Below are 71,584 nucleotides of genomic sequence, written 5' to 3' on the forward strand. Positions count from 1 at the left end.
GACAGGAGGCTCAGGATGGGGGTTGGGGCCCAGGTCGGAGGCAAGCACAGAAATCCAGGGAAGAGCCACGTGGCAGGAGCGGGGAGAAGCAAACCCTAGTAGGAGGCCTATCTGGAGGTGGTCTTCATGGGCTTGGCTTGGGGGCGAAGGGATTTGAGGAGCCATTGATGATCCCGGGTTGCTGGCCGGGGTTCTGGTGGGTGGTGCTGTTCTTTTTTCCCCTCGAGGGGGCATCCAGGAGGAGCTGGGCAGAAGTGGTGGCAGGAGGGGACGTCAACCTGGATGTGATGTGGGTGTTGGAGGGGCCTGTGGGACCCAGGCGTGGCCCTGTGGGCAGCAGTTCCTTGCGGGGAAGCAGCTCTCCTTCCTGCCCTCCCGGTGATGCTGAGTGCAGATCTCTGCTGGGCTGCTCGGCTGCTGGTTGCGCTCCAGGCCCGGCACAAAGGATCCCCCCGGCCACTCTAGCACAAGGCTGCTTGTCCCCTCCCAGACCGGCTGTCCGCGCTGCGCTGCAGGGCCAGGCCACCTCCCCGGAGACTGGCTTCCAGGAACTACCGCGCGGCCGGTTACCGGCACTTCCCGGGACCTCTGGGGATGGCGGCACTGTCCCTTGGGAGCCGGGCTGGCTGATCCGGAGGATCTGGGGCAGAACGAGCCCAGGCAAGTTCAGCGCTCGGCCAGTTCACGGCCACTGTGGTGGAGCAGCGACGCCTGGCACTGCTGTTGGAAGGTGGCCCTGCCACCTGCCAGCTGTGTGACCTGGGGCGGTCTCTCAGGCTCTCCGAGCCGCGGCCTTCCTCCACACACAGAGAAAAGCCATTACCCCTCCTGCCTGTCCCCTGCCTTCTTCAGAGTCCTTGTCAAGAGCAAATGAGGTAATAAAGGCAAGGGTGTGCACTGCATCGCTGTGTGAGAGGTAAACAGACCGGGCACACACGACAGAGAGAGAGAGAACGCGTGAGAGCAAGAGAGTGAGCCTGCCTGGGGCAATCCACAGAGACAGAGACAGACCTGGCCACCCACTCACGCCGTCAGACAGAGGGACAGAGAGACACACAGAGAGAAACAGAGGCACAGACAGAGATGGAGGCGGAGGGAGGTAGACACGCAGGGGGAAGCAGAGAGAGTGAGGAGCACTGAGGGAGGAGGCGAGGCTTGGCAAGGAGAGAGGCAGGCGGAATTGGGGAAACCAGGAGGTGACAAGAAGGAGGGCGGAAGAGCGAGCGAGTGAGCCGAGGTAGTGGAGGGAGGTCAGGGCCTGGGGACAGAGGGACAGAGTGGGCATGCAGGGACAGGGTAGGAGTAGGAAATGGGGCCAGGACTGAGAAGCTGGGTGGCCCCCCACAGCCTCTGGCCCCGGCCCTGCTCCTGGCTGGCGCGTTCTGTGCATGGGGCCAGGTGTCCCGAGGCTACCTAAGGTGAGGAGGTCTTGCCGTGCCTCTGAGCCCACCATGGCCAGGGGACATCCCCAAATCCTGTCCCCGGAGAGGCCCAAGGAGAAGCACTGAGCTCTGAAGTGTAGCAGTAGGCTGCCCAGTGCTGGTGGGGCCTGGTGGGGCCTGCTCAGAGGTGGGTCTGACAGCGGGAGTCTGGGTGTTGGCCTGGCCCCGTATCACATCTGCTGAGGGCCGTAAGTCGAGCTCTCCTTTCTAGGCCTCGGTCCCTCTGCGAAATGAGTCCAGGGACCCAGGCAGCCTGTCCCTTTACTGGAGAGCAGTCACAACCTTTTTCCATTTTGCAATTATTATTTTAAAGTTGAGTTTACCCTGTCTTTCCTGTTCCTGTTTTCTGTGCTCATGGCCTTTGTCCACCAGTCCCTCCAGCCCCTTGACTTGGTGTCTCCTCCCCACGTTTGTTCGAGGGAAGGTGGCGACCCTTGGTGACACATTGTAAGGACCTGGACCAGACCCCAGAAAGCTAAATGGCTGTTATCTGGGCCCCGAGGCTCTGGAGAGAGGAGTTTGGGGCACCCGGAGACCTACACAAAGCCTTTACTGTGTGGGGGAGGCCCTGTTTCATGAAGAATCCAAACCAAGACTCCACAATAGGTTGAAACTGTGCAAAGTCAAGAAAGGGGTGAGGTCACAGGGCCGGTTCTTCCCTCAGTGCGAGCCCCTCCCTGCCCAGGGGGATGGCCAGAGTCCTGTGGGTAGGGCTGGAGACAAGTGCCACTCTTTTTCACTCATCCCTGCCCAGACCCCAGGACCCCCCTAGAGTGGCAGCCAGTAGCACCCCTGGCTGAAACCACCTGGTGCGTCTTGGTGGTCGGAGCCACGTACCCTTTTGGCTTTGGCGTGCCTTTCCTGAGGAGAGATATATGGAGGCACGGGGTACAGGAAGTTCTTGGAGCCAGGTTGAAGGGGGTGATGGTGGTGACGATGATGGTGATACGGTGATGGGGATCATAGCAGTGATCACGATGGTGATGGTGGAAATGATGCCTCGTCTTCAACCCCAAATCCAAAGAAACAGGACGAGCCTGAGTCGCCACTGCTGAATTCCCCCCCTAGTAGGGCCTGGCATTTAGCAGGTGTCGCACAGATGTCTGTGAACGAGTGACTGAACTCCCCCCCCGCCCCCACACCGAGAGTCTGGACGTGGCACCAAGCGTGGGAAACTCAGGTGGGTGGAGTCAGCCCTGGGATTTGGATGTCTGGGGGCCATGAGCCCTCTACTGCCTTGCGGCCCCCTCCCCAGGCATGGCTTCGGAGGGTCGTGAGGCTGGCTGTGTTCGAGGAGGGAGCAAGGGAGATAAGAGACTTTCTTTTCTCCATGGAATGGCCTCCATGGCCAATCCCAGCCTCTGGAGTTCACTTTAGAGAAGTGACTGACTCAGATTTGGGCTGAGCTCTGGAGAAAGAATACTGGGTCTGTTATTGACACAGTCGGGGAACAATTCCCCCCTTATTTCCCCTGCCTGCATGCTGGCCAACTTTCTTACCCATTCCCTATTTATCAGACTTTCTTCAGGCTCCTGCCCGGCCAGGAGCTGGGGTGGCCCAGTGGCAACACCGAGGGAAGAAACGCAGTCCAGTCCGTGGGTCTGCAGGGGCTCCCCGTCTAGTGGGGGAGTAAGCACACTAATAGGATTGTCAGGTGCTGTCAACATGACTGTCCCCTTGGGTGGGAGTTCGGCCAAGGGCTTGGAACCTAGGTGGGGAAACTGATCCCGTCTTCCTAGAGGCCTCAAAACGTGGGCCAACCCTCCCAACAGCCCACGTTGCCTGAACCCGGGTGGCTGGTCCAGCCGAGGCGTGGCACCCGGTCAGTGCGTGGCTGCCCCGTGGGGCTCCAGGCTTGGCCGGAAATGGCAGTTTGGCCCGTTCTGCCCTCTCCTGCTGCAGGCCCTCGCACCAGGCCGGAATGTCCTCAGGAAGGGGTTACCTCTCTCCAGGGGGTGCTTCTGGATTCCCGTTTGCAGCTCCAGCCAGGATGTTTTGCAATGAGCTTAGAGAAAGCATTCATTCCGGGAAGAATTGGGGAGTGGAATGCTTGCTGCCAGCAGGGGTGTGGGTGAGAGGGCGCGGGGCTGCCTGCTGGGCTGAGGCAGGGTGGGGTGGGCAGGGGGCGTCGCTGGCTGCCCCGCTGGCCCCCTTCTCAGCCCGCGGGGACTTGAGCCTCGGGGCTGTTTGTCTGTCTGTCTGCTTGTCCGTCTGGATTAGAGAGGCCGGCTGGCTCCTGCCAGTTCCCCAAACTGTCCGCCTACCACAAGACAGCTGAAGCTTTGTTTTGTTTTTATTTTTGAATATTTTGGAATATGACTCAAAAGTGATTACTAAATGGAAAGGTACACTCACCTCCAACCCTGCTGCTTCTGCGCATGCTCCCTCGCCCCCATGAATAAAGCACCCCCTCCCCCACCCCATGTTTATTCATCCAGTGTTTCTAGTTGTAAAAATAAGCAGCTACATATTTGCACGTGGGCCTCCCTCACACCCCAGCAGAAACATTCTGTATGCATCGCTTTGCATCTTGGGGTTTTGTTTGTTTGTTTTTCATTGGACAATATCACCTGGAGATCATTCCATACTGGTAACATCAGGGTCCGCGTAGTACTCTGTTGGGAGGGGTTCTGCCAAAGCGAATTCAGGTATTTGATTGCTTGAACCCAGATGCCCACCCATACTGCGCTGATGCCCCAGCCGGGCTCTCTTTCTATTTGTTTCCTAAGAACCCAACCAAAGTCTTTCCTCCTTTTGTGTAGCCCTACCGATGTCTACCATGCTCCTTCCCTCCTTCCCGTGTGGGCAGCATGACTGTTTATGTTTTACAGGGCAGGAAACTGAGGAATTAAGAAAGCAAGGAACATACCTGAGGACATCACAAGGAGATGGTGAAGTCTGGGATTTGAACTCAGAGCAGTCTGGGAGCAGAATCCTGCCTCTTCAGGACGTTGCATTGCTGTGGAACGCGGAGTCCTACATCTTCAGGAGCCAGATGGATCTCCTGAGCCCAGAGAGGGGCAGAGGCTTCATTCAGGTCACACAGCGACACACCAGGGGCTCCCGGAGGGGAAGCACTACTTCCCCCCGCATCAGGCCAGATACCTGAGGTCTTCCATATGTGAGTGGGGGTCTCCGGAAGGACCCCCCTCCTTCCCTGACCTCCTGGGCAGAGGGCTTCCAGGGCATAGTGGCTCTTCTGCCCATAAACCAGACTTAAAGTCAGACTCACTGAAGTGGGCCATTAAATGAGGGGACAGAGTCGTTGTACAAGTGGACACAGTGAGGCGGGAGAGAAAAGGAGAAAGGTCACACAGTGCACCTGCAGCGGGACTGCGGTGGATCCCAGGGCTCCTGATTGGTAGTCTGGGCATTAGTTCAGGCCCCAGCTTGACTGTACCCAGCACCCTCCCCACCTGAGAGTCCTCACTTAGTGCCCCTCCCCTCCCCTCCCGAGCTTCTTCCTGTCTTCTGTAAGATGACCGCTTCTAGGTGCTTCTCAGCCCCCCATTTCTATGAGTGTTCATTGGCTAAGGCTGGCCTCTGCCAGCGGGGGGGGGCGGGCTGGCTTGTGTAAGAAACTCTGGCAAAGTCAGCAGCTGGAAAACACCCTGGTCAGCGTGAAACACAGGGCTGTGTGTGTGCATGTGTGTGTGTGCACACATATGTATTGTATACGTGTGTGCATGTGTGTGCGTTTGCATTGTGTATTGTATATGCCTGTGCAGGCGTGTGCATGTGTGTGCTGTATATGTGTGTGTACTGCATATGTGTGTGCACGTGTGTGCCCATGTGTGTACTATGTATTTGTGAGTGTATGTATGTGGGTGTGTATGTATTGTGGATTTAGTGTGTGTATTGGGTATTTGTGCGTGTGTGTGTATGTGCATGGGTGGGTGTGTGTGTCTTGTGTATGAGTGTATGCGGTAGTTGAGGCTCAGACATGCAGACCCACAGCCTTCACTCCATAATGTCTGGGTGTCAATTCTTTTGTGCTACCCCAGACATACAGTTTTGAAGTTCCATACATCCTGGGGGCCTCTAGATTCCTTCAGAGCATGATGGGAACAGCCTGAGATGGGCGGCTGCCCCTGTTGGTGGTCTGGGTGTGGCCTCAGGCCCCAGGGGATGATGAGATCCACACTAAATGTCTGCTGGGCTGTTGTTGGTGAGCATGAGATCTTGACAAATCACTTCCTCTCTCTGGTCTCAGTCTTCCCTTCCATAAAGTGGGGGTAAGAACATCTCCTTTACCCTCGGGGCATTGTGAGGATGAGATGCGCTGTTTGCCGTCGGAGATTTTACCAAGCTCTTTCCAATTCTGGGATTTCCACATTTTGCAAGGACAAGAAATCTCGTGTGTGTGTGTGTGTGTGTGTGTGTGTGTGTGTGTATACAATGGAATATGACTCAGCCATCAGAAACATCAGCATGGATGGAACTGGAAGGTATTATGCTGACCAACATATATATACTCACATATATAAGCATAAGGGTGTTTAGGGACTAGGGTCATATATTTGAGTATGTGGGTGTTTGGGCGTGTTAACTAGGATTTAATTACAATTGAACGCCCTCTTGCCATGCACAGAGCAGAGCAGAGCCTACTGGGTCTGCTTGTGTTTGAATCCCAGCACGACTGCTTGCTTAGCTGGGTCGACTTGAGCCTCAGTGGCCTCCGTTCTCCTCCTCTGTGACGCGGGCCAGTGAGGCTGGCTCCCTCCAGGCTCGCATACAGATTGGATGAAGTAGGAGCAGAAAGCTCTTGGCACAACATGAGCCTCGCTGACGCACGTGAGCCGTTCCTCGTTCACCCGGAGCTGGAGGAGAAAGGCATGACAGCCATCCCCTCCACAGTGAGTCACAATGACAAGGAGGTTGGTATCCTCCACCTCCCACCCCCCAAATCTTCTCTTTTGCCAGATGCCTGGATTTGCTGGTCTTAGTTAAGGACTTGACACTTGGGCTGGCTTCTTCTGCTTGCGCGGGAGAGTGCCAGAGGAAGACGATGGGAGACGGAAGTTTGGGACAGATCCAGGGAGCCCCGAGCTTTCCCTTCCTGGATGTCCCTTTGCTGTCGGGACACCACAGCGGGGACCAGAGAACTCCATGTGTCTTGCAGAATCACCCACCGTCCGTAGTAGCTCTCCCTCTACGGGCGCTACTGAGCCACTGGGAACCGGCTATGTGCCACGCTCACCAAGAGGGGTTCCCACTTCAGGTGAGTTTGGGAAACACCATAGACAGGATCTTCCCTCTTGGACGTTAAAATGCTTCTTGGTATTATGCTGTGAAACCTGCAGTCAACAAATAGTTTTGATTGGGTTTGACCCAGCTTTTCCCAAATGTGCTCTTCTTTGGAATAACCCCGCGATACATCCCTGGGGAAGGCGCACAGACAAGCTCAGATCCACAGAGTTCATGGTACGGAAATCCACAAACCCATGTGCCTCCCGGTCATCCTCGGAGTCAGGCAAACGCTGTGTCGTAAAGCAGCACTTCGCGAGTGTTCGCGCATACGTGTGGCCCCGGAGCTTGGAAAATCACGGATTCCGTACGGCCAGGTCTCCATGGGGCCTGAAGTTCTGCATTCGTAACAGGCCCCCCAGGCGATGCCTGCGCGGCTGGTCCCTGGACCACGCTTTGAGTGGTAAGATTATAAAGAGCCCATCCGTGTGTCTGTCCTTTCAACAACACTTTGAGACCGGTGCCCACCTACAGCCTTTCCAGGATCGGGGCCCTCAGACCCACCAACAGAGAGGTCAACAAGCCGTTGGACAAGCCGTTCTGTCCGCTCCGGGAAGGAGTGGCCGGGCTGGGGTAGCAGCCGAAGCAAGCACGAGGACCATGATTTGGGGAGGACAAAATCCTTCGTGGCTGGGAAATCTTATACGAGTCTGCCTGAAAATATGACAGTCAGGTTGTACTTCTGCCATCTCTCCTGTCTGGGCAAATAAGGTTGGGGTTGCTAGTGTTTTAATTTATTTATTTATTAATTTTTAAAGAGACATTTCCCCTTTCTTTCCTTGGGTCTGGAGTCATTAAACAGGGATTAGCTGGATAAATAGAGGAAGTGATTTTTAAACTGTTTGCAAACTTAATGTGAAGAGCCCAGCCTTGCAAATTATCACGTCTAATCAGAGGCCCTCGCTTGACTGCTCCAGTAATTGTACTGGTATTAGTCAAATTCTTGTTGTCTCCTCATTAGCCGTGAAAAGGGGACTCAAGATGTACTTCATTAGAGTGTCCTGGAAATCTATTGCTGATGTGGAGACGGAGGCAGGGGCAGGAGGGAGGGAGGAGGGGGAGGGGAGCGGGGGTGGGCGGGAGGCAGCCCTCTCCCACCTCTGAGCTCACCCCCTGTCTGTGCCGCCAGGAGGAGGGCCAGCCAGGCGACCCTTTCTGTCTGACACTCTTGGGTCTCTGCTTCTAAGTCTGGAGGCTTTGGAGGATGGTAAGCACTTGGTGTTCTGGAAGATGCTTGGACTTGGGCTCTCCCAGGACCTGCGCTCACTCACCAAGGGCTAAGAAGGCTGTGGGTGGCCCCGGGCTGCTCTGTGCCTCTCTGTCACTCCAAGGCAGGACAGCAGAGCCCACGAGAAGGAACATTACCCAGACACCAACCTGCAGTTTGCCTGTCTGTTTTCTGGTATCAGCACTTTCTCCTCCCTCCCTCCTTCCTTCCCTCCCTTCTTGTGCTGATGGGATTTTCCTTATCCTCACCCTCACCTTCCTTTTATTCTCCCCTTTTCTTTTCTCTTCTTCTCTCTCCCAGCCCACAGGTATTCATGAAGCAGCTAGCCCGGGAGCTATTTAAATTGAAATGCACTGAAATAAAATACACACAAAAAGTCAGTCCCTCATTTGCACGAGCCACATTTCAGATGCCCGAGAGCCACATGTGGCTAGTGACTACTACACTGGACCGTGCCGAAAGCTCCCCTGGGCAGCTGTGGCCGAGTCCCTCTCGGCTGCACCTGTGCTGGTGGGCATGGAAGGAGGGGGAGGAGCTGAGATGCTCACGATCAGATGGGGGAGACATTACACCCGTTATAGCTGGTTGAGGAAGGGTCCGGGTGCTAGCACGCACGTGGGGCTCTCAGGAGGGTGGGGGTCAGCTGGGCACGGTGGAGAGAGCTTCCCAGAGAGCAGGGACTTTTCAGCTAGAGACCTGTCTACATTTGTGCTTGTTTCAAGGACAAGGCTGGCCCATCAGGGTGTGTGAGCGTGGGGTCCTCACTGCTGAGCTTCGGGTCACATGACTGCCTGTGGCTGAGCAGTGAGGGCCAATGTCCATGCAGCACGCTGCTGTTTCCATGTCTCTGCACGGGCCAGGAGTTCCGGTGCTAGGATCTGGTGAGCCCTGGCCGGGGGTCTGGGATGCACTGCTCAGGTGAGACCAGGTAACGGTCCAGGGCCCCTCACCAAACCACCCTCTCTCCTCTCTTCTTATGGAGTCTTCTTGGCACTGGGTGGGGTGACCCTGAGGCACTGCATGGGGTGAGGAAAAGGGAAATATGCAGGACCTTCCAGATTAGACACATCTGCATTTGAATTGATGCTGTCTCCCTGGTCTGAGTCTACGTGATGCAATGAACTCCCTAAGTCCCTTGGAGGTATGAGCCTCAGTTGTGGCAACTGTAAAATGGGGATAATAATACCTATCTTGAAAGTCTGTCATTGTTGGAATGAATGAATGGCACGCACAGTGTCCGCCATGGAGTCGTGGACGATAAATCGATTCTTCCTCCTCTCTGCCTCTCTCCCTCCCTCCTTCTTTCCTTTTCATAGGTCCCACCTTTGCTCTAGGCCGGTTCCCGTCTTTGACAGCAGTCCTTTGTGTCTCCAGGCTTCTGGATGCAGACTTGCTGTCCTCTGTGCCTTGGAATCCAATTTCTCTGCCTCTGCGAAGACAAAGGGCTGAGTCAGCTCCCCAGGGATCCCCTCTCGAGGTTCCAAGGAGTCTGGGGGCCTCTGTATTAGCACTCAGGCTGCTGCTGCTGGGCTCCGAATGGGTCCTGGGCTGATGACACAGCCCTGAAATGTGGAGGTCACTGGAGGAGCCATGGTGGGGTTTGGTTTGGTTTGGTTTTATATTAATTTCCATAAAATAGGTTTCCTTTTAATCAGGAATCGGTCGTCTGCATTTCTGGCTTCTGGTAACTTCCTCCCTGGCCCTGCAAAGGCCACAGGGGGATTATTAGTTAGATGTCTCTGGTGCTGACGGATGGAGAGGGACCGAAGAGGTGTCCCTGGCCCCTTGTGCATTGTTCTGGGTTGTACGGAAGGCGTGAAGCCCCAGAGGGAAGCCCACTTCGCTGGGTTCTCAGATGCTGCTGGCCCTGCAGATGCAGGCCTGTACGGACACGGAAGTCAGAGGTGGAAGGAGCGTGGGCGCTTTGGGCCGGATCTGGGAGGTCCAGAGAGGTTAATTGACCGGCCGAAAGTCACATAGCTGGTCAAGTGAACTAGACAAGACTTTCCTTCCCAGGATCCTTGGCACAGTTGACCCGCAGTCAATCAATTTGTCATTGCCCACCCACTGCTTCTGAAACATTGTGGAGCTCACACATCATGTGTTTCATTGTATTAGCTACTGTTCCGGGCAGGCACGCTTTGTTTTCATGTGGCAATTGCCTTTCCAGCCAGACTGTCAGCACTGGGTAATGAGAGAAGATCCGGCCTCCCGTGACCTTGGTGGGGCTGTGTCGCTCCACAAACCTGCTTCCTCTTCTGAAAGCAAAAGGTAGGAATGGCACCATCTTTAGAACGTCCCTGCAAAGCAACGAGATGCCATATTGGTGTTCACCAAACTCCCTGCTCGAGCTAGTTCTCTTCTAAGTTACGACTTCCAGTAAGTTCTACAGGGACCACTGGGCTAGACCTCAAGTTCTCAAAGTGTGGTCCCCAGACCAGCAGTCACAGCATGATCTGGGAACTTGTTAAAATACAAATTCTCAGCCCTGTCCTGTACCCACTGAATCAGAAATTCTGCAGATGGGGCGCAAAGATCTGTGTTCTAATAAGCCCTCCAGGCAATTCTCTTACCCCTGAAGTCTGAGACCCTCTGGGCTAGACATACTCTTGCTATGGGCCCAGTGTGGGGAGAGATCACTGTGGGTGACGGTATGTGCTCCGGGGAGGCTGCCAGCGGAGCTGCTGGGTGCTTGGGAGGCATTTATGTGCCATGAACAGTACTCAGGGGTGGGAAGGTTGCAGGCAAATTTGCCAAAGCCTGACCTGCTCCCACCAGTGCCTGCAGGACTGGAAGGGTGACCACTGAGGCCAGCATCAGGATACAAATTCTGTCTTGGTTGCACTTTTCACAAGTGCTGTGTCTGTATTGGGTCAGAGAAATCAGGATGCCCACCCATCCATCCATGCATGCCCCCATCCATTCTTTCTTTCAACTAAAATTTATTTATTTGAATTAAAGTTCAGTTATTTGAACTTTGTTCTAGCCAAGCTTTAAGCTATGCCCTTGGCTTTCAGATGTGAGACAAACAGAGATCCTAACTTGTGTGCTTTGATTAACTTAAAAAGTCAAGTGATTGAACATCTGCTTTAAGGGAAACAAGTTCCCACCAAACATCACTATCTGAAATATTAAGTTAAATATTTTTATGTGGCATGAAGCAAGAGCAATATTTAAAAGGTCTGGCCCCATCTATGAGGAGCTCGTCAGTCTGGGTGTAGGAACGAACCGAGTTATGAGTGGGATGTCACCCCAGGGGAGGGTCACGACGTGAATTTATTTAGCTCCCAGAGCTTCCCATCTCTCTCTCTTATCCATTTTCTGATTTAATCCTGAAAACAATACTGTGAAGTCTGAGGAAAGTCAGACTCAGAATCTAAATGGCTTGCCCCAAGTTACAAAGGAAATGAGCTACGGAACCATAACAAAATCTGAATCTTCAGTTTCTCCCAAGTCCCCAGCTCGTCCATGAGCTGGATGACCTTCTAGCAGAAGATTGGGCTCCGTGTTACCCAAATCCTCTTTTGGGGGAAGCTGGGACCCTTCTGGGCTGCCAGGGCTGCCCATCCCACCTGTGTGAAGGGACAATTGTGGAGACGTGTCTAACCCCGAAAGCAACTCAGGACAGCCAAGACCCATTTCCAAAGAAAAGTCATCCACTTTCCAGCATGGGTCATTGCGGGGAACTGGAGACACTTGGCATCACCACCAAGCATGACTCCTCTGAGATCAGAATCAGAAACCCCCACAGCTTCCCAATACCTGGTGAGTCCCAAGGTTTCGACACCTTCCCCATGCCAGGTCACCGTGGGGGGGGGGGGGAATCAAAACATATACTGGTAGTCAAAATATGGCTCTTTGAACAATATTAAAACACTTCAGCAACATTCCATATAGAATTAATTAACATAAAACCCAGCATCCTCATTGCTGCATGGCCCTAAAGTGGTTGCCAGAATTTAATTAGACTTAACCTTTTTTTCCTACACCAGTACCACTTTATAATAACTGCAAATCATTATTAATTCCTTTGGTGTTCACTGTAATAACATTAATCATGATGAACTTCTTTCTGTAGTAATGTGTATGTAATATGTAATTCCATAGCAATTTAGTATTAGTTAAGGCTAAATTGAAATTAATTTCACAAAAAGATACTATTTATTACTGGATACTGTATATTCATAAAATAATATTTTAGAGCAATCTCTATGAAGGTGGCCAGAGTAGGACGCATCTGGCAAACTGGTGGAAGTTCGCAGATAGAACTATTTGCTGCCGATTACGAGAGCATCTAGAACGCTCTAGTATCAGAATATGGTACATGTAGCTGATTGCTAGATGCCGGCATCTCGTATCCCAAGGTACTTGAGATATCAAACCAGAAAATGGGTAAGCCATGATGGGATAGTCCTTTGAGATACAGTACTTAATCAACCGAAAGTCACAGTGGTAGACAAGAACATAGCTTGGAGTCGTTTCCAGCGGCCGAGCCTACAATTTATTATGCCCAATCTCAAAATTCAAGACACTTACTTGGCTTTTCCTAGGCCCAATGTTCTCTTCTGCAAAATGGCTATATTATCCCTTCACTGTGGTCATCAGGGACTCTCCAAGGATGCGTTGGATTTGAGAGTGATACGAAAAATAAGAATAGCTAAGAACATAGGTGTTGCTAGAAAGAAGAGAAGCAGGAGTCAGAGATACATGAGGAAGAACAAATCAGAACTTTGACTTTGGGAAGCTGCTCGTCTAGGGGGCAATGACTATAAATGGATAATTAAAGTGTATTTTGATAAGGGCAATAGAGAGGTGCTCAGGTCAGGGGTGATAGGGCACAGACCCTGACCAATCAGCATGGCAGCTGGTGGGTGGGCATCAGGAGGACGTCTAGGTGCCCACTGGTTGGACAACAGCTGAGCTCAAGGCATGATGGGAGTCCCACAAGAGAGTTCTTGAGCCTGGTGGGCAGGAAGGTGGGGTTTAGGGAAGCTTCCCTGGAGAAGGAGAGGGTCTTGGATGAAAGTGGACTTTGGCTAAAGCAGGGAACAGCTGAGGCTCAGCTCAGGGACAGGAGGCCCCTGATGTGCGTGAAAGTAACTACCAGCAATCTGTCCTCGTGATTAATCTGGTCTCCCGAGGAGGAGGGACTGCCTTGCTGGACCAGGGTGTAGGACTCCCATGGAGGGCTTTGGAAGCCACATTGGGGAGCTTGGACTTCAAAGGATGAGGGAGGGGATGGGAGTGATGTAATGGCGCAAGAGCATTGCTTTTGGTTTTGTTTAGTTTTCATCACTTAAAAATATGACTTCACTATTATGGTAAAAATGATATATGCCACATAAAAATTAAGCATTTATGTCTGGCTATAGATACCATAAACAAAATCAAAAGACATTTGATACATGTTGGGAGAAAAGATTTATAGTATGTATTACAAAAAATTGATAGCCTTTATCTAAAGGGAGCTTTTTACAAGTTGATAAGAAAAAGACAAATAACCTGATAGATAAATGGACAAGAAAAAGCCACAAATAACCAATAAAATAGGGAAAAAGAGTCCCTCTCTAACAAAGAATCAAGGAAATAAAATTAAAATAACGATGAAATACCAGCTTTTTAAAAAGATTTTATTTATTTATTTGAGTGGGGGGGAGGGGCAGAAGGAGAGGGAGAGAGAATCTCAAGCCGACTCCCTGCTGAGCACAGAGCCCACACGGGGCTCGATCCCACAACTCTGAGATCACGACCTGAGCCAAAACCATGAGTCAGCTGCTCAACCGACTGAGCCACCCAGGTGCCCCTGAAATACCAGTTTTTAAACTACATTGGCACAACTGAAAAATGTTGGTAGTCTCCATTACTAAAAAGGGAAAATGGGTACTCTCACACTTAATGGTTTAGAGTGTAAATAGGACACAATCATTTCACCATTAGGGTTTCAAATATGCATGCCATTTTGATCAGAAGCCCCATTTTTGGAAATCTCAGTTACAAAAAAACTGAGATAAGATGGTGCAGTGAGAAGTTTAAAAAATGTGAAATTTTGTGTAAAAGTGTTTAAATAAATTAACATCATCCATGCTATAGAGCATTAATCAGTGACTTGGAGGGGTGCCCTTGGTCATTATTAGATGAATACCGAACATTAGAATGTGTCCTAGAAACCCACTAATGTTAAAAAAGTTATATACGGTCATTATAAAAAAATTCAGGAAATTAAGAATACCACCAAGAAAAAGGGAGTAAATAATCCTCACAAAGTGTAATCCCCAGAAATGAAAACATGCAGATATATCGATAGAGTCTATGTAGACAGGGATATAATGGCGGGGTCATACCATGGAGGCAACATTTTAATAAAAATGTATTACATTAAATTTTATGTTAGTTTAAAAGAACAAGAAACTGAAATGAAATGGAAGGAATTCCTCTATTTAGATAAATATTTCTTCAGCACAAGAGATATTATTTTCTAACAGATGCCCTCCCAGGGATTACAGAAAACACTAGGAGGCTGGAGTCCGTTTTGAAACGGCGTATTTTAAATTTGCACGGTATTGATTGACTTCCTGCTCAGAGAGCTGGGGAGACCAACACTTACACTTTCCCGCCTCCCTTTTCCCACTCCCTGATACAGTTACTTATATTATTATTTTTATCTTTTACATTATATAACATTTCTATTCCACCCCGTAGTAATAATTATGTCAGCTTTTAATGCCATCATGAAAGGAATTTCTTGAACTCTGAGTGTAAAATCATAGCTTCTCCATACCTCAGTCCTTGATTCAGACGTATCTGTTAGTTGACTGGTGTATCGATCAGAATTTGGTTCCACTGCATAAAACAACAATAAAAATTGATGGGTTAAGCAAAATAAAAGTCTACTTCTTTTTCATATGAAATAATCCTGAAGAAGAAGTCCAGAGAAGGTGAGGCAGGCACACAAATTTATTAGGCTACTAAACTCCTGGGTGACTTCTCTATCATTAGGCTTTAGCCTTTGTCCTCATGGTTTGAGATGGCTGCTAGGGCTCCACCCATCACATCTGTCTGTCAGGCAGCACGAGGGATGATGGCTAAAGAGGGATATCCTACTTCCCTTTAATTAGACTTCCTGGAAGTTGCACACACCATATTTTTTTATATACTATTGACTAGAATTTCACGACTTGACCATTAACTAGCTGTAAGGGAGGCTAGATTATGGAGTCTTACAGGTAGGGGCAATGTGCCTGGGGAAGTGTCAAGATTCTTATGACCAGAGAAGCAGGAAAAGTAGATAGTAGGAGGTTTTCTGGGTTTTGACCGCTACTAGCTGGATTGTATCATCAAATAGCTTTTTAACCTGGGATCAGCAGCAGCATAATTCTTTCAGTTCTTTCCTAGTTGAAAATGTCTTCCTGTCACCTTTATTCTTGTGTGACATCTTGGCTAGATTAATAATCTTGGCTTACATTTTCTTTCCATTAGAATTTTGAGTATATTCCTCCATTGTCTCCTGGACAATGGAAGCATATACTGTTACCCAAAGATTCTGAGGCCAGCCTGTTTCATTGCAGCTTGCTGATGACTGACTTTTCTACCTGGACTCCTGAAGAACTTTCCCTTCATCATTAAAGTCCAAAAACATTACCTGGCTGTGTCTTGATGTTGATTTTTCTGTATTATCGCCCTACCGCCTACCCAAAACCTTTGGGAACAGTGGTGTTTTTAATCAGCAAATTCCATTATTTTTCTTTTCAGGGATTTAAATATTCCTATTATTATATTTCTATTTCATTTGCCATGCTTTTCTGCTTTCCAGCAGAAGATCAACTTTGTCCTCCAAATCCATTAAAATCTCAGTATATTACTTTGACCTTCTTGTGTTCATTCTCTGTGTTCCCTGTGACCATCCCAAGCAGAGGGCCACAAGGGCTATGGAGTGCAGAGCTGTTGGGGCCCCGTTCACATCATGGACTAAGAGATGTGAACTCCCTGGAGTTGTACAACTTGGCAGCCCCTTCTCAACGCTTCACTTGATATCAGGAATGAATTTGTCATCCACATGGATTCTGTTCTTAACTTTGTATGATTTCTTTTTCGTTCTATGAAGGTATTATGATGGTTCTTATTTTGCTTCATTGGCTCTGCAGCTCCCTTTCCATATTGTTCTATTGCTTTCTTAAACAGTTCTACAGAGTTATAATTGACATAAAACAAGCTGTACATATTTAAAGTGACAGTTTGATACGTTTTGACATATGAGTACACCATGAAACTAGTAACGCAAATCAACATAATGAACGTCTGCATCACTCTCAAAAGTTTCCTTGCACCCCTTGGTAATTTATCTCTTTGTTGTCTTACTTGCTAGACGTCTTTATTCAGTTATTTCGCTATTTTAGTCTTTTAGAGTTTGTAGTATATGCCTTCTCCTTATCGTTATATCCCTTTTTGTGTTTGGTGTAAGATTCTTACAATATACTTGTCTTCTCCTCTCCAGGTCTTGAAGCTATTATGGTGACACATTTTACTTCTGTATGTGATAAGCCCTACAATAGATGGTGATTATTTTTGTTCCAAATAGTCAATTAGCTTTTAAATCGCTTTAAATAAGAAAAACATCTTCCATGTTTACTCACATACTTACTGTTGTCAGTCGTCTTTGTCTCTTCGTGGAGATCTCCACTTCCTTATAGCATCATTTCCTTTCTGCTTGAACGGTTTTCTTTCCCATTTCTTGTACGATAGGCCTAGTTGTGATGAATTCCTCCAGCTTCTGTTTGTCTGAAAATGTCTTTACTTTGCCTTCATTTTAGAAGAGTCATTTTGCTGGGTATAGAATTACAGGTTGGCAGGCCTTTTCCTTTGGTCCTTCAAAGATGGCGTTCCATCTCTTTTGACTCGCATTAGCTCTGATGAGACGTCTGTTGTTATCCTTCTTCCTCTCCCTATACTGCACCCTTAGCCTACCTCTGGCTCCCATCAGAATTTCTCTTTATCACTAATTTTAAGCAATTTTTAAAATCATGTGGCTCGGTGTACTGTTCTTCACGTTTCTTGGGCTTGAGGTTTGTTGAGCTTCTCGGATTTGTTTGTGTTGATGTTTTCCTCAAATTTATGAAAGTTTTAGCGATTGTGTTTTCAGACGTCTTCCCCTATTTCCTTATCAGACTCCAGTTACACATCTATGAGTTCACTTGAGTTTGTCTTACACCTTAGTCATGCTTTGTCCATCTATTTTTTAATTTTATTTCTTCACTGTTTAATTTTGGATAGTTTCTACTGCTCTATTGTAAGTTCATGAATCTTGTTTTTCTCCGATCATTTACCTGCTGTTAATCCCACCTAGTGTTGTTTTGTTTTGTTTCCATCTTAGACATTGGGGTTTTCATCTCTAGGATTTTGATTTTGGTCTTTATATCATCAGTCTCTGTATCTCTTTCCTTCATATTCTTGAACATGTGGAATGCGGTTATAATAACCATTTTCATGTTTTTGTGTACTAATTATAGGATCTGTGTCATTCTTGGTCAGTTTTGATTGATCAAATTTTCTCCTTATTGTGGGTTATCTTTTCCTACTTCTCTGATCATTTTTTATCAGATGTCAGACATTTTGAATTTTGTCTTATGAGGTGCTGGATAAAATTTTATATTCCTACATATGTTATTCAGCCTTGTTCCAGGACGTACTTACGTTTCTTAAAAACTCAATCCTATCATGTCTTATGTTAAGCTTTGTGAGGCATGACCAGAGCAGCGTTTAGTCTTGGACTAATTTTGTCCCTCGACCTTGAAGCAAAACGTTTTGAAGTACTTTCTTTAAAGCCTGTGGATTCTGCCTGGTGGGAGCAGGAACAGTCCCCACCTGCTCAAGCACGTGCACGTGTTGATGTCTGGAGACTCCACAAGCGGTACGCTGGGGAGGTTGAGGCTCATCCCATTTGTTTCCCGTCTTTCGTTTCTTTTTCTGTGTCTTGCAACTATTGTTTCAGGTCATTCTGTTCTCTTGGTTGTTTCAGGTGATAGGGGAGATCTGGTGACTTTTTCTTCATTTTCATATTGTTTTCTCATCTATTCTTTAGGTTCTTATTTTGATGACATTTATTTTTTTCATTAAGTTTTATTACAATGGGGGAGTGTTCTTCTGTTATTTGGAATTACTTTTTTTTCCAGAGTGGGTTCTTTATCTGGTTCTTACTTCGCTTTCCTATTTTTTTCCCTGAATAATGTTTGCCTGGTTATCATGCTGATTATTTTCATCTTATTCATACCTAACGTAGAGACCGCTGTTCAGTTCTCGACTATGAAATAGTGAGCAGATGTGCTTAACGGTGTTCCCACGTGAACTCAAACGTAGTTATCTTTCTCGCTGCACTACATTTTAAGGCTTAGTGTTTTACTGTGTTACCCATTCTGTTGTTGGGGTGAAAGTGGAGGGGGACAGATTGAAGGAGGAAAAAACTTTCTGTTTTATCCACAGGGTCATTGGGATTTTAGAAAATATGCAGGGAAGTAGGATAGAAACACCATGAAGGCCGGGATTTTTCCTTTTTTCTTTTTCTTTTTGGGTCCACTTTGTTTACTGTTGTATTCCTATCTTAGAAGAGTGCTTGACTCATAGTCGATTCTCAATAACTAAGATTTGAGGGCAAAAGAGCATTCCACTTTTTGATTCCTGGTTTTATTCCAACTGCTCCCCTCTGGGAGGGTCCAACTCTCTTAGGCAATAGGGTAGGTCAAGCATCTAAGCATCACTCTGACACAGGTGCTCTGCAACTAAGCCGATGGACAAGGGTCCCGTAGACCAGAGTTCTTTCAGGCGGTAATGCCAATCAATAGCATGGGTACGACCCTGTGGATGTGTGGCCACGTTACATTACTGACCTTCATCCCAGCCCAAGTCGGTGGGACAAAACCATGGTCTCTCCAGTGCAGAGATCCTATTTAAGCTGAACATAGCTCTTAACTACTGCCTCCTTGATTCCCATCTTTGTCCATAGCACAGACCTTTCTGAAGCTCTTTAGGCGGAACTAATTAGAACATGGGTTGGTCCACATCCAATTTCCAATAACTGCATTCAGGTGTTGCGTTTCTTACTCTGATATTCTATTCTAAAATGGGGAGAGCTTTGGGCACAGACCAGGCTCTGTTGCAATCCCTGCTTCACTTGGTCAAACTCCAGCGGGTTCTCAGCTCACCTCGCTCTTGAGGTGGCAAGAATGTAAACAGTCTGTGATGATTCCCCTCCTTGTTTTGTCTGTACATCCTCAAGGTCCTAGTGACCTGAGTATTTTCCATCAAGTTCGCTGACTTCAGACAGTCTGTGTTTATTAATTATCATGATATATGACCCCTTCAGTGTAATTCGTTTCCTGGGATCACTGTTGCTCACTCACCAACATTTCTGCACCACAAACATTACAGAGCTTCTGGGCTCCAGTGCAGTGCTCACTCCATGTTAGAGGACTTTGGCCTTTTTATGGGGTGAGGGGCTCACAGTGGCCAGTGGCACCATTGTCCGGGCTCAGCTATGGTGTCTGGGCTGCTCTACAGGGATGAGGAAGAAGGAAGGACAGGAGTGGTGAGGTCCTGCGAGATTCCCAGTTAATAGTGTATATTCAACCCTAACTGCTTTTTGGGGGTGTCTGCCAAAAGTCGTGATGGGGTCAAGATAATTGGCTGGGGAAGCCTCACAGTGCAAAGGCAGAAAGCCATGGGCAGGTCTCTAATGAGACGTGTCCGGGGAAAGTGCTGTGAGTTCCAGGCTTGCCAATATCTGAGACAGGGAAAGGAATGACAGGATGCTCACAGAAGAGCAATAAAAATGATTGAGCCTCCAGAGAGACTGATTTATGACAAAGGCTCTAGGAGCTAAATACATTTCGTTGTGGCCAAGCAGAGCAAGTGAGGGAAGGAGAGGGTGGTGGGATTCTCTGCAGAACCAAGCATGGGAAAGAGGTAAGAATGAAGGTGGACTCTGGGGATGGGGGGTGGGGCGGGGGAGTCCTGGGAAACAAGGAGAAGAAATCTAGAGAAAGGGAGAGAAAATGTAGAGGAGAGAAAGAGTCTGGGGAAAACCTCAAGGACCCCTGGGCTGTGCAAGTGCTCTGGGGTTTGAGGGGCAGCTGGGGAAGCCTTGGGGTTGCTAGGGTCAGCAGGCATTCAAATGGTCATCTCCTCTCTGCCAACATCAGACCTGGGGCTCCTCTCGTAGCACCTCCCCAACCCCCCATCCTAGGGACCTCTGCATCTCCCTTCCCTGTCTGGAAGCGCAGTTAGCTGGAGGCATCGCCTCCCACAGACCGCAGGCTTTCTAGAAGTCCAGCATTCAGCATGGGGCTTGGCATACAGTTAGGGACTCCAGGGAGACTTTTGAATCAAATCCCTAACTTTGGGGTAGAAAGGGCTGTTCTGGCATAGGGCAGTTTGGAGAGGGCTAAACCGAGCCCCTGCCTCAGTGCCTCCCTTTATTCCCATCCAAGGAGGCCTCTGGCTGTGGAAATCTCTTTATGTTGCATTGAATAGCAGCAACAGGGCCGCTGGGAAATGTTGCTCTGAGACCCAGGACTGAGCCTTGGAGGAGAAGTATGAGGTTGAACTGTTAGAGAGGTGTCTCCAATTCCACTTCCAAAATTACAGTGTAAAGCTCTTCAAAGATGAGATGAAATAAGGGTAATCATAATAGTCATGGTGAGGTCCTACATTTCTATGCCACTTACAGGTCACGGAAAGCTTTCACATCCATTAACCGTTTGCCCTCCTAACATCCTCGCCTAGCTCAGTGGGTTGTCAGGAAAATCAAAGGTTTCCCCCAGGAACTGAGACTACAGGCATGCCCCACTTTAAGCAAATCCTGCTGTGAAGAAAGCCTGCTTCGCAGAGGAATTTAACAGCATTATTTTAAATGGTGGGTTCCCCCAGCATGCGAAGAAATAGGAGGCAATTTAGTAGAATGCTTGATTGATTGACACATATCTTGTTCAGCACCAGCTGCATACCGTTAGCATCTAATGTGTGCTGAGCCTGGCTGTTTGTGCTGGGAGATGTGGGAGTGCTTCTGATGCAGTCAGCCCCAAGAGAGGAGAAATCTTTGCATCTTTGAGTTCATTTTCCAACCCTTCCTCGGCATGCACACCTATCTCAGGAGATATCTAACATCCCTGAGATGGTGGGGATGCCATTAAAACTGCCCCCCCTTCTCCCACCAAGCCAGACCCCTCCTCTGACACCTTTGATCCAGGTCTGGCAAAGAATGGCAGTCCCCCCACCCCACAGTATGGGGGGCTGTCAGATCACAGCAGGGCGCTACCTGTCGTCACTCTTGCTGTGCTTTGGAGGAAGGGGGAAGACCCAGACAAGGGAGGGGTCCTCTGGAGCCCCAGTTCTGGGTCTCCTGGCCCTACCATTCCTGCAGCTTGGCTGTTCACTTCCTCCAGGTATGATCCAATCACTTCTTCCTCTTTTAGTTCAAGCTGGTTCAAGTTAGGTTTCTTTCACTGTTACTTTTAAAAATCACTAAAAGGATCCTTTGCTGAAAGAGACAGGATATACACTCACAACCCCTTTGATACGTACAAAGCCAGTTTAATGTGGTGATTGAGAATTAGGGCTCAAATACTTGAAACAGTGAAGATTGGAAAGACTCAAACACCAACCAAAAAAAGTTCTTTTAAGTAAATATTGGCCGACAAAGGGTTATAATGCAGCTGCAGAAAAAAAAAATGAGTAGCTTTCTATTCGGATATAGAAAGAGCTTCAAGTCATTCTAAGCTTAAAAAGTAAGGTGTGCTGTGAGGTACCAATACACACACCTTAAACTGGCTGGAATAAAAAATGTGGACAATATCAAGTGCTGGTGAAAATGTGGGGCTGTCATGCTTTGCCACTGGGAAGGCAAAATGGAACCGCCACTCTGACACGGTTTGGCAATTTCTTACAAAGTTAAACATACAGGAACAGGTGACCCAGCCATTCCACTCCTGGGTGTTTACCCAGGAAAAATGAAAACTTACATTCATGCAGACACTTACTCGCACATGTGCAAATAGCTCCACTTGTAATAGCTAAAAAATGGAAACGACCCAAAGGCCGGGTTGGAGAAACAAACCACCATGTTTATACAATGGAACCCTACTCAGCAAGGCAAAAGACCATGCTAGTGGTACCTGCAGATGCTGGATGGATCTCAAGGGCTTTAGGCTGAGTGAAAAAGCCCACTGCAAAGGTCACATACTGTGGCTTCTATTTATTATTTATTGTTCTCGAAGGGACAAAATACAGGGATAGAGAATAGCTCAGTGGTTGCCGGGGGTTAGGGCTGGGAAGACAGAGTAGCTCTAAGAGGGCAGCACGTGGAATGTTCTTTGTGGTGAGGGAGCAGTTCTGAATTCTGACCAGTGTGGTGCTTACACAAGTCTACAACATGAGATAAAACGTTATAGAGCTATTTTCCAAACACCTAAAATATTAGTGTACCTAAACCTGGTAAAATTGGAGGAAGGGTAATTGGATCGTGCTGTTGTCCATGTCCTGGTCTGATAGCCGTACTATAGTTAGAGAAGATGTTGTCACTGAGGGAAGCTGGGTGGAGGGTATGTGGGAATTCTCTGCTATTTTGCAAATTCTACGTGAGTCTAAAATTATTTAAAAATAAAAATAACAAGGTGCCGAGCAACGTGTATAATATCTGACCTTCCGTGTAAAAGGGGAGGGACGAAATTTCTGTTCATGTTTGCTTGTACACTCCTAAAGAAACTGCAAGCTAAAATAAGAGACGTAGAAGAATAGTTATTGAGAGGAGGGTGGTTGAAGTTACAGAATAATGATGAAGAGGAGGCTTTGCTCTATCTTTGATGCTTTCTGGATTTCAAATCATGTTTATGTTTTCTTAAGTTTCTTATAAATTAAGAGTAGATGAATGTGGGTTCTAGACTTACTTAAAAGGGGGGTAATTATGTCTGAATCCCAGTTCTAGTATTTATCAGCTGTGTCACTTGGTACAATCCAATTTTCCTCTCTGTGCCTCAGGTTCCACGTCTGTAAAACGAAGCTGATACTAATAGTTTGTGTCTCGTAGGGTTGTTATGAGGATTAAATGATCTATAGCATGTGAGATGCTTAACACTTTTCCTACTTGGAAATATAGTGGTTATATTCTTTTCACATGTCCCCATTTTGTGGACATGGAAACTAAAGCAGAGAGGGATGCAAAGGGTTAGTTCAAGGTCACACATTAGTAAACGCTAGAACTTGAACTCAAATCCAGATGTCTTACTCTGAAGCCCACATTCTTGACCTCTATACTTGCCTGCTTCCATTTCCTACCGAGTGGTTCCTTCTCTGAGTTTCCAGCTGGGAGAAGAAGAGTGGAAGGGAAACCAGCTAGCCCCCCGCACAAATACACTGTTCCTTCCGATCTCCTTCTTGTGTCCAGATAATAGCTCACCATCTTGGCAAGCAGCTGTCCTGGGATGGGGTCGGTCATGACCATGGCCATAGACAGGCACTGGGCTGCAAGGGTCAGTATTCCCAGACGGAGCCCCACCCTCAGGGACCAGCAGCATCCATGGGGCCTGTCTCCAAAACACATTTTAATAAACTAAATTAATTTCACATTCTAAGTAGTGATTTCCGGTTTATATGACATGAATGGCTTTCCCAGTACATTTTGATCTGAATGCATGTTGGGTTGGTCACAGCTCTCAGGTCTTCTATGGGCATCCACCCAGGATGGGGGCAGATGGGAGGTTTGGCCCCCTGCGTGTGGACAGTGCTCTGAGAGAGACAGAAGGAGAAGAGACCCAGGAAGGGGGAGATGTCAGGGGCTTCCACGTCACACTGCCCTACTCCAGACTCGAGGTTCAGCTCAGCTAGCTCGTGGTTCTGCCTTATGCAAATCCTTTCTTCCTGCCAGACTTTGGTTCCCTCATCTGGACCATGGGCTGTACATCCCTTCTGCTTCTAATCCTTCTGGCCTCTGATCTCAGTTTCAGAGCGTGGAAACATGGCGAAGGGATTGGAGGGGACATTGGCCTGGACTGGATGCATGTGTTGGGCTTTGTTTTAGGGACCGCTGGGGTAGAAGGAAGAAAATGAGAAAAGCAGAGAGGTTTGAATGCTGTTTATTCTTTCGTTCAGCAAACATTGTTCGAGCCCCTACTTTGTGGGCCGTTTTCTTAGTTGTTTGGGAACAGGGCTGTCTGGGGACTGTCGAGGGACTCGAAGTTTAACAGGGAGTCAGAGGAGATGGGGATGGCACCTGTGGTGAGCGCTGCAGAGAGAAAAGAAGTGGGAAGGAAGGAACCAGGAGGCAGAAGGGCAGGAGGCTCTCCTTTCCGTGGGAGGACAGAGGTTCAAACCTATCATTCACCGGAGGAAAGAAACGAGTGTCTGATGTAGAGGTTTCAAGATGGCGGTCCATGGGCCAAATTCCAGCGTGGATAGATTTTCTTCGATTCCATAAAATATGTTAAAATTATAATAAGCTTCCAACTACGAAAATAGGTTTTATATAGAAACCTGGAATTCTGCTCTTGAAGATGCCGCAGCATGGGCTGCATTCTGGGATGTGGCAGTGGTTGGCTGGAGCCGTGCTGAGGTGGTCTCTGAGGGAAGAGTCTCCCCAGCTTCCCCGTCTCCACCACTCCCTATCGTACCCCTTCCCTGGAAGCCCCACTTGTTTACTTTACCCTCCCGACTCTCCTGACATCCGAGTTTGTGGCTGCCGGTCTTGTTATTCCTGTAAAGGGCTGACTGGCCTAGTGCTTGAATCCATTCGGGGCCAGGTGGTTAGAGGCCTGCTGCATGTCCCCAGGCCCCAGCAGCCACTTTGCTTTGGTCATCATTAACACAATCCGCGGCCAGGTTGGAAAGACGGAAGGCAGCCTTTCAAGCCCAAAGGGTCCCCCTTGGCAGGTGCAGAAGCCAATTCAAATTGTTTTTCTTTTTTTATTTGCTCATCTGAAAAGTCCTCCCAGATCTTCCTTATTAACAACCTGCACACCACGCTGTGCTTAAAGTTCAGAGCGCCATAGGATACAGAGCCGTAATTAATCTCAGTCCCTGAGTTCTAGAACACTTAGAGCAATTATAATTTACTGTCGGAAAACCAATTTGGGGAAGCGGTGGTGTTCTCACCCCTGATCAGGGCTGCACCAAATGCCACTTCCTGTCCACGTGCTGCCTGCCGGGAGAGCAAGACTTTTAGTCTCTATATCTCTGAGAGGTGACACAGGCTGGCGAAGGCAGGGGGAGGGTGGTGGGAGGGGGCGAGCCACTGGGGTGGGCACGGGCTTGCGGGACTGCTGCCCAAACCACCCCCAAGCTGGCTTTGCCACCCTGCTTCTTGCAGACACCTCTTCTTTTCCAATTTACTCCAATTTCCCAGCCACTGTCCACGTCCCTCCCATGTTCCAGGCGCTGCTTGGTAGGGGCTGATGCCAAGGCCGGTTTCCCATCTTCTGTCCTCAACCCTTTCTAGACACTGTCCCTGCTTGCCTGGGCCACATTTGAGCTTCCAGATCCATGGACAGAAGTTCCCTTTTTTCTCATTTCTTTTTTTTTTTTTGCTCAGGGGCAGATTGTCGTATCATGGAAATCACTCCCAGATGACTGGGTCCAATGGACTCACCAGACACATTTCCAATTATCATTCATGGGACGAGAGCTGAGCTGCACGCATGCGCACCGCATCGGGATGGCACGCTGCTGGATTCGGCGGGATGTTTATGGGCCTGTCTACCCTACGGCCTGTGCCATCTGCCAGGGGCCATGACCCGTTTGTCCACTGGGTCCAGGACCCTGCAAGAGGCCCACATGGAACCAGCGAGTAGTAAGTGTGTGTCCACAGGGATGGGGAGCTTCACAGAAATGCGTATACACAGTAGCACATGTGCAAATACAAATACCCCAGGGGAACAAGCTGATAATGGCCTGCATTCATTCATTCATTCATTCATCCATTCGTTCATTCATTCACCCAATCCTGATAGTCGCCAGGACCTGTGCTTTATTGAAATTAACATATCTTGTCTCTGATCTCACCTTTAAAGTATCCATAATGCAGGGTGATAGAGCCCTCCTAGACACCCATTTAAAGGGTCCTGGGGGCACACAGGAGGAGTCCCTGACTGCTTGGTGGTAGGAAAGCATCCTGAAGGAGGTGGCCCAGATTATTCTGTACTTACCTCTAGCACTGCACTTAAAAGTTGTTCCAAGTGTATCTGCTTTTGTGTTTGTGTCTCCAGGAAGGCTGGGACCCCTTTACAGAAGGGATCCTCTCTTTGCTACCCTTGGATTCTCATCACTCAGAATAGTACCTGGCCCACGGGATTATGTATCTGGTGTGTGTTCAGCAGATGACTGAACGAATGAGCGTTTTCCGGGTAAGAAAGAGGAGGGGGTGCAGCAGGGGCGTGGAACAGCTTGGATGGTGGGAGGATGCAGGCCTGGTTGCTTCGTGTTGGTGCTGAGAGCCCGGGCCAGCAGGGTTGGAAGGGAGTGTAGTGAGCACCAGGAGAGTAGAGGGGCAGAGACTCAAAGAGCAGCTTCCAGGGGTCACACTTGGGGTGACAAACTCTGATGCGTTCAGAAACAAGGCAGACAGAGGACAACGAGGATGGCAGGAGGGGTGGGGCCCGTGGAGAACTGAAGAGAGCATGACCCACCGGCAGCACTGGAATGCAACACGGCACACAGCCTGTTAGCCAAATAAAACACCCGGGCCCTTGGGTCGCAGGGTTGCAAACCTCTCCCCCCCCAACCCTGCTCCCATGCTCGGCACTACAGAGACGGTTGTATGGAACTGTGGGGAAAGTCCTGCCTTGAATTGCTGGGGAAGAGGGAACTCATCCCAGCTCGGCCCCGCAAGCTCCAGGAGCCTCCCGAGCCTTGGCTAAGCCTCTTTTCTTTTCTGCCCCTCGCTTGGTTCACCTGCTTATTCACCTGCCCTGCCCACCTGTCAGGATGGGACGATGGACCCTCAGTGCTCTGGAGATACGGGAGCCCTGGGCCCAGGTTGGGGTGGGGGGTGGTTCGTTCCAAGGTAGAGGCTAGGGAATGTCCGGACTACCGTGGAGAGAGGCGGACGGTAACGGGCAGCCTTACAAGAGATCTGGACTATCTCCCTGGAGGGAGGGTTCTGGCAGAGCCGGAAAGGTCCCTGACTGGAGTGGGGAAGGGGAGTTCATGCAGCTAAGGGCTCAGGGCAGACGCGATGGCCAGGGAGGCTGCAGTGGCCTGAGAGGAGATTCTGGAAGAGCCAGAGCCGCTAAGGGAGAATGGCAGCAGGGACTGAACAGATAAGGAGGTGGCCTGAAGCTTCCCCAGCAGCTCGATTCCCTGAGACCCAGCCAGAGCAGGAGCAGCACCTGGAAGAAGGTGGGGCAGCGGACGGCCTGGATGATGCTTCTGGAGGCCCAGGATAGAAGGTTGCGTTGGATTGTGAACCACACCTCAGCATTCCTCACAGCCAGACACAAGTCCCTGTCGCGCACCTGGACCCACCTGGACCAGTCCTGGGGCGCCCCCGCCCACTGGAGCTGGGAGGGCGGCGCAGGCCCCCAGTTCCCTGGGTCATCACAGTTGGCTTGTTGGGGACTCCAGCCCCATGGCTGCCCAGCACGGTATCTCAGCACCCGCAGAGATGCCCAGCACATCGCAGGGGCTCCGCGAATACCTTTGCGCAAATGAGTGGAGGATTTAAAGTCCCAGGGAGATCCAGTGCACGGTCTCCAGAGGCCTAAGAACAGCTGGACAAACCCTTCCCAGGCACCTACGATGAGACAGCAGCAGGCTGGGGCCAGGGCCTCCCCCATGACGGGGGTGGATCTGGTACGGCCCCCAGGGAGTGCATAGTGCAAGGGGAAGACAGAGCCCTCTGCTCCTGCATGGCCAGAGAAGCTGTGGCTGTCCTGACTGGAGGGTCCTGGGGGGCTTTCTGAGGCCCCAGTCTCAGTGGGCTCCTCCTTCCTCCCCTTGCCTTACCCTCCCACCAGCTCCCATTCCCTCTCCAAGGCCTGGCTGAGACAGCACCTATTATGGCAAGTCCTCTTTTACCTTCTTTCCCTCTGGGCTCTCTCAGGCCAGCTCTGTTCCCACTATTCTCATGAGCTGTGCTTAGGGGCTCTCTGCATCTACTAAGGCCGTGTGCTTGGTGAGTGTTTGTTGAGTGAATGCCTGACCCATCAACACTTGGGATGACATTTCTTTCTCCTGCATGGAAAATGCAGATGGGACACTGAAGGACTTGGTCCTGCTCGGTGTCCCCCACTTCCAGAGCCCTGGCAAACGACAGGAGACACTGCTTTGCTAACATTAAAGTACTTTTGAATGTGCACCAGATACTGCTTGGCCCTGGGTACACATTGTCTCGTTTTATTCGCACCATGGCCTTGTGATTTGTTGTGTCATTATCATCCTCATTTTACAAAGAGGAAGTGGAGACTCAGTGACTCAGAGAGGCCAAGACATGGGTCCAAGGTCACACAGCCCTGGCGTGGTCCTAAGACAGATGGCTTAGCCTGTGCGTCTGGCCGCAGAGGACAGAAGATCCCCTCCTTTCCCCCACCACATCACATTCCAGATACTAAAAGAGTCTCCACCTGGAGGCCTGTGGACTGGCTCAGGCCTTGGTGCTGTTCCCACGGGAAGCTTCCTGGGCTGCTCTGACCCTTGTAGCTTCCCTGGTCCTCAAGGATCAAGTCACAGGTGGAGTCTGATTTAAGCTGCTCTCCCTTGTGCCCTGCATGGGGTAAGTCTCGCTCATCTGGCCTCCACACTCGCTGAGGTCAGGAGTGGGGCCTGGACACACAGCAGGTGCTCACTAAGGACGTGTGGCTTTATGGCAATGTGGCTAAGGTTGTGTCCTTTTTGAAGGTAGTCAATCCCCACACATAGCCACCTGCCTTTCCCCCTTTAAGGCTAATGTTTGCTCGTTGTCCGTTCTAACCAGCGTCTTTCCTAGATGGCCACCAAAGAGTTGGGCTGGCTGATGGGGAAGGCAGGAGGTCCAGGGCATATGTCTCAGCACTGCCACTGATTGGTCACAGGGCTTTGCCTCAGATGCCTCATTTATGAACAGAATCATCTGACAGGTCCTTCAGGATATAGTGAGGGCTCAGGAAACTCAGGGGCCACTCTCTGTGCCTGGGTTTGGGCTAAGCTGCCCAAGGCTGGAGCCACTGTGGGTACCCTTTGATTGCAAAGAAGCTACTAGACCACAGGCTGGCCTTCAAAGTAGATGAGTAAGAGCAGGTTTTGTGACCTTAGCTCCACACTCCCCACCATAGGGAAGAGGCCCTCAGAAGACTTCTCTTGGGCGGATGAAGGGGGATGCTGGGGCATTTGTCCTCCCCCTCACCTCCAGCCTAGCGAGAGGCTCTCAGGAGGGTGTGTCTCCAGACACAGAACCAATCAGAGCCTGCTGGTGTAAGTCTTGGAGTCTAAAGGCGCAAGAAGCAGGGGCTCTGATGTCCAAGGGCAGGAGAAGACGGATATTCCTGCTCAAGAAGAGAGAGCATTGGCCCTTCGTCCACCTTTTTGTTCCGCTCCAGACCTCAAGGGGTTGGATCATGCCCATCCATGTTGATGAAGCACGGATCTGCTTTACTCAGTCTACTTATTCAAATGCTAATATCTTCTGGAAACACCCTCACAGACACAACCACAAATCATGTTCAACCAGCTATCTGGGTATGCCTTAACCCAGGCAAGTGGACAGATAATATTAACCATCACGGAGGGCTTGACAAAGGACCCCAGAGTTTGGGAAACATCATGATAGGCATCTACTCCGTGCCCAAGATGTGGGTGGAAGGGTCTGGGGCAGCAGAGGGGACGATGAGGCGTGCATAGGGGTAAGCTGCCCCCTGCCTGCAAGCATACAGGGGAGCACCTGTGTTCTAGCATCGGGCTGTGCAATTCCTCCAAAGAAGCGGGCCCAGAAGGGCCGTGTGGCTTCAGGAGGACCCTCCGAGGCCCGGCGGCTAAGGAAGCATCTGGAGGTGATCAGCCACAGCTGAGATGATGGAGTTCCCAGCAGGGGACTCACCCAAGAACCCATGACAGCCCCACCGGAGAAAGAGCGGGATTTTACCTACCAGCTCCACGGAGGCCAGCACCAGGTCCCAGGTGCCCTGCTGCGGGAGGGGCCGGGCGTCTTGCCCCGATCCCCTCTCCCTCTGGGCCTCACCCTAAGGGATCGGAATCCAAGGTCATGCATGGAAGGAGAGCAGAGGTCGGGAGAGAGGGGAGGTAGAGGTAGGTTGCCTCTCTCCCTCAAGGCCAGTGGTGTTCCAGCCCCAACTGATGGAGGAGACTGGCTGGAAATGGGACGAGACTGTGGTCTTACCTGGGCTGGACGTTCTAATTCACGAAATAAGACTCTTGGTTACTCAAGTGATTTATTACCCAAGAGTAATAGAAAAAAGCTATGCCCCTGACCTGTTGTGATTTCATTCAGCTCAGGGAAAGAACCACACCCGTCAAGTGGGTTTGCATTTTGGTATTTTGTACTTTGTGGACTTTTTTTTTTTGGCATTAATTCTGATTTTGTAAAAATAGTGCATTAAAATATGATATATTTTGATTACTGAGATTTTTGGTACTATCTTAAATTTTGTTCCTGAGGCCAGAGCCTCCCCTGGCCTCCCCCTATTCCCAGTCCTTGGTGAGGGGGAACATTAGGTCATTTCCAGCTTGCCCACTACTGCATTCAGCAGACTCACTCTAAAGGCTCCAGCATGTTCTGCAGCGAAGTAGTGGTATACCATTACACTGCGGATGAGTACGAGAGCAAATGCTTGCAAGGAGCCTCCCGACTAACCTTTATCTCTATCCTGCAGAAGAGAAAAGCAGGGCTGAGAGAGGTCAAGCGAGCGGCTCAACATCTCACCGCAGAAGCGTGGCAGAGCTGGGATTCGAACCCAGGCCGTCTGGCTCCAGAGTCCATGCTCTTGTCTGCTATACACAGCTGCCTCCCCGGTAGACAGTGTTCTTGTTAAGTGTCACCGCTTGCTGCCTGGGCTTCAGATCAGAGGCTGGTGGCTCCTTGGCAGCTGCTTCCCAGTTTGCCCTTGTTGGAAATTGGCAGTGGAAACCCATCTGTACCTAGAGCCTGGTTTAGCCCCCCAGCCTCTGCCAGGGTACAGTTCAACTCCGTGGGAGGCCGCACTCAGCACTCCATTCCACCCCCTACTCCCCCCAGGGCTCCTCCTTCGGTGGGCAGAGGGGGAGCAGGGGGTGGGCCCTGGGAGATGGAGACCAGGGCAGTGACTGGCCGTCGGGAGCGAGGTCCAAGCCGTGCTGATGTGCAGATGGAAATTTACATACATAATGTAATTTGGGCCAATTGAATTGTCGATGAAGATGGAATCACTTGACATGCAACACGTACTCTGGCGGGTGACAGAGGAGACAAGAGGCCCTTGAGATGCCTGTAGCAAAAACACACTTTTGTTTCTCAAGGAGATGGCCATTTCCAAATTCCACATTTTAACAACCTCCTCTCCTAAGCCCCCCTTCCCTCTGGGTCACAGCTGGGATCTGCTGAGATGAAAAACTTGATGGGCAATTCGCATTTAAATCCCAAGCACAGTAAGCATGCTCCTGGGTGCAGCTGGGGAGGTGGGGGGCCAGGACACCTCCTCGGACTGGGTAGGCCACGGGCTGGGGCCCTGGGTTGGAGCCCTACAACCCCCCAGCTATGGCAAGTGAGGAAGTGGCGCTGGGCACACACTGGAGCTGTGGGGAGGGGAGCACTTCCTGCCCCCATGATCTTGGGCACCAGGCTTTGCCTCTCAGAGCCTCAATCTATGAAGTGGAGAGAATGTTCCACCATCACCTGGGATGACTATGGTGGGAAGGAAAGGCGATAACCTAAGAACCTTGGAAATCATCACACGATGTTCATCATAATAATGAAGGGTAACTACTGCATTGCCACGATGCTCCGAACTCTCCGTCTTACTCATTACTTTCAGGTTTATTAAAGTAACAAATTCCTTCCTGCCCCAGGACATTTACACAGATTGTTCGGCCTGAAATTCACTTCCTTCCCACTGTGTCCCCGCACCTGTGCCTGGTGGGCCTTTCCTCCTTCCTTACGCTTCAGCCTAAGTTCACTTTTCCAGGGACTGCTGTCTCTATCCACAGCCCCACCCAAGTCTTCCTATTCTATGTTCTGAATGCCCTGAACCTTTCCTTCTTACACAGTTGTAATTCGATGTGATGACTTGTGTCTCACCAGCCTCCATACCAGGCTCTGAGCTCCATCAAGGCAAGGACTGTGTTGGCCTTACTTGCTGCTGAGCCCTGGTGTCTGCTGCAAAGTAGCCTTTCAAAAAGTAGGTGTTGCATGTTGGCAAGACGCACTCCTTCTCTTCACCTGGCTAATTCCTGCCAATCCTTTAGGTCTCCGTGTACATGTCCCTTCCTCTGGGAAGCCTTCTCAGATGCCCCTGATGTGAGTTAGGTGCCTCCCATGTGTAATAGCTATTATAGCTCCCGCTCCCCCCGGTGGGGTCTTCCTACCATGAGGCCCCTGGATTGTCACTGCTCATTTGTTAGTCTTCAACCCCCACTGGACCACAAGTTTCCAAGGTCAGGGTTGGCGTCTTGTTCTCCGGGGCACCCCAGCACCCAGCTCAGGGCCTGGCATATGGTTTATCATGGAATAAACAAATCAGAGGTCCAATCTGGGCGAGAAACTGTGGCTCACGCTGTGGCTGTGGATGGAGGAGATGTGATCCAGAGGCTTAAGGCAAGGGAGTGATGAATTCTGCCTGGAGACGGCTGGGGAGCAAGCTTGCCAGGCACAGGAAAGACCTGTGCCCCATGAATCAGGGCTCCCCGAGTCCAGGCAGAGCCCAGTGTCGGGTTCCTGCAGGTTCCTGGGGGAGCCAGACCGAGCTGAATGCTGGGGGTGGGTGGTGGTGTTTGGGGCTGACTGGTAAGTTGGAGAGAGGGGCTTGGCACTGAGAGGGTAGAAGAGGGTCTTCTTGGCGAGGTAGCTGAGAGCCTTCAAGGGGCCCAGGCCTGGCCACCATCTGGGTGCCCTTGTCCCATGGGCTCACAAGGGCCCATGTGCTTTCCGGCTTTGTAGGCAAAGTGAAGGGCAAGGCCAGTGGTAGCAGTTCCTCCCCGTCTCCTGCTGACTCTGGCTCCAGGACTATGGCTCAGCCCCTGGAGCCTTGCTGCCCTTGCCCTGTACCAGGCCCTCACTTGGGCCCCAGACAGCAGTGTGGAGCCTTGGGGGTCCTACTGGGCTGCTTGCTCCCTATAATCCCTTGGACTCCAGATGCAGCACCGGGCTGGCCTTGACTCAGTGTCCCCACTGCATGGTGAAAGAGTCTTCATAAGTCCAATGGATGAAAGAGTTCTGCACATAGCAGGTGCTTACGGAATGCTTATTGAAACCCTATTGGGAACCCTGAAACTATCATCCCTCACACTTGCTTTTCTAGCCAACTGCTTGGATCAGCACAGACCTATGAGCTCATTTATAAACCTAATGAAAGTTGTTAGTAGCCAAGGGTAGAGAACAGAGCCCTATGGCACTCGACTAGGTACTTCCCTCTTGGTCACGATGAACCCATGTTCGGCAGTGTTCAGGAGTTTCACAGGTTATTAGATAATAAATTGGGCCCAACTGTGTGGCCACAGAACTCATCTCTTCCCCCATTTCTAGAATAAAGTATGGGGGAAGTATGACAATACCTTTCAGGAAATCTTTGGGTTCTGTTGACCTTCTTTTCTCTTCCAGAGCCACCTGCTATCATCTATATGTCCCATTGTGGGGTTCCCCTGGAGCTGATCACCTCTGTGGAAACTGGGTACCTAGTGGCCTTGGGATGGATACTCCGGCCCATTCTCAAGGGGTGAGTCTGAGGGAGGGGACAAGGGAGGGCACAGGTCCCTGGGCTACTCCCGTCTTTCTGCTTCTCACACTGTTCCTCCTGGTCATTCCAAATTGTCTCCTCCTCTTCCCACCCAAACCCTCATCTCCTGAGGCCATGGGCTCCCCCCAGGTCAAGCAGGACGATCTGCAGACCCATGTGACAATGAGAGCTGCCATCTTACTCCCCCCAGGCCCTGGCACGTCCCATCCCCTCTCGGGGCCTCAGCCCTGTGCTATAAAATGAAACACTCTGTGGTAGATGGTATCTAAAGGTCTAACACGCTCTGCACACATTCTGACCGACATTCTCGGCCCGCTCAGCCACAAACAGTGGGATGTCAGGAAAGTCCCTGCCTCTCCGGCTTTTAGAGGCCTCAGCTTTAAAGTTGTGGGGTGGGGGGTGGGGGAGGCGTGCTGCGTGCAAGAAGCTTCAAGGACTCTTCTGACTGTTCCTTTTAGGGATTCTATGAACCCTAATACCACTGACTTAAAAAAAAAAACTATTTAAAGAAAAAAAATCCCTGAAAATCACTACACTGTAAGATTTGATTTCTCAGAAATGATCAGGAAGGAAGAATGTGGGACGCCTCAAGGTGGTGTGTGTGTGTGTGTGTGTGTGTTCTTTTTTTTTTTCCTTTTTTTACACTCCAGTGAATCAATCTTTGCAGAGAGTATGAAATGAAAATCTGCCACCTTGCAGTAAAATTAGAGCTGGCATCACTGTCTTAACCAAAAAAAAAAGAAGAAGAAGAAGAAAAAAAAAAAGAGAGAGAAAAGGCAGCCTCAGAAAAATTATGACCAGCTGCCTGCTGGATTCCCCCTGTCGAGGAAGTGCCTTGTGACACATTTTACGACCCTGAGGATTATGGCGGCCTCGATGCTATCATCTTAATTGCAGGAGCAGGGCTGCAGCCGTAGGCTCCCTGGAGCCCCCATGCTCTGGCCCACGTAATGTGCCTGGCTCTTAATCTGACGAATTCTTTTCTCTATTCTACCCGCTCCAAATTACTTTGTGGAGGCAGCAGGCTTCCTGGCTACTACTGATTTTTTTTTTCTTTTTTCTTCCTTCCTAAAGTGAGACTGTGGAAGCCCAAAGAGGTGGCGGGAGGGAGAAGGACAGCTCATTCTTCTCAGTGTCCTCCTGAGGTGGCCGGAGAGGATTGGAGAGGTGCCTCCGTCTTTCTGCTCGTGAAACGCATGGTGCTGGCTGCGTGTTCGGGGATCATAGGTAATGGCAGGATTTGGACCTCAGCTTTGGGACCAAAGGAGCCACCAGTGTCTGGGGAGCTCACCATTGTTAGACTGGAAGGGACTGAGGAGTGCTCCGGACCCAAGGCATGTGGGCTGGGTGTAGGGTGCCCTTCCCGAGACATTGCTTGGAGAGGCACTGCGGAGAGGAAGGTGTCTGGAAGCTCCTGTGTTGAAACCAGACTTCCACGTCCTAATCCCACCTCCACAACTTGCTCTATGACCAGAAGAAATGTCCCTTCCTTCCTTGGGTCTCAGATCCCCATCTGAAAAATTAGAACTTGGGATTCGAGCTGGGGTTGCAGACTAGGGCTCTGAGATTTAACCTGCAGAAGTTGTTTTGTTTGGCCTAAATGGTGCTTTGAAACCCAGACATTTTATATTTTTAAAAAATCCAAATTTTTTTTTACTTCTCTTGAAAAATCAGAAGACTTAGGGGGGAAAATGGTTTACTTTGTCATGTGGCAACAAATGGCTGCCCCTAGAATTTGATAAGCTAATCTTAAAATTCATCCAAGTCAAGAGACCTAAAATAGCTAAGCCAATCTTGAAGGAGAAAAAGGTCAAAGAGCACTCACTTCCAGTGCTCAAAATTTACTACAAAGCTACATTAACCAAAGCAGTGTGGTGCTGGCAAAAGGGTAGACATGGAGATCAATGGAATAGAACTGAAAGCCCAGAAATAAATCCTTGTGTTCGTAGTCAAGGGTGCCATTTTTGTCCAGAGTGCTTGGACAATGCAATGGGGAAAGAGTAGGCTTTCCAACAGATGGAGTTGGGACACCCTTCTTATGTCCTCAGGCTTCACTGCACCCCGGTTCAGAGTCATTCGTGTGTGTGTGTGTGTGTGTGTGTGTGTGTCTAGGGGCCAAAGAGAGGCGAGCAGTGATCTGATTTAGGAGCAAAGGAAGTCTCCCAAGACTTTCTCTAGGCCATAAACCTGAACTCCCCAGGGAGCCAGGCAGGGTTTGGTCATTAATGAAGCCAGGAGGAGGTGATGGGGTCTTCGGGAGCCTGGAGCACACAGGCTCTAAGTTCCTCCCAATCAGTGCCTTGGGAGAAGGTCCCTCCAGAAAGGCCTGATCTCTAATTTTGCAGGAGAAACTAGAAATCTGTATTTGTATATAAAATGCACTGATTTTTTAAAAGAACATTGCATAGACCAGACAGAGTTGTGCAATGGTTTTATAAAACTTTTATGTACAAGTCTGGGCTGGGGGCCACCATGAAGCTTATTCTTGAGACCTGTCACCAACGGGCCCCTGGGAAGAGGGGGCTTGAGTACAACCGGCCCGAGCCCAAGGGCACTAGCCTGCCAATCGGGGCATCAACTAAGCTTCACTGCTGAGCCCTCCTTGCTCAGGATGGGAATAACTAGGGGTTGGTAGGCAAGAGGGAGGCCAGGAGAAGGTACCAGATATGGCAGATACGGTAAGTTTTGAGACAGAGAGAGAGAGAGAATGTTGGGATGGGATGGAATGTTTGAAGTTGATCCACGTGTGGTGGAAGGGGCACTGACTGGGCAGCAGCCAAGGGACCTGAGCCCTCCCATTGGTTAAACCCGATTCTGGCACACAACATTAGCAAGTTGTCCTTCCTGTCCCACAGCAGGCCTATTCTCTTATAGTAGAATCAGACATGGAAACAAACCCTTATGTTCTCTACCTGCGCAATACCCTGGCTATCATATGGTATTCAAGGAGGAAGCCATCATCTGTGCTGCCTAAGGCCTGGCTCACCAGGGAAGGAAGAGGGACATTTGAGCTGGATATCTAGATAAAGGGGAGAGGGGTATTTTAGACCACAAGCTACCAAGGCATGTGAGGGAAGGGCCTTCCAGAGTGGTGTGCATGGTGCGACAGAGATGGAGAGAATCATGGAAGGAGATGAGAGCAGGAAGGACTGGGGTCAGACATGAATGGCCTCGGTACTGGGTGAGGGCTTCCCAGTGAGATCATAGGGGTGGGGAGGAGCCATGGCAAGCTTTGAGTTCAGAAAGAGCCTTAATACACTCATTTATCCATCCATCCATCCATCCATCCATCCATCCATCCATCCATTTATCCATCCATCCATCCATCCATCCATCCATCCATCCATTTATCCATCCATCCATCCATCCATCCATCCATCCATCCATCCATTTATCCATCCATCCATCCATCCATCCATCCATCCATCCATTTATCCATCCATTTATCCATCCATTTATCCATCCATCCATCCATCCATCCATCCATCCATCCATCCATCTCTCCATCCATCCATCCATCCATCCATCCATCCATCTCTCCATCCATCCATCAATCCATCCATCCATCCATCCATCCATCCATCCATCCATCCATCCATTTATCCATCCATCCATCCATCCATCCATCCATCCATCCATCTAATATGTATTGAGCACTGAGGACTCAGTAGTAAGCAAAGCATACCAACTCCTGCCTCCAAGGAGCTAATAGTCTAGGGCAGGGGGAGTTAAGAATGAATGAAAGAATCATACAAATGAGTTTATTACTTAAGACTGTGTTAATGGCAGTGAAGGGAGAAGCTGAGCCGCTGTAACTAGGAGCCAGGACTGGGGGGCGAGGAACGCAGAAGAGGCTGGAAGCCCAGGCTGTATGGATTCAGCCACGCACGGGAGTTAACGATTTTATCTCACGTGCCCAAAGCCTGTGGACTGCCTCACTCAGGGTAGGACCCAGCCACGGACTTGCTGGGAACCTTGGCGTGGCCCCCCACCCCTACACCTCAGATTTCCTGTCTGTCCAACGAACAGGCAGGACAAGGCCACCTCCCAGGCCCTTTGTCATTCCCTGCTTTCTTTCCTGCAGCTTCCTCCCTCTCTGCCGCGGCTTCTCCTGCTGTTTGAAGAGACACAGCAGAACCAATCGATAGCAGGTTCAAGCGGAGTTTCTCCCCCTCGCCTCCCTGCCTCCCTCTTGGGGGGGCTCCCTCTGCTCTTCTGGCTGCCTCTGCATTTCATCAGCTCAGCCTGGAGAGCAGGCGGGTGACAGTGAAGGGCCCTCCTCATTGCTGAGGCACACATCCTGCTGAGGAAGGCCCTTCAGGGGGCTGAGGGGAGCTTAGGCGTCGTCGGGAGCCCAGGCAGCCTAGCACCGAGGGGCCGGTTGCTTGAAGCTGACCAGGTGTAGGCAGCCTGGTGTGGGGGCCAGAACTCTGGCCTGAAGCTGGGGTCCTGGGCTCTAAACTTGTCCCTGTCCTTGACTCACTCTGTGCTCTCATGCCCGTCATGACCTCAGTTTCCCCCAGTGGTAAGATGAAGCAGTTATTACAGAGAACTAATTTTATGAACAGTCTGGAGCTCCCTTTTTTCAAGGAAAATCTTATGCCTGATGCTGTTACATAAACGAGATAGAATTGGAGTCACCGAAATTTTTCTGCTGGGTGAGGATAAGGGGAATGCCCACTCAACTGGTCTAAGCTCCCCAGGAGCCCTGGGGTAGATGCCCCAGACCGGGTGGCCCCCAGGTTCCTGGGCATGTTGTAATTAATGCTGGTGTCAGAAGAGATTATAACAGTTCCAGGGCTGAAAGTGTTAGGGTCTCCCACCTGGGCAGGGAAGCCCAAGGAGGGGAATGGCCCACCCCACTGCCCACTGCCCACTGGCACCCTGATTCTCAGTCAGGGTCACACAGTCCAGAGGGGCCTCTGGGAGTCAAGAAAGACCTCTCTCCGATAGGTGCCTCTGGTTTGGGGGGAGAATGTTCTGGTTAGTTTGGGCCCAGTCCTCCTTACTTGCTCCCTAGGAGCCTTCTTCTTCAGAGGCACCAAGAATCCCGCTCTCCACCCCCACAGCCTGACAGAATGTGGGAGGGAAGAGCAGCCCAGGCTGAGGCAACGTCTTGAATTATTTTGCAAACACGTCGGGTTCACCAAAGCCCCGCACACATCTTGTCCCGGGCACCCTCTGCCTGGATGTGTGAGCCCATATGTTCCTGGGCAAACGTGCTCCGTCTGCCCAGGCTGCATTTGCAATTAGCTCATCAGGAAGCTGTTCTCTAATAGCGCTTTGATGTCCAACGAGCCTCCTAAGCCTGCGCGTTTCCTTCCCTTTGAAGCAGGACATCGTGTTTTGCCAGAAGTCAATGAAATGCCCTAGTAGAACAGAACGGTTTAATTCCCGCCTCAGCTACAGGGCTGAGGAAGTTCAAACGGGCTTCCACCCATGCCTACTGTCGCAGTCGGCCTGTCAGATGTCCACCAGGAATGCCAGCTGGAGGCCACAGCCCCTGGAGGCTAGGCTTTCAGAGGAAGCTCCGACCACCTCCGTCAGGGAATAGCCCAAGCTGCCTTGCAGCCTTGGGCTGCCCTTGGGCCCTGGCCTCCTTCCCTACTGCACTTGGATTTGCCCATGACCCTGACTCCTGAACTGGCTCTCACCTTGATTTGCTGTTCCATCTGATTTGAACCTGGCATCAGGCCTGGCCCGGGCTCCTTTCTCAGGTTCTGGTGCCCTGTGCACCCTGGCTTGGCTCACATTTGGCTTCAGAACTCCATCTCGGCCTGACAGCTCATGGTAACCCCATCCACGATGTGTCCGAGAGAGCATTCCCCCGGGGCCAGCTGGGGCCTCAGTGTCAAGCCTGACCCCGAGTGGCCCCCCGTCCAGGTACAGTTTGTCCCCCAAGCATGAGCACACGCCACCTGCTCTGAGTCCTTCTCTTCCTATGCGAATTTTGGAGTCTTGCGAACTTCTCTTCCTTGGTGTTTTGGGATTCGCCAAGGGTGTAATTCCTTCCTGTGGTTTCCGATGCAGCCAATATAGGTTGCTCTCTAGGGCGGCTAACGCAGCTGACACTGGGGACTCCTGGCCACACCAGCGCCCACTGTCCTGGGCCAGACCAGTTCTACCAGCAGAGTGCTGCTTCCTCAGAGCTGGCCATGCCCCAAACCCAATGCTCTGAGCTGTCCCTGGACCCCCAGTGGACATTCTGGAAGTCATCCTTGTCATCTGCTTCTTGGGTGGGAGCTGAGTAGTTCGGAATCACCTAATGACCCTGAGATGCAGAGCCATGAACACATTCCTCGTAAAATTAGAAGGAGCACCTTTCCCACCTTTGAGTCACTATCGCTGAGGGGTGCAGAGTTCCATGACAAGGCTCTTTGCGTCCCGGGGAGGTTTTCATTCATTGATACATTCACTCACCAAAACATTGTTGGGCTCTTGGTAGGTTCTGGGCACACAGTGATGAGCAAGCCCTCCCCCGTCTGTCCTCACGGAGCTTAGACTCTCACAGAGGGCACACCCCATTACACAAATAAAACGATACTTATTTCTGGACAGGAGAGATCAAAGCTAGGATGAAAATATGACAAGGGAGCTACCACAGACCCGTTTAGGTGGAGTGGTAAAGAACTTCTTTGAGGAGGTGACATTTAAGCGGAGACTTGGATGATGAGTGAGAGCCAGCCATGCAAAGTCCTGGAGGGAGAGCATTTCTAGAGGAGGAAGCAGCAGTGCAGAAGCAGGGGCTGAGGATAAGATTGGTAGATTTGAGGAGCAGAATGAGGGTCTTTTTTATATCATATATACAGTACATAGATTATATATGTTATGTATATTACATATAATATATACATTATTAATATAATGCATTATATATGTTATGTATATTATATATATAAGAGAATAGCGGTATAAAACTATATCCTGAAATAAGTACCGAGGTAAATTATAACAACTGAAGGTAGCTTTTTCCTCAACTTAGACACTTATCACTGAAGGCTTGGATGCCCTGTCTCTTATTTTCCTGGTCGTTCGGATGCTCCTGAAACATCCTGATGGTCCTTGGCCACAGGCCAAGACAGGCTACATCGAAAAGGCTCCTTTGGAACAGACCTGGGGAGATGGAAATAGGCTTTGCTGTAGATCACAGTTTTACCTGTAGGTTTAGAACACCTGCCAGTGAGGTGCGCCTGCTGCTTTACCAACCAAGGTCCGTGCTCGGGTCAGGGGGTGGCCAGCGGGCCCGCTGACATTCCAGAGCGGCTGGTCTGAACCCAGCTCCACGCACTGGTGCTTGCTTCCCGTGGATTTTCTCATTTGAAACTCACGACTTGCAACTAATCCACGTACGTAGTTGGTAAAGATGGAGCATTCGATGATGTTACAGCACATAGCCTGGCCGCCGCCTTGCTTCGCCCTTGACAACCCGTGTGATGGGGGCAGATCATGCGTTCCCCTCTTGGGTCAGTTTCCTCATCTGTAACATGGGATCGGGATCTCTTTCTGGAATCAAGGATGAGTCCCCATCAGGCCTGGCCAGAGAAGGGCTTCACACAAGGTTCTTCTTTTTATTAATGAATGTAGCCATGGTTGCAGAACAAAAGCCAAGTTATGAATTAGTGATATAGAGCCTTGTTGATTCCAAGGATAATCAATTGTTGGTTAAACCTAGCTCTTGGCCAAGCGCTGACGTGCGAGCATGCTAGCAAACGGCTATAAAAAATTAATGGCCTTAAGGCAGCTCTACCCAGCCTTCCCGGGTCCTCCCCACAGAGGCAGAGGCTTCCCAGGCAGGATGATGATGGCTCTGGAGGGGACAACGCCAGCCCTGCCCTGTCTGCGACTAGGAACCAGGCAGGGAGCCCGCAGAGCAGACACCTTGCCTGACTCTCTCCAGGCCACTCGCAGCAGACAGCACAAGGCCTGGCACAAACAGGGGCTCGAGGGACTGGAACGTTCAAACATGGGTTCACTTACCTCCAGCCCCCAGTGGTTTTAATCAAGGCATGGCTGGGTCCTCTACAAATAAACACATCAAATGTACGGGTACACTGTGACAATGGCCTCATTCATGCCTTTCGCCTAGTCCTTTTTCTACTGGGCCCAGTGCTTAGATATGTCCTTTCCGTGCAACCCCCATCACATTCATGGACACTCACACACATGCACACGCTCACACACACGTCTTGCACATACACGGACTCAGAGAGCAGGACCACAGGGTGACTAAGAGCTCCGTGCAGGAGCCCAGGGTTTGCTCTCGGTGCCAGCATGTCGTTGCTGGATGACCTTGGGCAAGTTCCTTAACCTCTTTGAGACCCAGCTGCAAAATGCAAAAAACAAAACAAAACAAAAAAACACAATCAAAGCAAAAAAACGCAATCACCGACATAACTAGTTGTAAAGAGAAGCGGGTCAACCCCTTGACATGGCCCCTGGCACACAGGACATCCTCCGTAAGTGCTGGCTGTCCACCCCCCAAGGTCCCCATGGGCACTCACACTCCAGCCCTCTAGGAAAAGCACATCTTCACACGCAGCTGAGAACGGGGGCTTTTTCCTTCCGGGAGCCCCTGGGTCAGGAGACGAGCAGGGAGGGGCTCAGGCTGGCCATGGCCGGAGGCTGCTGGGCCCTGCTGCGGGTCTCTGCAGGGCGCAGGGCGCTGTGCTGGGCGGGGAGCGGCAAAGGCTTCTGTCTGGGGAGACATGGATTGGAGCCAACAACGACCCCTCGTCTTCTTGTCAGGCAGCCGTGAAAGAAAAGCTGGCTGGCTTTTGTCTCTATCAAGTGGTCTTTTATCCCGAGAGATAACGAAGGACAATTCATATAGCAATTGGGAGCAACCTTTGATGGCCTGGTAATTTCTCTGCCTTATAATTATCAAACAATCGGGGTTTTTCAAGCTCCCAATTAAATTCCAGTCAGAACCAGAGACAGCCAGAGAGTGGGCAATGCAGCAAGAGGCCACGAGGGCCTGAGGAAGACAACAATGTGTGACCCCCAAGGAAATGCCTGGGGCGAGGGTGGTGGCAGAAAGAAGGGTCTGGGTTGGGAAATGAGCCTCGCGCCCCGGCGGCAGCTGGACCAGCCTGGGAGGATCGCAGATGCCATTGCTGATGGAAGGTTTTGGAGGGAGCATCTGGCCCCTGGCGCTGGCACACACCTCGGAGGGGCAGGCTCTCGGCACGCCTGCTCCCCCGGCCTGTCATGCCCTGAGCCCAGAAGCCAGCCCCGTGCTCCATCTGGGGGCATCAGCATCCGCTGAGGCCAGTCCGCTAACTCCCCGAGGGCTCCCGACATCGGCCCCCTTACACCTCGGAGCGTCCTGCAAGGGCGAGCACTCGGTGGCGAAGTAGCATCGGGGAGAGAAAGGTCAGTTCTCCCGAAGCAGGTCAGCGCCCTGCGTGGAGCACACCCGCTGTGATGGACCCTCCCCAGCTGCTGGACAGCAGGACAGCGCTTCGGGCTGCTTGCAGCTGGGCATATCGACCCTGGAGTCAGCCCCCCACTCTGGAAGCTTCCCTTCCTCCCTCCTCATTTATTCAGCCCCTCCTCGGTGCCAGGCTAGGAACGCCACTCATAGTATCTTGTGTGAGGCCCCCAGCAGCCCTTACGAAGCATTTGCTGTTGCACCTGCTTTCTGGAAGAGAGAACAGTAGTCCGTGATGGTATGTAACTTACCTGCAGGTATGTTGCCCGTAATTGGCACCAACGGAATCCAGACGTGTATCTATCTGACTTCACAGCTGTAGTCCTGTCCATCGGGGCACAGTCCTCCCCTTGATGACTGCAAAATGGATGGGAAGCAGGCTGGCGGCTGGCAACAGTCAGCCCGCAGTGCAGGAAAGCCGTTGGGAAGGCCGCCGTTGATCTGGCCACTGCTGGCCACTTGTCACCGCACTGGGTCTTTGACAGCTCTGCTGCACCCCCTCGAGAAATCTCCAACCTTGCCTATGTCCTCGTGTCACCTGCTTCATACTCAGAGCCCGGGATGGGAACCTCCTGCCAGCCAGTTCTAAGTCCCATCCTCCTGTCCTAGAAGCTGGGAAGAGAAATTTCCACCCAACGGACAAGATGAGTGATTTGAAACTCTGCACCCTGGATACTTTGGGATTCTTTCAATAGGAAGTGTTTTGGGATGCTGGGAACTGAAAAGAAAAAGTACATTTCTCTGGTTCACCCTTTCTCTGCCAACATGTGGGAAACATGCTGGGATTGATTCGTGAGATCTGCAGCCTTGTAGGGGGAGACGGAGGCACATGCTGTACAGTGTCTACCTGAGAGCCCATCGAGCTACCTTATTTAATGGATGGAGACACTGAGGCCCAGAGAGGGTAGCACACCTGCAGAAGGTCACACAGCTGCTTGGCGGTATTATAATTACAAATAAAAATTCCATCAGTGCATACCAGCTTGGGTGGCTGGTCCGAACCAGCGAATTTTAGTGAAGTCTTCTCCCTTCTTTCCTCCATTCCTTCTTTTCTCTTTGCGTTAATCAGCAAACCGTAAGATAAGTGCTCTGGAGGATACGAATACCTATGAAATCTGACCTCTGAGCTCAGGGAACTTTCCAGAGACTCCCAGGATTGGGGAAGGGTGAGCAAAGGGTGCTCCGAGCAAGCTCTGCTGGGCTGGGACAGTGGCTTGTGTCTCGTCATCCTCTTGCTTGAAGCTGAGAAGCATCTGAGCTCTATGAAGTCTTTGTAGGCCTGTGAGGATGAGAACATAGGCAGTTTCTGCAGCTTGGCTAGGGACAGTGCTGCGGGCAGAAGGTGTGTGGGACGGCACGTGGCCTGCCTTTGGTCTGTGGTGGGGACATACCAGTTCTTGTCCCACAGAGAAGATCTCAGTTTCCCTGGCTTTGAAATGGAGACCGTGGTCACATTTACTTAATAGGGTCGTCATGAGGATGAAGTGGTATATGCTGATTCGAGTGCCTTGTAAACTGTAAAGTGCACACACGTTTGTTGTCACTGACGTCTTGGGAAGCTGGAGGTCCCGGGGTGTCAGTTCCTATGAGACTCATGGACGTTCGGAGGCCTGAGGGCTCTGAAGAGGCCTGGACTCTGACTGCACATCTGCGTGGTTTTGCTGCTCTAAGAAGAGAGCCTTGAGGAAAGCAAGTGACATCAGAGAGCCATGGAAGGAGGCTTGGATGGCAGCCTGTGACCCGGGCCTCCTCTGGGACTGTGTGGCTGGGTGATCTTGGACTGATCCTCGGGCCTCCGTTTCCACCTGCAAGACGAGGCCAAGGTGAAGGGACCACTGGCATGGGTGGGAGCAGTAGAGCCCTTAAGAGCTCCAGCTCCGAGCTGAGGCCTGAGCTCCAACCCCAGGGTTGCAGTTAAATATGCGAATTGCTTCACCTCCTCCACCCCGCTGCCCCATGCCTCAGTTTCCTTGTCTTTTTTTTTTTTTTTAAGATTTTATTTATTTATTTGACAGAGAGAGAGACAGCCAGCGAGAGAGGGAGCACAAGCAGGGGGAGTGGGAGAGGAAGAAGCAGTCTCGAGCCCGATGCGGGGCTCGATTCTGGGATCCTGGGACCACACCCTGAGCTGAAGGCAGACGCTTAACAGCTGACCACCCAGGCGCCCCAGTTTCCTTGCCTTTCCCCGGGGAACAGGAAGAGCATCTCTCTGGCGAGGTTGCTGTGAGCATCAGGGAGTCAGGACGTAGCAAGTGTTGAGGACGGTTGCAGTGGTGAGTGCTAAACCCGTCACGATGTTGTCTCTGGCACTGATTTCTGCCAGAACACTGGCGTGCCCTGGTTCTCTGGATAGGGGTGGAATGTTTTATGGGGGTGGGGGGAGGCAGGCGAAGTGGCCTGGAGTAGACGAGCAAGGGCCCCGTGCCTGGGGAAGCGGGAGGGTGAGGGGCCATGGGTAGCAGATTGTTCCCTGAGCATTCATCAGCGCACCCACCCAGCCAGGCAGAGCCGCTAGCCACCGCACCCACCTCTGGAGGACACTGGGAGGTTCATGCTTGCATCCTGAATGCCTCCCTCCTGGAGAAGGCCCAGGCAGCCTCCACACCAAAGCTGCTCTTTGTAATTAGGGGTGAGTGACAGCCCAGCACCATGGGGGTGAACGGCGCCCGGCTACTGCCGGTGTCGGGGATAGGGCACACGCTCCGGGCACAGGGACAACAGGGGAAGGGTGCTTCGTTACGACATATGACTAGTTTCTCGGCTCAGCTCCTCATCCACCGGTGTGCACCCAGAAGCTAATAAGCGATTCACTCTATTTTGCCCCCGAGGGTGTCTCCCGAGGAGGGAAACCATTGATTTTGAACACCAGACACATAAACACGGAGCTATTCCCTGAATCCTTTGGTCCCCAGCGGTGCCCTGGTGGAGAAAGACGGCCACTTCAGTCATTGGACTTACACGCAACCAAACCAGGCAGTAATGACCTGGGCACCGCTGGGTGGAGGGACTGCGGCGGTCGCTGCCCTGGTCCTGGGGACTATGGTGCTGGACCTCCAGAACTCACCCTCATTCCCGCCCACTGCCCTTCCTGAGCTTATGGGGAACAGATTACCAAGCAACCGAAGAAACAGGGAGAGGGTGCCAGCTCCAGGAAAGTAGAAGTGAGCACTGGCCATGGATTCTGACCTCTAAGACATGACAGCCAAGGGCTGTGGTCATCACCTTATCCCCTCCAAGCCCATCATTCACGTCTGTAAAGTGAGGGATCAACAGCCACCCTCTGTAAACCCAGAGAAGATGGATAGACAAGACTGGTACATATCAACCATGCTTTCACCATGACGCAGGGCATCTGGAAGGTGTGTGCTAACAGCCCAGGAAAGTGGCTCACTCAAGCATCCCTGAGCTACCAGGCTGGATGGAGACTTCTCTAGCGGCAGTCCTACATGCTCATTTTACAGATGGGGAAAACTGAGGCCCAGGAAAGGTGAGTTATAATGAATCTTTTTGTTTCCTCTCTCAAGCTCCATTGACCCATTCTGCTCCTGCTTCATTCTCTGAAATATCAGCCTTCTGGTCAAAGACCTAAAAGAGTTTTTTTTCTTTGCTTATCTGCTTTCTAAATTGTCTAAATAGACCTTACTTTTATAAGGAGAAAAAAGATAAAACCATAAAAATAATGCAAATTCATTGCCCTTTTCTCTTCTAAAGAAAATGCAGAAAAGTAAATGTCTCAAGAACATTGGAAGGTACAGAATTTAACAAATATTAATTACACCAAGATTATGATCTAAAGGATTTCAAAGAAATTTTAGTGAGCTTTTCCCGTTGCCTGCAGAAAAACACTGAAGTCCTCAACCCAGCAACCAAAGCCTCCTCCCGTCTGTTCTTAATCACCCATTTCCCCATCTCATCTGCACTCACACATCCCTCTGCTGATAGCAGCCCCCATCTGCTTCCTCTCCCTCCCTCTCACCCCATGGCATACCATTCTCCAAGCTCCCAACTGCTACCTCTGAACTTCTGTCTCTTCCTTCTTTCAATTAAAAGTGCTTTTGAATAAAAGAAGAAAATGTTTCCAGCAATAAAGCCATTTCCGTATCTCGCTTAAACATTCTGGAGGTAGACAAGTGTTTAATGATGGTGTCAAGTCCCAGACTCTTTCTTTCCGTTCCAATATCCTCAGCATACTGCATGCATGCTATCATATTTATTGCCTCGTGGTCACAAAATGGCTGCCACAGCCCCAAGCATTAGCTCTGTGTTAAGGCAAGAAAGGGAGGAGGTCGGCACCGGTAGATATCTCTCTCATCAGAAAAGCAGAAGCTTTCCCAGAAGCCCCAAGCTGATTTTCTGAGATGTCTTATTGGCCAGAACTCATCATGTACCTGCTTCTAGCTATAAGGCAGTCTGGAAAAGTAAAGGTCAGTGAAAGGGGAATACGATTACTTGATTGGCCTAAACAAATCATGATTCATCCCTAGGGGTAGGGTACATTGTCATTCTGAACAAAATTGAAGTGTTTTTTTTGTTGTTGCTGTTGTCTGTTTGTTTTTGGGTTGGTTTTTTGTTTTTTTTTTTTTTTTTTTAGAGAGAGAGAGGGAGAGGGAGAGGGAGAAAGGGAGGAGGGGCAGAGGGAGAGGGAGAGAGAATCCCAAGCAGATTCCACACCCATCTTGGAGCCCGACATGGGACTCAATCTCACGACCCTGAGATCATGATCTGAGCTGAAATCAAGAGTCAGATGTTTAACCAACTAAACCACCCAGCTGCTCCCAAATCTAAGTTTTGATAGCAAAGAAGGGGAGGATGGCTTTTGGGGACTCCTTTTCTGGCGACTTCCTCGGCACTGGGTTTTGTAACTGGAAGTCTCTATTCTTGACCGTGCCCATATTCACAATGGGTAGGTCTATCTATTGACCCACTAAATTTTGATTCATCGATTTATCATGAGAGCCTAATAATTCCTGAGTTGGTCAGAGTTCCAGGAGCCCTCATCCAGACAGTGCCACAGACACCCACTCCCGTTGCCCATTTCCCGACCCCGCACCACCTCGGGAGCCCTCTCTCTAGTCTCAATCTTTGGCTTCAACCCTTTCATGGTCTCCTCCCGGTTTTGTTTTTTATTAGTTTGTTTGAGTTCATCCAGCCCTCGTATCCTCTAGGGCAGGGTGGCAAACTTATTCTTAAAGGGCCAGATAGGGGCGCCTGGGTGGCACAGCGGTTAAGCATCTGCCTTCGGCTCAGGGCGTGTTCCCGGCGTTCTGGGATCAAGCCCCACATCAGGCTCCTCCGCTATGAGCCTGCTTCTTCCTCTCCCACTTCCCCTGCTTGTGTTCCCTCTCTCGCTGGCTGTCTCTCTCTCTGTCGAATAAATAAATAAAATCTTTAAAAAAAAAAAAAAAAGGGCCAGATAATAAATATTTTGGGCTTTGCAGGCTATACAGCCTCTGTTGTAATTACTCAACTCTGTCCTTGTCACACAAAAGCAGCCAGAGACGATGCATAAAGAAGGCGCATGGTTGTGTTTAACAAAACTTTATTTCCAATAGCAGATAGTAGGGTGGATTTAGCCTCAAGCCAAACTCCTGGTCCATCACTCCCCTTGTCTTCCCTTTCCTATGTCACCTAGACTCCATGGAATATTGCTTCCACCCCCTCCCTCCAGGCCCCTCAGCATCTCTACCCTCATCCTTTTAACTGTGACATAGCCTTTAATGAGAACATTCTGGGTGTCGAGATCTAGACTAAGGGCTTTACCTATGAAGTGGTAAACATCAATATTGTTTTCTCTGCTGGGGTTCAGAGAGGTAGAGGAACTTGCCGAAAGTTGCACAGTCGTGAGTGGCCTGAATGTGTCTGACTCTAAACCCACACCATTAGCCAGTATGCTCCCCTGCTCCCCTGGCCATTGTGGGCTCTCCCCGGCCAGGCATGAGTCAATGCCAGCAGCAGTGTGAGGCTGCTGTGAATGGATGGGGGAGGCCAGACTTCCCACCTGCACTCCTGGGCCCCCACATGCTCATGGCCCCAGTCTAAGCTGAACCCTCAGCAAAGTCAATTATCTTTACTGGGCTCAGTCCCACCCTACTCTACCTAAGACCACCCTTTGCCCTCCCATATCCCCATGACCACACCTCTGATGTCACTGAGAAAACTGAGGCCACCAAGCAAAAATACCCACTCAGTTTCCATCCTCTTGCCCCACCTCTGGTTTGTGGGTCAGACCCCCTTTCCTCTCCTTCCCAGAGGCCTCCAGATCACGGCATGGCCTCCGGAACCTCGTGGAGCCCACCTTCCTGCCTCCCCAAGGGACCTTGTTTCATTCCTTACATCCGGTTTCTTTAGAGACCTTTTGCCGCTCTCTGTAATCCTGCTCCCTCTCCTCTTAAAGCGACAAAACAAACATAAAAACTAGCAGCCCTCCACGCAGCTGGCCCTCTAGATACCGCTCCTTTGTCTGGTTCCTTTCACAGCCAAGTGTCCCGATGGGACAAGAGCCTCCCCTCACCATCTCCACTCTCCTCTCCCATTAACCCCTCAACCTGCTGGAATCATGTGTTCCCTCTCATTAGTACTTCCCTGAAATTGCTCTCACCGCGGCCACCAAATGACCTCCTAATTGCCAAGTGCAATGGGCTTTTCAGGGCCCCACCTTCCCTGACCTCTCCGTGGCATCTGACCTTGTAGACCATTTCCTGCTTCTTGAAACTGCCTCTCCCTGGCCCTTCTCCCTCCTGTCTCCCCCCCCCCCCCCGCCCCATGCTCATTCTCAGTGTCCTTAGCCAGATTGTCTTCCCTTGGCTTTAGCCCCTGTCTCAGCACTGTCTCTCACTGCATCTCCTCCAGGTTGAGTCTGCCGGTTCTCTTGGCTTTGGTGATCACTCATCCACTCATCTCTGGCTGTCTCTCAAATAGATCTCTCTAGCCTAGTCCTCCTTGCTGAGCTTCAGACCTATCTGGAGGCTTCTAGAAACTTCCACCTGGATCAACCTGCCAACTCTGAACTTAACGAACCTTGCCTCCCAAGCCTGCTCCTCCTGTAAACCTTATTTCCCCAGTGGCCCCCGTATCGGTTCAGTCATACGAGTCAAGAGTCGAGAGCCCTCCTAACTTATCCCTGTCACTCAGTCCCCATATCAGGCTGGCTGCCAGATTCAGTTGGGTCTACCTTTTTCATATCTCCAAATCCCATTCATCCTTTCCTCCTCGGCTCTTCTATTTTCATGTGTCTTGGGAATAATCTAATTGTTTGACTTAGTGTCTACACTCGGACCGCTGTCAAAAATCATTCAGCTGTATGGCTTCCGTCCCTCCTGAGTGCTGGCCTCCAACTGCGACAGGATGCTTCCCACAGCCCAGAACTCCTTCATTTGTGGTTACTCAGCCCCTCCCCTGCCCCTCAACCTCTCACCCGCACACCTGAGTCTCTCCAGGAGCTCCATGGTCCACAAGCCCTCCAGGTTCCCTCACGGGCGACTCCTACTTCATTTCAAGGAAAAACACCAAGGTTCGCTCAACTCAAGCACTTCCTCTCCTTTCCTGTTTGAACTTTCATTAATTAGTTTAATATTGAATATGTCATTATACACATGGTAAACAAGTCAAATACTAAAAATACAAATGGACAAAGGACTCTTCTTGTCCCCAGAGACACCTGATTCCCCAGTTCTCCTCGGCAGGGGCAATGACTATAAGCAGCGTCTATAGATTAGTCAGAAATACTAATTGTCCATATGCATACATGTGAGAGTGTTCTAGCCTGCATTATTCGACGTCATAGTCACATGTGCCTATTTCAATTGAGATTGATATCAATCAAAATCAAGATTAGAAATTCAGTTCCTCAGTCACATCGCCGTGAATCAAGCACGGCTAGCTGCACAGGGCTGGCGGCTCCCCTACGAGACGGCACAGATCTGGAACACTTCCATCATCACAGAAAGTTCTACTGGATACACAGCATCTAGTTGGTACAGTGCTGGGCACCTTGGTTTTTAAAAAATGACTTAATCTTAAAGACGATGCCTAGTATCATTATTGGACACCGTGATCTGTTAGTTGTTTAACCAAGATCCCTACTGATGGACATTTAGGTTGTTTTCCAGGCTTTGGCTGTTATAAACGATGTTCCCACAATCTTTATGTATAAGTGTATTTATGTCCATGCACACATGTGACTACAGGATAAATTGCTACATGTAAATTGCAGGTTCTAAAGGTATGCAAATTTTAAAACATTGGAAAAATTTCCTCGCACGTCAATTACTCCATAACAGTGGGACACGCCCACTTCCTCATGCGCCGTTCAGCAGTACACATTATCAAGCTTTTCAGTCTTTATCAGTTTGATAAGTGACACATTTGGCACATTGTTGTTTTACTCTCCATATGTAGAAGTATGAGGGATTATAAGTTATTCATATATTTTTTTCTGTGAAATGTTAATATCCTTGTCCTTTCTCTACTTTGAATTGTTGTCTTTCTTATTGATTTACAAGATTTCTTTACATACATTAACCTGTTGTCATCTTGGTTGCGATTATTATAATCTGGGTTTGTCTCCACTCCCTTCACTTGCCAGGATGAAATATCTGGTGTACACGTAAAACCATTAACAGTATTTTAATGGCTTCTGAATTTTGTGCCTGCCTTAGAAAAGCCATCTCTACTCCAACATTTTAAAACATTTTCTCTTATTTTCTTTTATTGCTTAATTTTTTCTTTCTCCTTTGATTTACGTGGAGTTAATTTTAGTGTAAGGAGTAGAGACCGACATTATTTTTCCAGATGGCTAGCTAGCCTCAAATTATTTATTGAGTGATGCTTCTTTCTCCTAATGAACTAAAGTGTCAACTTTATTATATATGAGTTGCAGAAATGTAGACGTACCTTGGTTACCAGATTTGTAAAATGAGCATAATAACTTAGTGTTGTTGTAAGGGCTAACAAGATAATTACAAGTACATGGAATAGTGCCTGGCACAGAGTAGGTGCTCAATAAATGCTCACTCTCACGACTGATACTTCCTCAAGTTGTATGTAGTTTATTCCTGAACCTTGTATTCTGTTCATGTAGTCTGTATATCAGCTAGGATTTCAAGTTGCAAACAATGAAAACTACTGTGCCAATTGGAGCAGAAAATGAATTTTGAAGACTACCGGGTGGCTCTCCAGGAAGGCCAAAGAATTAGACCTGGTGGCCATGTAGCCAGGAAGCCTGCACCCGCCTCCCTGGGGGTTGCTGCTGGGCGCAAATGAGAAGCCTTCCCCGATGGCACTAGCCGCCCCCCCCAACTCCAAGCCTGGGGTCTCCGCCACCTTCCTCATCAGCTCACATCGCCTGCAGGACCTGCATTCTCATTGGTCTCTCCTAACCCAAGTCTCATGTGGGGGCATCTGGTTGGCAGAGCCTGGATCACGTGTCTGTATGCTAGCTGTTGGTATTTTGGGATCACACTAATATAGATTTATTTAGCGAGAATTGGAATCTTTACAACATGACTCTTCCAATCCAAGAACAGGGTGTATTTTCATTTATTGAAGTCTTCCTTTATGTCCTGCGGTTGAGTTTGAACTTTTTTTTTCCCCTTTGGATTAGCCACATTTTGTGTTAAGTATTTTTCTAGGTATTTTATCTTCTTATTATTACTGTAAATGGGATTTTTCCTTCATTTAACTTTCTAATTGGTTATTTTAGATAGGAAAGCTGTTGATTTTTGTATATATTCATTCTTACTAAAGTCTTTTAGTGTTTTTAACAGCTTTTTAAGAAGGTGGGTCTTTCTCCTGTGTTTTAAAAGTGTATCAGATGATGGATAAATGATGATAATTTTGCATCCTCTTTTCAAACTCCACCTCCTAATTCTTTCTCTTATTTAGTTGCATTGGCTAGTAGGTCAACAACAATGTTTAACAAGAGTGGTAACAGTGGGTAATGTATCAGGTAATTGTTGTTACAATGATGCCACATAGCACACTGCTCAAAGCTCAGTGGTTGAAAACAATTATTTTCCTAGTTCACGTGTCTGCAGGTCAGCTGCAGGTGCACTGATCCAGATGGGGCTTAACTGGCCGGCTGCAGGCTGAAGGTTGGCTCCAGGTCTGCTCCGTGTGTCTCTCATCCTCCCTGACCAGCTAGCAAACCGTGGCATCCTCTCCTATGGTGGTGATGGAAATGCAAGCGTGGTCCATACAAACACATGATGATTCTTGAGTCAGTGCTCAGATCTGGCACTCTGTCACTTCTGCCCACTTTCCACCGGCCAAAACAAATCCCGTGGTCAAGCTAAAAATATCAGTGGGGTGGGGAAGACCCCTGTCTTTAAAAGAAGCTGCGAAATCACATGGTGAATGACATGGATACAGGGAGGGGTGGAGACTTGCCCAATGCTGAGAATTGCGACATTGTTCTTTGCTCGTTCCTGATTCTCATGGGAAGGATTCTAGTGGCTTGCCATCAGAAATGATCTGACTTTGACCTGACTTAGGAATATGTATCTCAATTCATATTAAGGAAATTCTGAATGTCCTATTTTGTTAAGAGTTTTACATCAAGAATCAGAGTTGAATTTTTACCAACTACCTTCTAGGATATATGAAGAAGGAATGGTTTTCTATTGATATTTTGATATTATGAAGTATACTAATTAATTTCTTCATAGAGAACCATCCTTGCCTTACCCAATAAACCCCACGGGGTGGTGGCATATTATCCTTCTAAAATGCATCCGTGTTCTACTTGCTGTTTTTTATTTAGGATTTTGCATTTATATTGCCTTAAAGATAGGATTGTGTTTTGTTGTTGTTCTATTTTTGAGGGATTTTGTTTTCCCTGCTACACTGGATTCTTAGATTCCTTTAAAGTCCTCCTCCCCCTTCTTACAATGTGCAGGAGCGGCGTATATGGTACTGCAGTGATCTGCTTCTCGAAATGGTGATAGATTTTACCCGGGAAGCTGTCTAGGTCTAGTACTTTAATGGATAGTGGCCCTTTGACAACATTCTCAATTTCTTCTCTGGTAATTGGACTGTTTAGATTTCCTATCTTTTCTGAGGTTAGTTTTCACCATTTATGTTTCTAGAAAATCACCCATTTTGTCCATATGTTCACATTTATTTTCAAAGCATCAGACTGAGTAATCTGTTATAATTCTTTTAATGTCCTCTGTATGTGGTTATTTCTTCATCCTCATTTCTAATTATGAGTCGTTGTGCTTTTTTTCTTGATTAGGTTAGCTAATGGTTTATCTACTTAATTTCTTTACTTTTTGCCCAACTCTGTACAAATGCATTTCCATCACAGTCCTCTCCCTTTTCCCTCCCATTCACCTCGATCCTGCCACTTCTGCCTTGGGGCTCACCCCTCCCCTGGTTCTCTAGAACCATGCTCTGCGCTGCATCCTCCCTGCGTCCTGTTTTTTCCAACTCCTTTTGCACATTTGTCTTTCCTAACGGCTTATACCCATTCTCCGGTTTCTTCCATCTTGAAGTCTCCTTGCCCAACACCCTCCTCTAGCAGATGAGTGATATCTTTACTTTCTAAGTCTTCCTGGGAGTGCGTTCCCTGCGTCCAGACCACAGGATTGCTCCTCAGGGACCGCACCTGGCTCTCGCCTTGATGACACACTTACACTGCTCCTGTTGAGGCCCTCTGTGACCTTCCTCAGAGCCAAGGCCATGGGCACTTGCCCGTGCTAGCCTCTCCTGACTGTAGCTTTGGCCAGCGTTGACCATTCCTTCTGTCCTTCCTGACACTCACTCCACCCTCTCTTTCCCTGACACTCCTCTTCGGTCCTGCCTCCTATTTCCCTGACCATCTCTTCCCAGTGACTGCAGACATCTCTTCCTCTGCTTACTTAATACATGCCAGTTTTAGGCAAGGTTCTTGGTGACCTCACCCACCTATGTGGCATAAGTGACCACACACACACTCTCTATGCAGCTCAGGGAAGACCTCCGTTCCTGCTTTCTAGATGTGTCCTCTTGGGAGTCCCATGGACACTGTCATTCTGGATGCTGTCATTCTCTGTTCAACCCTTGACATTTGAAATGTCCCACTCCATGTCTCCCTGTTCTAAGAGAGCCCTTTCCAGTATATCCTCTCCAGGGAATCTTCTAAATCATAGGCCCATTGTTTCATTCATCTGCTTACCATCTTCGATGGCTTCCTGGGACTTTTAGGATCCAGGTCAGCTATCCTGGCTTCTCCCATGATCCTCATGCCCTGGATCTTGCCAGCCTCTCACACCTCACCTCTTGACCTGCCTGTGTGCACCTTTGCTCTTAGTCCTCTAATTACAGGTTTCCTTGAACATATTCCTTAGTCCTCCAATTACGGGTGATGTTCCATGCCTCTGGGGATTTGCCATATGGTTTCTACTTCTCGAATTTGCTTTCTCACCTTTCCTTCCTGCTTCCTGGAAAGTTGGATTGACATTCACATGCTTTGGGAAGTCATTCCCAACCTCCATCCTGGCCTGCTTCCGATGTTCATTTGGGGAAGCCTCCTATCCCAAATCCAGCTCTCCTTCCACTGCTGTATTCTGATGGCCACCTCCCTTTCACCTTCCAGAAGGAAGTCATCTTCAGAGATGGAGTGGGTCCAAGTCCCAGACAGAAAAGGAGAGAAGAAAGGGCTTTCGAGTGGGACAGACCTAGAGGCATGACCCCAGGCCACTCAGAGCCTGCTCCTCATTTGTAAGGTGGGGGCAGAAGGAATAACCATCACCCATTGGTTCTAGGATGAAATGAGATCATGTACATGAAAGTGCTTTGCACGTGGAAGTTAATTTTTTGAAACACATTTGTTTCTTCTCCTTTCTTCGGTGTTTTTATGGCACTGAGACAGCAAAAGATTTCTTCAAATGTGGCCCAGACTAAAGCCCTTACAGGAAATTAAGACACTGGGGAACAGCCACCACACCAAGTGTTGGTTGGCAAAGCTGCGAGGAGCTAAGGTCTTACTTGCAGAATACACTGTGGGGTTGTAAAGTGCCACAACCACTTTGGGAAACAGTCTGGCAGCGTAACAATAAAATGGAAACATACACCTGTCATATGATCCAGCCAATCCACTTCTGGTTATCAACCCAAGAAAAAAGAAAGTGTATGTCCATACAGAGCCCTGAACATGGCAGATTTCACAGCAGCGTTCTTTTTAATAACCCCCAATGCAAATATCCCTCAATCAGTGAATGGTGGATGCGCGGCAGGGCCATACAACGAAATACTACTCATCAATAAAAAGGAATGAACGACTGATACACACAAAAACACAGGGGAATCTCCAAATAAATCTGCTGAGTGAGAGAAGCCAGACAAAAGAGCACATGCTGTGTGACCCAGTTGTGTGAGCCATAGACACGGGAAGCCGATCTACACTGATAGAAAGCACAGCGTTGGTTTCCTAGGGACAGAGTCAAGGGACAAGAGGGAGGAATTGAAAGGGGGCCCAGGAAAACTTTGGGGATGATGGATACGTTTGCGGTCTTGATTGCGGTAATGGCTTCATGAGTTAAACATATGTCAGAGCTTATCAAATCACACACCTTAAATACAGCATATAGTTTATTGCATGTCAATTAAACCTCAATAAAGCAGTTAAAGAAAAAGAAGTCACTTGATAATACAAACTTGGCTACCTGCCTATCCAATATTTGTTCTCCCTTCCTTTAGCTTAATGGAGCCCCGATTTTGTTTGGGGGGGCAGTGTAAATGGATCATAGTCTATGCCACTCAGAATGGTCCCATTACTCTCTCTCTCTCTCTCTGTCTCTCTCTCTGCCTCTTTTGCAGCTGTAAGAGGCCATATGACCTAAGTCCAAAGAGCCCTGAGCTGAAGTCTGCTTTGGAAAGCTTTGGCTCTCAGTGAAAAGGGGCTAAGATGGCTGGTTTAGCCCCTTCCCCTTTCTGCTTTCATCCTGCTTGGAATTAGAACATGATCTCTGGAGCTGCAGCAGCTGTCTTGTCACCTTGAGGGAAAAGCCAAGAGAATTTTAAAGATGCTGGCTTTGATTCCATAGAGACTTTAAGTAGCCACCTTCCTCTGCTTTTTCTTTTTGCTCTGTGTGTGTGCGCAAGGAAATGCTCCCTAGTTGTTTATTTAAACCATTGAAGACGCGTTTTCTGTTACTTGCCGCTGAGCACATTCCAGGTCCTAGCGGGGTTGGCAATCCAGTTATCTACTGCAGATAACAAACCACTCTGCAACTTAGAACATAAGACGTAAAACCACACCCATTTTGCTATTTTCATGATCCTTTGGGTCAGGAATCCTGCCAGGGCACAGCAGGAATTCCCGTCTGGCCTCCCTGTCTAGTAGGAAGGGTCTTCAGCAGGCGGAGTCGTGACAAGGTGAGTAGAGCCAATTGTCTGGGGCCCCCGTGAGGTTTTCTGGGGTTAGACTGTCCAAGATGGCTCTTTGGCTTTTAGGTCTGCACTCGAGCTGCGGCTCCGCCTGCCATGATGCTCTCCCTACAAGATCTCCTTATGCTGCTGGTGTGGGCTTCCCCACCGCGGGGCAATCTCAGGGCCAGCGGACTTCTTATGGGGTGGCTGGCTTCCCTCTGAGCAAGTGTACCAAGAAGGAAGTGGAAACTTCTGGTTCTCTTGAAAGTGTCACCTGGCATAGCTTCCCGTCCCTTTCATTCCATTGGTCAGAGAAGCCACAGCCCACCCCGATTCAATGAGGAGAGGAATTCCGCCTCCTTTTAGGGTAGTGGCTGAACAAAAAGGAAGATAGGCTCTGAGCTGCCATCTCGAAGACAAGACAAGAAAGAGTTGTAGAGCAGACACATAGTTCAAGGTCCAGGTCTGGCTTTGACTCCTTCTGTGACCTGAGTGCTCACTGCTCTCTTGGAACCTCAGAGCAATGTCTAAATTCCTGATCTCAACACATAAAACCTTTCACATGGCCTTTGGCTTTGGCCTTGTTGAACTTCCTGCAGATTTCTCAACACCCCAATGCTGCTCTTGATGCGTGAAATTCCTCTCAGTCCCTTCCCTCCACCTCTACTCGGCAAACTCCTACTTATCCTGAAGGACTCAGCCCCAGTGCCCCTTCTCCTAGAAACTCTCCTGACCCGCCTTATCTCACTTAGGTTCCCCATCTGTGGGCTCTTATCCCAGCCTGGCAGCCTCTCCTGCCCCTCCACTCCCGCCTGCTCGCTAGTCCAACCTGCCCACGAGAAGGTGAGAGCTTTGAAAGTTCGGGCCTCTGGTCTTCATCTGAGCCCCCAGCCCCGCCCCGTTCCCAGCACTGTGCCTGGCAGAGATGGCAGGCAGGCAGTGTTTGTGGGAGGAAGAGAGGAAGGCTGCAGAACACGCAAACTATACAACAAACATATCCGGGGATTCTCACAGGGATTTTCCCTGTTGGCATGCTCGCTGCTCCCAGCCCTCCTGGGAATAGCTGAAATCCGGGGCTGTAATTCTTACACCAGAGTTATACTGAAATATTCAATGGCTATAGAACAACGTTTGTTCAGCACTTGGCTTAGGAGCTGTCAGCACCCCTCCTCACATGCTTCCACATTCCCGATGCTGCATTTGTCAGATCCAGCTCGCACGCCTGGCTGATGCTCGGGGAGCCTTGCCGGCTCCTGCGGCAGGCCTTCCTGATGGACCCCTGGGGCTGCTGCTTTTCCTGGCCTTCCATTAAATCCAGTACGTATTTTTAAAACACCTATTTTGCGCCCAGCTCTCTGCTGGGCGGTGAGGACAACAGAAAATTTGATAGCAAAGCAAAGGCGTGGAGGAGAGAGAGTTAGCAGCCTGGAGGGCAGGGGGTGGGGAGTGAGGGGGTGGAGGGGGGAGATGTGGGGTGGAACCTGGTCAGGACAGGACCTGGTCCCCGGCCTTCGGCTCTGGCTCATTTTCAGCTAATCCTCAGCCATTGGGCGTTGTGGCTGTTTCCCTTGAATTGATGGGGGGATGCCCAGGCCTTACCCATCATTCCATATTACGAATACTAATCTTTCCCTTCAAGCCACAGAAGGAAGTTTGGGCTTTAGCCTGAGAGAAATGGAGAAACATCGAACGGTTCTTTGCAGGGTGCAGGTGACCAGACTTGGGTTTAGAAAGCTCATGCTGGCTGTGGGTGGAGAATGCGTTGGAGGAGGCATGAAGGAGGCAGGGAGACCACGGGGGCTGTTCCAGCCTTCCTGAGGACAGATGGGGGCAGTCTGCGCATTGTGGGGCTGCGGGGATGGGGAGAAGTGGACAGATTCAAAGACTGTCTGGGTTGTGGACTTCCCATTCCTGGTGGGTAGTGAGTACAGAGGGGGTGGGAAGCATCAAGGCTCTTGGGGGGCCGACCCCCAAAGAAAAAAGGAACACTTCAGTGACAACGATGGGGTCAGTTCTCGTACCTCCACTGATGCTCACCTGTGTTGTTTTCTCTGAAATCCATGGCTACCGAATGCATAGCGATTTCCTCAAGACTGGGGCAGGTAAGGCGACATCTTTCTAGTATCTGTGTTATGAACGTCCCATCTTCTGTGCTGCAGCTCCAGGAAAATCAGGGCCATTTGTGAGCACGGAACTTACTTCCTTTGCACTGTGACTCACCATGCACTTGGTAAGTCACCCCTGGTGACTGGGTTAGACAGCATCTTTATTCCATTAGTAAACTTCCCTGGGGGTGTCACTCTCTATGATAGCTGGAAAGAGATAAATAGAGAGAGTGCCCTGAAATCACAGAGGACAGTCTCCATACCTGGGGGAGGGAAAGAAGGCTTTACAGAGGCCTTGACGTATGAGTAGGAGTTTGTCAAGGAGATAGGGGGCTGACGGTAAAGCAGGAACAGAGGCATAATGTAGGGACTAGAGAACTTGGAGATGGTGGGGCAGGAATAGCGGGAGATGACATTGGAAGAGAGTTTGTGGTAAGGTCATAAACAGCTACGCTCCAAAAGCTGAACTTTACCTTGCAGTATGGCGATGACAAATGACAAATTATACGTCAGCATGTGATTGATGGTGGTTGCCTGAGCCCTGTGTTAAGAAGGATTCTGAGGTGGAGTTTGGAGGGGTGACATGATCACTGGTGATGCCTGCTGTGTCGCAGGAGTAGAGCTGGCAGTCTGGGTGCCAGGGATTTGCCATCTCTGCTGTGAAGAGCCCCTGAAGGAAGGTAGAGTGTGCGGCTGACGAGTGAGGGGCTCCAGAACATGCGTTGAAGATATTAGCTGGAGGTTCCCGAGAACACGAGCTGCTGGGAGGCCAGACTAAGGCCATGTTGCCGATGAGCCAGCAGTGAGTTCAAATATATCTGAGGCACGAAGCAACAACCAAGTGTTTGCAAGGCGAAGGGGAGACTTTATTGTAGCTGTTCTGTAACGAGGGTGTGCGGGAGGAATAAAGAATTTCAGCGCCAACACCGTCAGTCTCCCTTCTCCCCTTTAGCAAAAACGCCCAGGTGAAAAAAGCCACGTGCGCACACACACACACCCCCCACACGCATGCACACAGCAATGACCCCACCAAGGGGGCACTCTCTACCTCCCCTTCTCTGCTGCCTGTGAAGTCAGTGCATAATTACCGGAAAGCATTTTTGACTGAATTTTAGATGAGCATTTTGACAAAATATAATATTGGAAACAATCTTTATCAAACATTCATGTGTCGTGTGAGAGATAAAGCCCGGAATCCATAATTCATACAGCGTGTGTATTACCAAGTGTGCATGAGAGACTGAATTTCAATGAGGCAGCCTGAACAATATTTTCTGCCAGACGCAGGCTTTCATCATTTACATTATTCACTAGGTTTTCCAGAACAGTAAATCTTAAATATATATTTGTGTTGGGAAGAGCTTGTGTGCGTGTCTGTGTACACACAGAGGGACGTGCCCCCTTTTGGGCACAGAGCTGGAGGATGCACGTTCCAGCTGGAGGGGCACGCGGTGACAGCCGGGAGGCTTGGCACTGCGAACGCGCAGGGTTCCTTCTGGAGGACAGCCCGCATCACCATGGACGTCGCAACTCCCCGCACAGGCATCAGATCCACCCACCCTGTTGTCTCCCTCTTCAGACCCATCCAGCGTCTCCCTTGGAACCCTAAAATAAAACAGGACTCAGAGGAGGGGCATGGCTGCGGGTGCTTCAGCGCAGAGCTGCTCAGAATTTATTTGCTGTGCTCTTCAGGAAGTAATTGTCCCCGAGTCTCCAAAGGTCAAGATTGGAATGAAGTGTTCGTAAAGATGGTTGGATTTTGTCTCACTCCGATGCTTAATCTCTTCTGCAGCAAGCTTCTCCAGTCGGTGGAATCGTCGCTGGTTGCCTACCTTAGAGACCAGGAGCTCAGTACTCCCAGAGTTGGCCCCACCCTACCTCCCAAGAGTCAGAAGCGCCCAAGGTCTTCCCCTGATGGAGGCCAAGTTCGTCTTGCAATTATCACCCCTGTGGACCGGCCGGCCCATGAAGCCCCACAGAGCAAGCCTGCTTCCCGGAGCACAGGGCAGCCTCTCAGAGCTCTGAGCAACGACATCACATCCCTGGAATCTTCTCTTGCCGGGCTTTTGTCCCTTTCGCTTTTCCTTGGCTGGCTTGTGTGGTGGGTGCAGAGGGGCCGCGCCCGGACCCTGCTTTAGGACCGAGGAGCGCATTCTCCCAAAGCCGAGGCTGCTGCCCGCTACCGGCTTGCCGCTGAGTCCTTCCTCGGGCATTGTCCCGGACAGAAAGGACTGGCCTGCCCCAAGTGTTGCCCTTCCCGGGGACAGCCACGACCAATGACTCACAGATGCACTTCGGAAGAGTCATGTTCAGCTCTAGAACCCCGTGGGCTGGGCTCAGGCTCTGCTACGCGGTATGAAGTTCAACCTCCCCCTCTGCCCAATCCGTTATTTTCCAGTCCGCCTAGCAGCTGAGCCAGGACTCCTCCCCAGTCATTGCCTGCACGCCCATCTCTGTGGTAGAGTCTCAGGGAACCAGAGCGGAGAAGATCGGAAGTGGGAGTGGGCTGAGGGAGAGACTCCTAGTGGGGCTGTGGAGTGGGATCCCTGCTGGCCAGTGGGCAATGAGCATGCTCTCCCTGGTGGCGGGTGCCAGGCTGCGTGCGAGCTCCCAGCCTGGGAGGACGGTGGTGTAATTGTTAGGACTTCCGTCCTGCGGGAGAAACTGGGATGGGATCCTGGTGGAAGGGAACGCAGGGCAGGTTGCATATTCCAGGAGGGTGAGAAGATTGAGGAAATTAGTAATTATAAAGACAATGGGATTGTATGGCTCGTGCTGAGTGCAATCGTTGGATCGCAAAAAACCGATAAAAGGCTGTGGGTGATTAATTACCAATTGAAGGCCCCGTGTGGTGGTAGTCAGTGGGCTTCCCTGGTTACACAGAAAGAGGTTCACTTCTCCAGCAGCTGGAGATGAGAGAGCTGAGGTTCAATTTAAGTGGAGCTCAGAGAAGAGGACATTCTGAATTCTCACCCTGAGTGAGCTGGCTATGCCAAGGTCACCGTCCTGCTTGGGAAGGAATGGAATCTTAGACTGGGACTGAGAGTATCTGGGTCAATAACTTGAGACCTTTGAACCCCAGACCTGCTGAGCCCCCGGCCTGCCGAAGTGGCCCTCTCCCTGACACGAAGTCTAGCGCTGCCCCCTCCTCGCTGGCAGAGGACGCAGACATGACCTCTGTCCACTCAGAATCCACCTCCATCGCCCTCTGGGACACTGGACCGGTCACTGGGGCCAGGTCACTATGCGAATCAGCTAGCGAAGTAGGAGCTTTCTAGGAGAGGCAAGGATGTCAGTGCCAAAGGAGGGATGGGACCCCCCACACACATGCTGGCAGGACCCAGGGGGGCATGTGTGGCACATTGGGGGTGCCCAGTGGGGGATGGAACGCAAAGCTGGATGAGTGAGTTTATCAGTATGGAAGACTCTCCCTTGTAGAGGATTTCACACCCTGACAAGGACCTTGGAAGATGGTGCTAACACGCGGCTCGTGCAGCCCTTCCACGCTTGGAAGAAGATACGGCCCACACTGTGTAAAGGAGAAATGTCGGAACTGCAAAGGCAGATGGCGGGAGAGGGGATCCACAGCTCTGAGGAGTGAGCATGCTAGAGTGGCCGGAAAACCTACCAACTGGCTGTGTTCCATGGCAGGGCCGGCATGATGGGCCACTTGCCAAAGCAGTGTCAGCTGTGCTGGTGAGGCGGGACAAGCCGCAGGGAGCAATTCGTTGGGTGTGTTGTCTAGGGACGAGGCATGGCCCGAGGCAATGTCAGATGTCACAAACCTGGGCTCCCTGCTAGCATTTGGGATCCTAGGAAAGGGCAGAGGCAGGTGATGGAGCTTACCTGTCAGGGGCCAGGTGGGCACCACCATTGAGGGAGCCTGACCTACAGATGGACGGCTGTGGCCCTAGGGGAGGGGAACCAGCTGTGCTTCTTTGTTCAGGACGGAGGGGGTTTCTGGGACAGGGAACTTTCAGTGCTAAAACCAAGAAAGTCCTGCTCAAACTGGGATACGTTGGTCACCTTGCCCTCCAGGCAGCTAAGAAGAGTATTTGCTCAATTTATGAAAAAAAAAAAAATCAAAGACGGATGGTCAGGAGGCTAAAAGCTGCTGTCCCAGTTTTAACAAAAACAAAAGCAAAAAAAAAAAACAAAAAAACAAAACACACAAAAAACCCCCATGATCTCTTATCCAGTTTCTAAATCTGAGCCAACTTGCAGGCTCAGAATCTACTGACTAAAGAAGAGGCTAGGTCCCCATAAGGAAGGTCCCCGCCTCACCACAGCAACTGGGGTCCCCTGACAACTACCCCGGTCCTTGTAGGGCTTGTATCCTGAGGAGCGTCAAGTGCCCAGGGTTGGCGCTGATACACACGGCTCTGAAGTCACCGTGGCCACCGCTAGAGTGCGTGTGTCTGCGGTCAGGTTGTACGTACCCTCCAGGCACAGATCTGACTCACAGGGGTCCACAGCATCCACTGAGCCATGTTGGGGAAGTGGCATCCCATGTCCCACAAGGTATCCTGGTGGGAAAGGCCAAGGGCAGGCCTCTGAAACTCTTCCATCTCTACCCTCAGTTAAGATGAAAAGGGAAGAACAATATTGCATTCCGGGTGGGAGATGGCAGAGATTAGTGCTGCCTTTAGTCCTAGAGAAAGAGCAGTGGTGGTTCCCACCTTTTTACCATTTGATTCAACTGCTGGAGCCTCCGAAAATGAGATGGGTCTTGGCGGATGAGAGTGGGCTCAGAGAAAGAGCCGAGCTCTGCACAGCGTGTGCCCAAGATTCCTTCAGCAGAGAGGGCCAGAGCCGCTCACACTCCCCCGAGGCTGGAAAACTGCACACATGGAAGGTCTTTCACCAGGTTAGTCAATGCTCCTGTCCTCCATCATAATATAGTCCCAAAGATCTCGGACTGTCTAGGCAGGTAGTATAACATCTCACTGATCCGTGGAACTGATGAAATCATGTCAGTCACACTGGCTGAGCAAGAAGAGCAAGGCAGGTGGAGTCTTGGTGAGACACGTGCACTCCAGGGAGCGGGAGCTAAACCTACAGAGATTTGGGGTGCCACCATCATCAGTGAGGTTGTTAGCCCTTGGATGTTCTGGGGCATGGCAGAACTCTCTTCCAAAGTCAAGGCAAATTACCGCATCTCAAAGCTTCCACTGCTAAGAAGGAAGCACAGCACCTAGTGGGTCTCTTTGGACGCTGGAGGCAGTATTCTCCACACTTGGGAAAACTGTTCCAACCCATTTATTGGGTGCCATGGAAGACCCCTAACTTTGTGGGCAAGAGTGCTGTGGCAGATCCCGTTAGCTGGGCAAGCAGCCCTGCTGTGTGAGCCATGAGATGAGGCAGACTCGGAGGGATTACAGGTATTTGTGGCAGGAAAGGAAACTATGTGGGGTTTACGGCGAGTTCCAAAAAGAAGATTACCCTGTAGACCCTTAGGGTTTTGGAACAAGGCCATGTCATCTGCCGTGGAGAATTAGACATTTAAAACATAGCCCTTAGCATGCTACGGGCACTGATACACACGCTGCCCTTGACCGTGAGACCTGAAACGACCGCGAAACCAACATTGTCAGCATGGTCTGGGTTCATACACAAACATCAAGACTGTTGTAATTTGGAAGTGGTCCACCTGGGATCAGGCATGATGGAACCAGATGACACCAGTAAACTACCCATGAAGGAGACGCAGGATCCCATGTCGCCTACCACTGCTGTTCAGCTCCCACTTGTGGCTCTGTGGGTGAGGTCCCTTAAGACTAACTGATGAAGTAGGAAAAAACCAAGCTCTGCTCATGGATGTGTTGACATGAAATATAGGCACAAGGTAGAAATGAACCACTGCTACACGATAGTCCCGCTCAGGGGTGACCCTGAAAACCAGCGGGGAGGGGAAAGCCTCCCAGCGGGGAGAGCCCCAGGCAGTCATTGGCCACCAGTTTTTTAAAGAAAGAGAAATGACCTAAAGTAGATTGTAAGTGGCTTCACAGGAAACAATGAATAACTGAGCTTTTGGCCATGACCCTGAAAGGAGAAAGATGAGAAGTGATAAGAAGGTCCACGGAAGAAGCGTGTGGATGAAACTATGGGAGTGGTCATGGAGCATGAAGACCTTCGTATCACATATCGCCACGCATTAGAGCACAAACACCCTGGAAGACGCACGGAGTAGACAGAATGACTCAGATAGTTGATGTCATGGTGTCAGCTAGCCTCTGTCACTGACCTTCCTGTGCTGGCATGGATGAATTCATGAATAGGGAAACCGTGGGGGCAAGGATTAGAGGCTACGTGTGGAACCAATAGCATGGGCTCACTATTCATCAAAGATACTCCCACTGTCCAATGCCTGCCCTGCCAGCGACAGAGACAAATGCTGACACACCGACATGGCACCGTCCTTCAAGGAGATCCACTGACCACGTGATGGTGAGTTGGTTACATGGAACCCCTTTCACTCTGGAAGGAGAAATGATTCATTTTGATTGAAACTAACATAAATTCTAGATGTAGGTTTACCTTTCGCACCTGCTGGACCTCAGCTTGCACTACATCTGATGGCTCGTGAAGTATTTGATCCATCAACCCAGGATCCCATATAACATTGGATCCCATGATTCAAGAGAATCCCTTTACAGCAAAGGAGACATGGCAGTGGGTGGAAGACCGTAGGGTCCTTTGAATTTATCACATATTGCGTCCCCAGATACAGCCACCTGTTAGAGGGATGGAACAGCCTTTGAAAGTGCAGCTGAGGTGCCAGTTCGGAGATGATGCCTGTGAGTGTGGCACATCCTCCAGGGTGTAGCATGGACCCTAAATCAATGACCTCTTAAAGACGCTATGTTTCCAGTAGTAGAATGAATGGGGGTGGGTAACTGCTTATTGTAACTCCCAGGAACCCACCTGGGGACTCTGTGCCTCCTGTCGCCACACCACTAGGCTCTGTGGACCTAGAAATCCTGGTTTCTAGAGGGGAAATGCTTCCACTAGGGGACACAGGAAGTCACATTAAACTTCAGGCCATGGTGTCACCCAGTCTCTTTGGGCTGCTTATTTATGCTGAGAGACAAGTCCACAGGGGGCAGAGTCACTATCTTAGTAGGACTAAGGGACTTTGATCAGTGGGAGGAAGTAAAGACGTTGCTGTACCTGACAAAGGGCAGGGAAGAAACGTTCGGCATCAACGTTATTAAGCAGGTGCTGGGGAGTCTCTCGTTCTCTCCTGCCCCATCTTTTTTTTTTTTTTTTAAAGATTTTATTTATTTATTTGATGGAGATAGAGACAGCCAGCAAGAGAGGGAACACAAGCAGGGGGAGTGGGAGAGGAAGAAGCAGGCTCCGAGCAGAGGAGCCTGATGTGGGGCTCGATCCCATAACGCCGGGATCACGCCCTGAGCCGAAGGCAGACGCTTAACCGCTGTGCCACCCAGGCGCCCCCTCTCCTGCCCCATCTTGATGGTAAACTGAGAAGCACAGTCCCTGTGAAGTAAGTCCCCAGAACACAGAGAGGCCTGGGAAGGGTATGGCAACCAGAGCTTCAGACCCTTCAGGGATGAGCGTCTGGTCCACGAAACCAGATAAGCCACAGAGTCCAGCATAGGTGCTAGGTGCTAGTGAAGGGAATCTAGAATGGGTAGCTGGGGAGGGAGATTACAGGTACCACCTGCAGGAGTGGTGTCTACAGTGTGCCCCTCTTAACTTCCTCTTACCCAAGTTCCCCCAGGAAAAGAGAACACCAGGATCCAGGAGACAGGAGAAGCGGCTCCAAGGAGGGGTTATGTAAAACAGGTGGCTGCGCGCATCGCAAGGGGGTGGACTGTAGTGGATGGTGTGATACACTGTCCGGAGCCTGCTCCGGGATGGAGCACTCGCTCCCACGGCTGCTGGCAGTGCTGTTCCCCGGCCCCACACAAGTCCTTCCCCAGGAACTGCCCTTGGCCAAGAGGAGCTACCATGGCTCCTCTCCCCGAGCAGCCTGCATCCACCGGTTGGTTGATATGGGGTATATATCCCCCATCCAGGCACTCGGAAGGGCCAACCCAGCAGCAGAGGCTTTGCTGAGACTATCACGGCAACTGCAGCAAACACAGTTCTCCCTCTGCCCAAACACACTTGCTCCGCTCCCTCACAGGGGTGGTTCCTGAGAGCACTTCCTGATGAACTGTTTCTTTGTGAATACATCCTGTTTCACGGGATTTTAAGACCCATGGTGTCTGGTTTCTGGTCCTATCAGTATATTTCTTAACAAATGGTCTCTAAAACAGAAATCGAGTTTTGATTTTTCAGGGTAGGAGACTCTCACCTCCCTTACTGTAGACTCTATACATTTATTAATGTGGCCTATGTTAGCAATAACTTTTTTTATAGCCATGCCACACTGTCGACTTTTCTAAACTCACTCTTGGTTAGAACTCTACACCTGTCCTAAGCTTTGCTGCTGTTAAATCTTGTGTCCGTTATTAAGCATGTGCAGTCAGCTTTGGGGGGAATCAAGCACAGGACTTAGACTCTTCTGTTCAGTTCCATCTGGTTGGCTACCACTTATCATTCCTACCTGTTGAAAGATTTTTGGATCAGACTTTCATTTGATTCATTTATCCTTCCTTTCAAATTCATGTCAGACTCAAATTTGATAAGCTGGCCTTCCATGTCCTTATTCAGGCTGTTAATGAAAAGGCTCGTCAGACTGCCCCAGGCCTTCCCAGGGGTTGGCTGTCTTCTCCCTGGAGTGGGACAGAGCGCTCAGTCATGTCAGGGAACAACACATCTCTTCTCTTCTCTGCTGCGGGTTTTGTCAGGAGCTAATTATCACCATTGCCGACAGGCATTGGCCCTTTTCTTTGCGACACGCCCTGAGCCCTGCCTCACCACCTCACCCCTGCCACTAGCCCTGTGAGGTAGCTGCCCTTGTTAGCCTTTCAGAGCCGCTAAACAACTGGCCCAAGGTCACACAGCTCTTCGGTGGCAGAGCCCGGATTTGGACGAGGCCAGGTGGACCCCAGAGGAAGCTGTCACCCACGGTCATAATGCCTCTTTCAGGAAGCAGTTCCCAAGGCTGGCTGCTCCCTGCGGCAGGAAGTGTGGCAAAGGGGTGTGGAGGGACAGGTGACTTGCGTCAGGTCAGGGGAAGGGGGAGCGGTACCCAAATACTTCTTCTCTTCAGGAGAAGGAAGCCTCTTGAGGACCAGGCAGTGGACTGACGGAGCGATGCTCGCTTGGCTCTGTGTTCCTCGGGTAATGATGCTAATGCTTGCTGAGTGTGACCGTTGCTGGGCACCGTGCAAAGCCACCGACCTACGCTAACCCACTTGTTTCCCCAACACTCCTGGGAAAGTATCTGTGGCACCGACAGGTGAAGCGACTTGCCCTCAGTCACGGAGCTAGTTGCAGAATGGAGCCTGGATAGGAAACCACCGGTGTCCTCTCAGGAGAACGCCGGCCTCGTTGCTCCCATTGGCAGGTGAGCCAACTGAAGCCCAGAAGAGGGACAGTGACCTTGCAAGGCACACGGTAAGCTAGAGTCCTCGCAACAGTTCTGTGAGCTCTGCAGATTGCACTGTCACTTCCCACCCTCGCTCTGCTAGAACAGGAGCTCCGTGAGAGCAGGAGATAGTCACTGGCTGTTGTATTTACGCATCTACTGCTGGCTCCCCAACTTTCATAACAGTGCCTGGCATGGAACAGGTGCTCAATCTGTTATTTATTCCCCCAAAACTGGGTTTATGATCTCTAGGGTGCCAGTCAGGTACCCAACCCCTGAAACAAGGCACAACCCATGTGCAGAGGACCGGCGGAGCCAAATGTCCAGCCCGATGTCTTGTGACCACACAGTCACTACTTGTGAATTGGCTGGTCCTTTACAGGACGCCTGCCCTCCCTGGGACCATCAGCTTTCTGCTATTCTTAGCTGATCACAGCCTAAGCATTGCCTGGGTAGGAATGTACCAAGGAAGCCCGAACGGCTCTCTGTCTATTCGGCTGCCCACATGGCGTTCGGTCTGGGGCCGGGCACCAGGCAGCTAAGGGATCTTGCAGCTTCATGCCAGGAACAGCCGGCATTTTCGCTGCGCAGGTTGTGCTATTGCTGGGATTCATTTCTGTTTTCTTTTTCCCTTACCTTTTTTTCCGCCTACAGAGAAATAGGAACACACCATTCTCCCAATGCAACATGAAGAATCTGTCTCAACAAGGCCCTCCATGAGTTAGCGGTAAATATTGCAAGAAACCCACCAAAGTGTTCATTATGCGTGGCTGTCCAGTCTGCTAGGGAGCTGCAGGAGGGAGCTGGAGACCCCCCTGGAGAGCAGTCGGTGGCGGGGGGATACTCCCGGGCGCTCGCAGGGCCTGCAAGCTAAGCCACTTCTTGATTTCAGGACGGACTCTGAGTATTTAGAATAACGAAGTATTTAATCTGGACTATTGGTCCATAACAGAAGTTCATGGGTCAAGAAGACACTTTGAATGGTCAAAGTGGGCTCAGAGGGGTTGGTTGTGCTCATCACCACGGGGTCAGTCAAGAGACCATCCGTCTTTGGCTTCCAGTGGCGACGGTGCTCCTTCCCACGGCGTCCTGACGGCCCCACACTGGGAGCTGTGCTCGCCTGCCCTGGGCTTTCTGCTCAATGAGGGCCCCGTTAACTTGAGTGGTTCAAAAACATCCTCCCTATGAGAGAAATCGGCCATGTCAGCGAAAACGCCTTCTGGCTCTGCCTGCTGTGCTCCATTTTGCATCCTCAGCCACGGGACCGTTTCTTCTCAGGGTCCTGTTAGGATGGCCCTAATATTGCAGAATGGCCTCTCTTGCTAACTCTTCATGATTTTTTAAAGGTGCATGCATTGGACTTGTCAAGTATTAGAATGGGAGGCCACCTAGAGACCATCTAGTCTTTCCTGTCCTGTTATCGGGCAGGACACTGAGGTGCAGAGAGGTTCGGGATCCTGTCCAAGATCTCCCAGCTAGGAACTGGCAGGGATGCAAGGCCAGGCAGGTGGGCTCCCGCCCCACACGCTCCCAACCACTGCCTCCTGCTGCTTCTCTAGCACAGGTCCCGAGAGGTCATTCATGCCGGTCGCTCGGTTGCTGGAAAGCCAAATTAGAACCCTATATTCGTTTGCTACGGCCGCCGTAACTAAATACAACAGAGCAGAAACAGAGATTAATTCTTCCTAGAAGAAAGAGGCTAGAAGTCCAAGAACAAGGTATGGGCAAAGCTGGTTCCTTCTGAGGCTGTGAGGGAGAGTGTGCTCTGTGCCTCCCTGAGAGCATCCGGTGGCAAGCAAGCCGGCAACCTTTGGCGCTTCTTGGCTGCAGACCCATCCCCCGAATCTCGGCCGTCATCTTCGTGTGGCGTTTTCCACGTGCCCACGTGCTAAACTTCTCCTTTTAAAGAAGGACACCAGTTATGTTGGATCAGGGGCGTGCCTACTTCCAGTATGACCTCATCTTAACTAATTACATCTGCGGTGACTCCCTTTCCATATAAGGTTGCGTTCTTAGGTATTTGGGGTGAGGACTCCACTTATAAATTTGGGGGGGGACACAGTGCAGCTCCTAACCAACCCTGATCTTCTAATACTCGGTTATCCTCTTGTGATCCTGGACAGTTTTTAATTTAACAACTCATATTCAAATTGAATAACATATGGGTTCTTAGCCACCTGGAAGGAACAATTCCAACTTTACGTAATTGAATAGCGTGACACCCTGACTGTGAACTACCTGCCCGCAGATCGGTTGTGCCTGGGGCTCGCGCTTGCTGGCTCAACAGCTGCGGCAGTATGAAGGGGATGGATGGCAGAAGAATCCAGAGAGAGTGAGGAACGGTTTAGACCCGAGGCTCGATGTCGGACATATTTATTCTGGCGGTTTAGTT

General features: G+C 50.1%; 1 long non-coding RNA gene across 1 annotated transcript; it reads left to right on the forward strand.

The window, feature by feature from the left end:
- Positions 1-25,501: 25,501 nt before the first annotated feature.
- LOC130543037 (uncharacterized) lies at positions 25,502-30,391 on the forward strand. Its single transcript, XR_008958053.1, has 2 exons — positions 25,502-25,741; positions 26,157-30,391. It is a non-coding gene; the product is annotated as an uncharacterized LOC130543037 (long non-coding RNA).
- Positions 30,392-71,584: the final 41,193 nt, after the last annotated feature.

The sequence above is a fragment of the Ursus arctos genome, unplaced genomic scaffold (assembly GCF_023065955.2).
Source record: "Ursus arctos isolate Adak ecotype North America unplaced genomic scaffold, UrsArc2.0 scaffold_7, whole genome shotgun sequence".
NCBI classification, from domain to species: Eukaryota; Metazoa; Chordata; class Mammalia; order Carnivora; family Ursidae; genus Ursus; species Ursus arctos.